Source organism: Lampetra fluviatilis, chromosome 70, assembly GCF_964198595.1.
Source record: "Lampetra fluviatilis chromosome 70, kcLamFluv1.1, whole genome shotgun sequence".
NCBI lineage: Eukaryota > Metazoa > Chordata > Hyperoartia > Petromyzontiformes > Petromyzontidae > Lampetra > Lampetra fluviatilis.
The window spans coordinates 4,058,801-4,128,139 of record NC_136344.1 but is presented as its reverse complement, the minus strand read 5'-3'; the positions used below and the strand labels follow the sequence as shown (position 1 = coordinate 4,128,139).

The 69,339-nt window shown below is 51.0% G+C and overlaps 2 protein-coding genes across 2 annotated transcripts in view; one reads left to right on the top strand and one right to left on the bottom strand.

Moving 5' to 3' along the window:
* LOC144952852 (dynein axonemal assembly factor 1-like) overlaps window positions 1–7,362 on the bottom strand; it is a 15,488-nt gene extending 8,126 nt beyond the window's left edge. The window contains exons 1-4 of the mRNA XM_078883322.1: window positions 7,030–7,362; window positions 6,160–6,251; window positions 2,007–2,228; window positions 1,304–1,334 (exon numbers count right to left, since the gene is read on the bottom strand). Of these exons, the coding sequence (XP_078739448.1) occupies window positions 1,304–1,334; window positions 2,007–2,228; window positions 6,160–6,250 (344 nt within the window). The 5' untranslated portion in view covers window position 6,251; window positions 7,030–7,362. The remainder of the gene's footprint in view (window positions 1–1,303; window positions 1,335–2,006; window positions 2,229–6,159; window positions 6,252–7,029) is intronic.
* Window positions 7,363–35,347: 27,985 nt separating this feature from the next.
* LOC144952851 (GTP-binding protein RAD-like) lies at window positions 35,348–54,273 on the top strand. Its single transcript, XM_078883321.1, has 5 exons — window positions 35,348–35,445; window positions 35,546–35,609; window positions 48,168–48,426; window positions 51,043–51,143; window positions 54,022–54,273. Exons 1-5 carry the CDS (start codon window positions 35,348–35,350, stop codon window positions 54,271–54,273), a joined length of 774 nt encoding a protein of 257 aa, XP_078739447.1.
* Window positions 54,274–69,339: the final 15,066 nt, after the last annotated feature.

The window sequence follows — 69,339 nt, the reverse complement described above, 5'->3', positions numbered from 1 at the left end:
GGCAGGATATCATAGGACAGACCCAGATTCCATGGGTTGACTGACTGAGATGACCAGATGCACCAGCTGTACCCGCTACTGTGCCAACTTGCCGTACTTTATCCACCCGGTGCTTCGCTCGTTGTTGTGAGCATCGCTCCTCCGCCCTCCGTTGTTGTTGGAGGGCGACTGCCTCCAACTGCCCAGTAGCGTCCTTCACGAGCCTCCTCCACAGAGGCCGATCTTGACACCGCTGGTACCAGTCATCGGCAAGTCCACTCAGCTCCACGTCCTCCTATACCACATCAGTCCATCTCTTTGCCAGCCCATGTTGTGCCCGTTTAGCCACCTCTATCCGGCCAAACAGAATCTGCTTGGACATGTGGTGGAATGGGCTACATGACCCAGCCAATGCAGCCTTCCTGCCGGAGGAGCTCACTGATGGGAATGTGTCCTGATCTTTTAAGGATTTATGAGCTCCTCAAACAATCCAGCCTGGCTAAATCCAGGACGGATTGTAGGCAGGCCAGCCTGAATGTTTCTAACCAGTGTAGATATTCCATTAGAGGGGTCCACGTTTCACAGGCATAGAGAAGGGAGTGGATGATTGTGGCCGAGAAGACCCAAAGCTTTAGCGATAATTGTCCAGGTAGCTTCCACGCAGCATTACGCAGCCGATGAAAAGATTTCGAGTGAGACCTCTGCTGTCAAACCGGAGCAGGTCATAAGCACACTACCGAGGTATGGGAAAAGCCTCCACTCTTTCCACAACTGCTCCATCGCCAATGGGGAGTTCAGGGGGGCGAAGAGTTTGATGGCACACAATCTCCCAGGCAGGTGCTTCATTTTGATGGGGCAGATTGTAAGAATTCACCTTTTAGTGGCACGCTCCAGGTTCAGCAGTTACCAGGTCATCGCCATCCATGACGTGGTTGACCAATAGGGAGCCATCTCTCGACTGCAACTGGGCATCAATCAGCCTCCCATTCGATCTGTACCATATGGACATTCCTCCGGTACAGCCATGGAGAAGCTTCTCAAAGTGCGCGGTCAAAGATGTTAAATAATGTGGGCGGCCACAGTGGTGAGATGTTAAATAGTTCACCTGGTTTCTAGGAGGTCATGGGTTCGATCCCGACCCTGGCGCCTGTACATGCGGGGTTTTAGCGTGGGGGATAGAGAGTTTCCCTCTCGATACGCACGAGTTTTCTCCAGGTGCTCCGAATTGGTCCCACGTGGAAACGCTCAATCACTGGCTGGTAACACCTTCACATGTGGAGGGCCACAGAGCTTGGGCAACTGTTGCTACTGCTGGGCTCATCACGTGAGCTGCCTGATCTGCTCTTTCCCTCTGGCTGTCCAGAGAGTGATGGGACAGCGTTGCGTGGTACAGATTGGTGTCATCGTCGTCGTCGTCATTGTTGTCGTTGTAATCATCGTCATCATCGTCATCGTCGTCGTCATCGTCGTCATCATCGTCGTCATCATCATCGTCATCGTCGTCATCATCGTCGTCATTGTCATCATCGTCATCATCGTGGTCACCATCGTCGTCATCGTCGTCAACGTCGTCATCGTCATCGTCACCATCACCGTCATCATCATCGTCATCGTCATCATCTTCATCATCGTCATCTTCGTCATCGTCATCATCGTCATCATCGTCATCGTCGTCATTGTCGTCGTCGTCATCCTTGCTCACCGACGCCGTAGAGGTCCCGTAGGCAGTTGCGGTTGAGGTTGAGCGAGTCGAGGTGCACCAGGTGGGTGACGTTCTCGACGCGCTCCACGTCATCATCATCATCGTCATCATCATCATCATCGTCATCATCGTCATCATCATCGTCGTCATCATCGTCATCGTCATCATCATCATCGTCATCATCATCATCATCATCGTCATCATCATCATCGTTATCATCATCATCATCATCGTCATCATCATCGTCATCGTCGTCATCATCGTCGTCATCGTCATCATCATCATCATCGTCATCGTCATCATCGTCATCATCATCCTCGCTCACCGACACCATCGAGATCCCGTAGACAGTTGTGGTTGAGGTTGAGTGAGTCGAGGTGCACCAGGTGGGCGACGTTCTCGACGCGCTCGATGAGGTTCTGCTGCAGGTAGAGGCAGCGCAACTCCAGCTGGGCCCCCAGGCCCTCGATGCGCCGCAGGCCGTTGCACTCGAGCCAGAGGCAGCGCAGGCCGCTGTACTCGTCCAGAGCCTCGATACGAGCAAAGCCTGGGGGGCAGAGTGGGGAGGGTGGGTGAGGGTGGGGGGTGAGGGTCACGTGGTGAGTGTGGGGGTGGTGAGTGAGGGGGTGGTGAGTGTGGGGGGGGTGAGGGTGGGGGGGTGGGGGAGTGAGGGTGGGGAGGGTGAGGGTGGGGGGGTGAGAAGGGTGGGAGGGTGGGGGAGTGTGGGGGTGGTGAGTGTGGGGGTGGTGAGTTTGGGGTGGTGAGTGTGGGGGTGGTGAGTGTCTATGACGTCTCCTGGCCAAACCCCAATTGGCGGAGCCAGGAGATTGAATCTTCACCCTCGGGGCTCCTCCAGAAACAATGAAAAACCATTGCGGATGGCCACGTGGAATGTTCGAACGCTTACTGCGGAGGAGAGGCTGCCACTCCTTTGTCAGGAGCTGGACCGGTACCGCCTGGATCTCTGTGGCGTTCAGGAGGTCCGGTGGACCGGTTCTGGCTCCTGCCACCATGAGGGGTGGACAGTCCTCCACTCGGGACAGGAGACTGCCAAACAACAGGGTGTGGCTCCTCTTCTGAACAAAAGAATGAAGGGGGCGTGGGAGCGTGGCGGTGAGGTGTGGGAAGCTGTAAGCCCAAGGATACTTTTGGCTCGCCTTCCCATCAACCGGAGGCGAGGAGTGGTGGTCGTGGTTACTTATGCCCCCACTGAAGATGAACATCCGTGGAGGGATGCAGGCAAAGCCGATGAGTCAGATGCCTTCTATGACCTCCTGTCACAGGTGCTGGAAAAAGTGGCCACTCGGGACAGAGTCATCTTGTGGGGTGACTTCAATGCCCGAGTTGGTCATGATGCTGGCACCTGGTATGGAGTGATTGGAAGGCATGGGCCAGATCAGCTCAATAACATCGGTAGGGGGCTGCTAGATTTTTGTGCAGCCCATGGGCTTGTAATTACCAACACGCTCTTCCGGCATCGGCGCATCCACCCAACATCAAGGATGCATGCCGGGTCCAAGCAAGAACATCTGCTGGACTACATAGTGACGGACCAGCGGTTGCGAGCCCATGTCCTTGACACCAGGACCTACCGTGGAGCTGATCTGCCCTCTGACCATCGACTAGTCATCTGTAAGATGCGCCTGCCATTCTTCCACTCCGGTGGTAGGTGTACACCCAGGACCCCATTCCAACCAAAAGTGGCCTGGTCTCAGTTAGCTAATGAAAGTTGCAAGCGAGAATTTCATCATCGCTTGCAGCTGGGGTTGGCATCATCCCCCACTCCTCCTGATGTCGAGGGTAAATGGGCGAGGTTTAGGACTGTGACTCATGCAGCTGCAATGGCTGCTTTGGGTACGCGGTCCAGACCTCCCCAGAAACCCTGGCTGACAGAGGAGGTGTTCAGGTTAGTTGACAAAAAGCGACAGGCCCACTCTCATCGGCTACAGCATCCCACGTCAGAGAATGAGGAGGTTTACCGCAGCCTTCGCTCGGAGGTTTGGAGAGCCGTAAGGCGCTGCAAGGATGGGTGGTGGTCGCGGGTTGCTGAGGAGATAGAGTCTGCCTCAGTGGCCCGCGATCACAAATCACTATTTAACTCCATCAAAAAAGTAACCTGCAGCGCCCCACCTATTACCATCATTAGGGGAAAAAACGGTAATCCAATCTCCGACACCCAGGAACAGGTTTGCAGATTTGCTGAGCATTTCTGCGAGGTCCTGGGGGAGGGGAAATCTCTCAGCCAGGAAAACATCATGGCACAAAGTGGGGATAACCCTGCTGAGGCTGCGGTGCCTCAAATATTGGAAGAGGTCACCCCCTGTGAGTGGCTGGCTGAGGGGCCATCTGTTGAGGAAGTACTGAAGGTGATCCGGAGTCTGAGACCAGGAAAGGCACCGGGCAGAGATGATCTCCCAAGCGAAATGCTGAGGGAGGGTGGCGTTTGTGCACAGACTGCCCTATATGACATGATAACAGGCTGGACCACTGGACGGGTTCCGCAGGATTGGAAGGATGCCCTGGTGGTCCCCCTCTTTAAGAAGGGGGACCGCACAGACTGTAACAACTACAGGGGCATCTCAATCCTCAGTGTGCCGGGAAAGGTCCTGGCAAGGATTATTCAACATCGCCTTGCTAGGCATGCTGAGGAGAGGCTTGCGGAGCCCCAATGCGGTTTCAGGAAAGGGCGGTCCTGCACAGATGCCATATTTTCTGTCCGTCTGCTACAGCAGAGGTGTAGGGAATTCCAACAAGACCTACATCTCTGCTTTATTGACCTGGTCAAGGCCTATGAGACCATCAGTAGGCCTGGGCTCTGGGTTGTTCTTCGTGCTTTCGGAGTCCCTGACCCTCTGCTCACGATCATTAAGGACCTTCATGATGGTGAGCGGGCCCGGGTAAAACTACGTGGCCGGGAGTCAGAGCCTTTTCCTGTACACCTTGGGGTGTCACAGGGATGTCCGCTGGCTCCCACATTATTTAACATCTATTTTGACCACGTAGTTCGTGAAGCCTTCATAGCTGTACCGGGGGAATTTCCATTTGGTACAGATATAATGGGAGGCTGATCGACGCCCGGGAGCGATCAAGGGATGGCTCCCTATTGGTCAACCACGTTATGTATGCCGATGATTTGGTAATAGCTGCTCATTCAGAGGAGGAGTTGGAGACGCTGCTGCTGAGGTTGGAGCGTGCCACTAAGAGGTGGGGCCTTACCATCAGCCCTACCAAAACTAAGCACCTGCCTGGGTATTTTGTACCATCGGACACTCCACCCCCACAACTCCCGATCGGTGATGGGGCAGTAGTGGAGAGAGTGGAGAGTTTCCCATACCTGGGCAGTGTGCTTATGACAGGCTCCAGTTTAACAGCAGAGGTCTCACTCCGAATCAGTCGAGCGGCAATATCTTTTCATTGGTTGCGTAACGCTGTGTGGAAGCTACCTGGTCTGTCGCTCCGCACGAAGCTTCAGGTCTTCTTGGCCACAGTCATTCCCTACCTTTTCTACGCTTGCGAAACGTGGACCCCCCTAATGGAGACATTTAGGCTGGCCTGCCTACGATCCATCCTGGGTTTAACCAGGCTGGATTGTGTGAGGAGCTCACAAATCCTTGAAAGATCTGGTCAAAGTCCCATCGGTGAGCTCCTCCGGCAGGCAAGGCTGCGTTGGCTGGTTCATGTAGCCCGCATGCCCAGCTACCGCATGCCTAAACAGCTTTTGTTCAGCCGGATTGAGGGGGCTAAACGGGCGCGGCACGGGCTAGAGAAGAGATGGAGTGATGTGGTACAGGAGGACGTGGAGCTGAGTGGACTTGCCGATGACTGGTACCAGCGGTGTCAAGATCGGCTTTAGTGGAGGAGGCTCGTGAAGGACGCTACTGGGCAGTTGGAGGCAGTCGCCCTCCAACAACAACGGAGGGCAGAGGAGCGACGCTCACAACAACGAGCGGAGCGCCGGGTGGCTAAAGCACAGCAAGTTGGTACAGTAGGGGGCACAGGTGGTGCATCAGCCAGTCATCTCGGTCATCTCGGTCAGTCGACCCATGGCACCTGGGTCTGCCCCATGACCTCCTGCCAACGGGCGTTCGACTTCACGTGGCCTCAAAGTGCACTTGGCCTGGCACAAGCGTCGTGGTGACGTCACCGCCACTTAGTGGCGAATGGCGGTTGTTGTTGTTGTTGTGGGGTGGTGAGTGTGGGGGTGGTGAGTGAAGGAGTGGTGAGTGTGGTGAGTGTGTAGTGGTGAGTGTGGTGAGTGTGGGGGTGTTGAGTGTGGTGAGTGTGGTGAGTGTGTAGTGATGAGTGTGGTGAGTGTAGTGGTGAGTGTGGTGAGTGTGTAGTGGTGGTGAGTGTAGTGGTGAGTGTGGTGAGTGTGAGTGTGGTGAGTGTGAGTGTGGTGAGTGTGGTGAGTGAGGTGAGTGAGTGTGGTGAGTGTAGTGGTGAGTGTGTAGTGGTGAGTGTGGTGAGTGTGCACTCACCCTTGTAGTGCAGGTACAGCACGTCGTTGAGACGAGGCGTCACGTAGAGTTTGTGCTTCTTGCAGAGATCTCGCAGAACCTTCACCGTCATCCTGCACTCACGCAGCATCGCACACGGACCGTGTGACGCGCTCGTGCCAGGCTAGGTGCACGCCGAGGCCACGTGTAGCCTCAAAGGCGCCTATGAAGGCCGGCACCACGCCCGGCCGCCTTTGTCTCCCCAGTGGCGATGTTTACACGCCGCTACACCAGGTACTATTTGAGGCTGAGTCGACCTAGGGGAGGCCCAGGACCGGTTCAGATAATCGTCACCGGTGTTGGCCGTGAGCGGGAATGGAATGGGGCAGGTGCAGTTCCTCCATACACGCAACATAAATGCAACATACACACAACATACACACAACATACATACAACATACATACAACATACACACAACATACACACAACATAAATGCAACATACACACAACACACACACACCATACACACAACACACACACAACATACACACACAACATACACACAACACACACAACATACACACACACACAACATACACGCAACACACACGCAACATACACACACAACATACACACACAGCACACACGCAACACGCAACACACACGCAACATTTCCCTTCTGCGTGACTTTACCGAATGATCCAAGAATATAAATCAAATCTATAGCTAAATATTGGGGGGGGGGGGGGGGCATTATGAGCATATTTGAATATCGGGGGGCGATGTGTCCCCCCCTCCCCCCCAATAATAACGGCCTTGAGTTTTAGAGAATGAAACGAGAGACACGTGGGAGTAGCTCTGCAGACTGGGCTCTCTCTACCTGGGTCCGTCGTCGTTCAGCTCTCTCTACCTGGGTCCGTCGTCGTTCAGCTGCCCTTCTCCTGCTCCTGTGCCGGAAGCGGGCGCAGCTCCTGCTGCCCCTGCTGCTCCTGCTGCTCCTGCTGCCCCTCCCGCGCCGTCTCCGTCCGCCCGGGCACCATGAGCAGCCCCGGCAGCTGGAACTGGGGCAGCCACGGAGCCGATACCCGTGGCACTGCAGGCTGCCCTCTCTGTGTCACTGACTGCCCCCTCTGTGTCACTGACTGCCCTCTCTGTGTCACTGACTTCCCCCTCACTCACACTGACTGCCCCCTCACTCACACTGACTGCCCCCTCACTCACACTGACTGCCCCCTCACTCACACTGACTGCCCCCTCACTCACACTGACTGCCCCCTCACTCACACCGACTGCCCCCTCACCCACACTGACTGCCCCCTCACTCACACTGACTGCCCCCTCACCCACACTGACTGCCCCCTCACTCACACTGACTGCCCCCTCACTCACACTGACTGCCCCCTCACCCTCACTGACTGCCCCCTCACTCACACCGACTGCCCCCTCACCCACACTGACTGCCCCCTCACCCACACCGACTGCCCCCTCACCCACACTGACTGCCCCCTCACCCACACTGACTGCCCCCTCACCCACACTGACTGCCCCCTCACCCACACTGACTGCCCCTTCACTCACACTGACTGCCCCCTCACCCACACTGACTGCCCCCTCACTCACACTGACTGCCCCCTCACCCACACTGACTGCCCCCTCACTCACACTGACTGCCCCCTCACCCACACTGACTGCCCCCTCACTCACACTGACTGCCCCCTCACCCACACTGACTGCCCCCTCACTCACACTGACTGCCCCCTCACCCACACTGACTGCCCCCTCACTCACACTGACTGCCCCCTCACCCACACTGACTGCCCTCTCACCCTCACTGACTGCCCCCTCACCCACACTGACTGCCCTCTCACTCACACCGACTGCCCCCTCACCCACACTGACTGCCCCCTCACCCTCACTGACTGCCCCCTCACCCACACTGACTTCCCCCTCACTCACACTGACTGCCCCCTCACTCACACTGACTGCCCCTTTACCCACACTGACTGCCCTCTCTGTCTCACTGACTGCCCCCTCACCCTCACTGACTGCCCTCTCACTCACACCGACTGCCCCCTCACCCTCACTGACTGCCCTCTCACTCACACCGACTGCCCCCTCACCCTCACTGACTGCCCTCTCACTCACACCGACTGCCCCCTCACCCTCACTGACTGCCCTCTCACTCACACCGACTGCCCCCTCACCCTCACTGACTGCCCTCTCACTCACACCGACTGCCCCCTCACCCTCACTGACTGCCCTCTCACTCACACTGACTGCCCCCTCACCCTCACTGACTGCCCTCTCACTCACACCGACTGCCCCCTCACCCTCACTGACTGCCCTCTCACTCACACTGACTGCCCCCTCACCCTCACTGACTGCCCTCTCACTCACACTGACTGCCCCCACTGTGTCACTGACTGCCCCCTCACTCACACTGACTGCCCCCTCACCCTCACTGACTGCCCTCTCACTCACACTGACTGCCCCCGCTGTGTCACTGACTGCCCCCTCACTCACACTGACTGCCCCCTCACTGACTGCCCTCTCTGCTGTCTCGTGGGCTGCCCTCCCGCTGCCCCTGCCCTGCCCGGCCTCCCCGCTCGGCGTGGACATTCCTGGTGGCCTGCAGCACCGCGAGACAGCGAAGTCACGAGCCCATTCCTGAATCCATCTGTACGGATCTGGGAGCGTCACCTCCACCTCGTGTTCGCCGTGGCGCTGATGATGATGATGTTGCTGATGGTGATGATGTTACTGCTGATGGTGATGATGTTACTGCTGATGGTGATGATGTTGCTGATGTTGCTGATGATGATGTTACTGCTGATGTTGCTGATGATGATGTTGCTGATGATGATGTTGCTGATGATGATGTTGCTGCTGATGGTGATGATGTTACTGCTGATGATGATGTTGCTGCTGATGATGATGTAGCTGCTGATGTTACTGCTGCTGATTTGACAGATTTTTTGCTGAGGATGTTGCTGCTGCTGCTGATGTTACTGATGATGTTACTGCTGATTATGATGTCACTGATGATGATGTTGCTGCTGATGATGTTACTGCTGCTGATGATGTTACTGCTAATGATGATGTTACTGCTGATGGTGTTGCTGCTGCTGATGATGATGATGTTATTGCTGATGATGATGTTACTGCTGATGATGTTGCTGATTCTGATGATGTTGCTGATGATGTTGCTGCTGCTGATGCTGCTGCTGATGATGTTACTGATGATGATGATGTTACTGCTGATGATAATGTTATTGCTGATGATGTTATTGCTGATGATGATGTTACTGCTGATGATGTTGCTGATGATGATGTTGCTGATGATGATGTTACTGCTGATGATGTTGCTGATGATGATGATGTTGCTGATGATGGTGTTGATGATGACGCTGATGGTGGCCGCAGCGAACCCGACACTCACCTGCACCGTCTCGCCCCTAGGTCCGCTCCGACGTAAATCTCACTCGCGAACAGCGCGACGCGGGCCAGGTGAGATAGAGAGAGAGAGTGAGAGAGAGAGTGAAAGAGAGAGTGAGAGAGAGTGATAGAGAGAGAGTGAGAGAGACAAAGGCGGCCGTGTAGCACCTGAGCCTCCCGCTGATGATTGCGCTGCGATCAGTGGAGCCGCAGGATGTGCGCGTGTCTAGGCCTCAACGGGGACGCGGTCTCCATGGCGACGAGCAAACTCGATCCGGGAATCGAGGGCGTTAGAGTCGAACCGGGCAGTCGATTCCGCTTGATTTTCGTTGCGCCGAGGCAAATCGATTGTAGAACGCGCATCGACTCTCGGAATCGATTCCATGAGCAAACGTACAGGTTTTATCTGTTCTTGGTTTGAAGTTTTCGTGATTGCAAGGGTCCCCATAGTCTTTGGTTTTATCGATAAAGTCACGTAGGTGAAAAAGAAATTAATAAAATAAAAAAAGATTAAATAAAAATAAATAAAAATAAATGAAATTAAAATAAATGTAATTAAATAAATTAAATCACTTTAAATAAAAAATAAATCTTAAATTAAATCACTTTAAATACATTTTTATTTTATTTTTTTACCTACGTGACTTTACCGAAAAAACCCAAAGAGTCAGGTCCTATCCGCTGCTGCACTGTGCGGGCAATCATTGTTCTCATGGGGAATAATCGATTTTTGTTCAGTGAACGAGGAGTTAACATTCTAGATTTGAAGTTTTCGTGACTGCAAGGATTCATGATTTAGTATAGATTTATACTTAAAACTTTTATCTGCATTGTATTATGATTGTTATTGGGATCAAACATCGAAATGGATTTTTTTGCACTTTCTGTACGCAGCATGGACTGGTTGTGCTTTTTCTGTAGGATTTTATTGTTTACGTACAGATTTGTGTACAATGAAATTTAGGTCTATCTTGTAATTATATTGCTTGTTGCGGTTGAACCCAAATCAAGAGCCGAATGGCTCACAAGGTAAATCCTAATAAATTAAACTGAAAACAAATTTACAATTAAAAACATACTCTTTGGTTTCTTCGGTAAAGTCACGTAAGTAAAAAATGAAAGAAAATAAAAATAAATTAAAATAAAATAAATAAATTAAATTAAAATAAATTAAATCACTTTAAATACATTTTTATTTTCTTAAATTAAATCACTTTCAAAAACATTTTATTTTCTTAAATTAAATCACTTTAAATAAATTTTTATTTTCTTAAATTAAATCACTTTAACTAAAATTTTTTTTTTTTTTTACCTACGTGACTTTACCGAAAAAAAACAAAGAGTCAGGTCCTATCCGCTGCTGCACTGTGCGGGCAATCATTGTTCTCATGGGGAATAATCGATTTTTGTTTTGTGAACGAGGAGTGAACACTTGGGGTGTCTGGGTTGGAATGTTAAATATTTAATAACAATTACTGCCATAAGCGAGTAATGCATCACAGAGAACAACGTGGTTTTCTCTATTTTATGATCACTGCTACTTTTGATGATGCTTTTGACGACGATTGGAGGGTTGGTGGTGGTGGTGATGACTCCTCGTGATGACTGCGGCGTTTTAGTGGCATATCGCACGGATTGTTGATGATGTGAGTGTGCAGTCGTGCTTCAGGATGCCCTCTGGGATTGCAGACTCAGACGGATGTACTCTTTGGTTCTTTCGGTAAAGTCACGTAGGTAAAAAATCAAATACAAATTGATGACCACCACCACCACGTGACAGTCAGTGTGCATTTAGCGCCACAACGCCTGTGGATTTACAGCGTTTATTTGTGTTGCTGGTGAGGGGGCTAAACGGGCGCGGCACGGGCTAGAGAAGAGATGGAGTGATGTGGTACGGGTGGACGTGGAGCTGAGTGGACTTGCCGATAACTGGTACCAGCAGTGTCAAGATCGGCCTCCTTGGAGGAGGCTCGTGAAGGACGCTACTGGGCAGTTGGAGGCAGTCGCCCTCCAACAACAACGGAGGGCGGAGGAGCGACGCTCACAACAACGAGCGGAGCGCCGGGTGGCTAAAGCACAGCAAGTTGGCACAGTAGGGGGCAAAGGTGGTGCATCAGCCAGTCATCTCGGTCATCTCGGTCAGTCGACCCGTGGCACCTGCTGGGTCTGCCCCGTGACCTCCTGTCAGCGGGCGTTCGACACTTCACGTGGCCTCAAGGCGCACTTGGCCTGGCACAAGCGTCGTGGTGACGTCACCGCCACTTAGTGGCGAATGGCGGTTGTTGTTGTTGTTCATATCGGAATCGCCTCCAGTGCTGTTGCTGCTGGCGGCAATAAAAGTTGTTCAAAAGTCAAAAGTCTCCCCCTCCTACCTGGCTCCCCCACTAGCAGACGTCCCACTCTGTCTACTGACCCGTTCACCCTACAAAGTCCCATCACAAAGGTAGAAACACAAACAAATAGACAGCTTATTGACTTTTTTTGCCCGGATTGAAACGGATTGAAACGGCTGTACGCCATATGGACCTGAAAACTCAAATTCCCTGTGCAAGAATGCGGGGCAAACCGTATGGGTGGATAGGTATACTACTACACAATACACTTCACTATACACTACTACACTACACTTTACACTACTTTACACTACTATACACTACTACACCATACACTACTACACGATACACTACACAACTACCCTACTTTACACTACTATACACTACTACACAATACACTACACAACAACACTACACGTTCGCGTCGTCACCGTCTTTAAGTCTTCGCTGCGAAGAGTCTAAGTTTCAATAAAGAAACCCTCTTCAGTTCGTGTCGTCCCTGAGTCATTCCACTATGAATAAGAGGTCACAACGTTTGGCGCAAACGTCTCCTTCGCTGTCTATGGGAGACGATTGACGAATGAATGAATGTGTCCTTCCTCGCCACCTAATGCAACGTAGTGGCACTGGACTCAAGACACCCGGTCAGGGGCGGGGGCTGGACAAGTTCTAAACGTCCGGCGTTGACCACGTTTGCCAACGAGATAAAGCGACAATATCGGATTTCGATTTAAAGCTTTCGTGACTGCAGGGATTCATCTTCTTGGTTCTTTCGGTAAAGTCACGTAGAAGGGAAAAAATAAAATAATAAAAATGAAACGTAATAAAATTTCGATTTAAAGCTTTCGTGACTGCAGGGATTCATCTCCTTGGTTCTTTCGGTAAAGTCACGTAGAAGGGAAATAATTAAATAAAAAATATAAAACATAATAAAATACAATTCTGACGACGTTTCGGCCACAACGCAAGCAGCCGTCCTCAGGTGAAGAACAAGGCTGTCGGAAAGACAGCCCTATTCGGATTCCTTTCCCGGAATCAATTGCTGTGGTTCCACCTCGACTCCACCTCAACATAGTTTAGAGCCACTAACCATCATGCCCACGTCTGATTGCTGTGACGACATCTACCGCCCTGCTTTTGAACTTTAAACGCCTCGTGCCATTACACCTTCCATGTTGCCCTTGACGGCCCTTGCATAAACTATCCTTGTGTAATAAAGGTCGTGGAAGCGACTTCTGGAATCCGGTCTTTATTTGTCTTTCGTTCACAACACTCCCATCTTACTCCTTCACGCTGCTGACAGACAGCGTGAGAGGGATAGAGAGAGAGAGACACGCACGGCCACGTGGCAGCCTGGACCCCGCTCCAGCGTGGCCTAACCCTCCGTTCGTTCCAGATCTGACCACGTGTTGTTCGTCTCCACCCCTTTTAATACCCGGGTAACGTGGTACTTTTCCACCAGTCCTGGTTAACCTCCCTGGAATCTTCTAGACTCCATCGTACGTTCCCAGGACCGTGCCCCTGACTCGTCCCCCCATTGGCTCTGGCTAAAGCCAGCAGAACCAATCATCTACTTGCAGATGTCACCTTCCCATTATGTCAGGGCCACGCCCCTAGACTTCCCCCCATTGGCTATGGGCCAGGACCGGTAGAGCCAATCATCATGACGAGGTGTGATCCATCAGCAACCCGGATGTATCCTCACATTACACTTGCAAGCTGTACATCCACTCAAATCCGTCCGTTCCCCCCACCACCACACCACCCCCTCTGCATATCCGCAGAGACCCCTTCACTGGGCTGTCTTCAGGCAGAAGGTTCTCTTAAAACGCATCTGCAAGGACCACGTACTTCCTCTAGCTCCCTTCCGTAGCATCAGAAGCACCTCCTAAAGCCTGCCTACATTACATTTCGTTCAAACTTTGTTTGGTCAAAGAAATAAGTAATATTTAAAAAACTTTTTGAAAAAACATGCTTTTATGAAATGTACTAGTAATGGCAGAACTCCACGACTCCAGGAAGTGGCCCCGAAGCTTGCCACAATGTAAGGGGCGGTGGGCAATTACAGCCAACGTCAGTTGAGCGTGGAAAATTAGACCCAAGCCGAAACATAACATGTAAAAAAGATTGTTTAGAAATGTTTTTATTTTTGTATGATATAATATAGTATTGTCATCAGTATGACATAAGTATACCAAGTTTGCAGTCGATACCACATTGGGAAGTGGGTTAAAATTGAGCTACAAGATTTGAGGATACAACAACGACAACAGAGTGAGTTAAAAGACGGCGTGTAAAAAATAAAAAGCAATTTCCGCCTTGCTGTATCCACGATTCTAGAACCGCATTGCCGCTTGTTTGGAACTCGGTCCACTCTCTGTACCCCCCCCACCTCTTACTTCCTTAATAAAACCAAAAACCGCAGGGATTACTTCCACCCGTGTACCTAACCCCCTTTCGGGTTTCTATGGCCCCTCTAGCTCCCACATTCTAGATTTGAAGCTTTCGTGACTGCAATGATTCATACTCTTAGGTTATTTCGGTAAAGTCACGTAGGTAAAAAATGAATAATAATATATTGATATTTTTTATAATAAATGAAAATAACTAACTTAAATCACGACGTTTCGGAAGCAACACAAGCATCCGTCATCAGGTGTAACTGCTCCAGTAAAATTACTGTAGCGTGTGAATCTAGCTCCCACACTCCGTTAGCCTTTGAATATAAGTCGTGCAGTGAGCATCTCTTATCTTTGTGTTTAATTGTATATTCTTACTACTGCACTTATTTCTGTGATGATACTGTCAACAGTTCAAATAAATGCTCTGCTTTGACATTCGTCCATGCTCTGGTCCCTAACCAGACAAAAGTTCAAGGTATTGCTGTATATATATTTTTAAAAATTTCCGTGTGTTTACATCGCCCTTGGACGAGTGCACAGAGAGTGTGTGCACCCGTACATCCCTCTTCATAATTACACTTCCACCGCGTGTCTGTGTGTTGCTGCTGCTTGCTCACGCAGCACCACGGCCCTCCCGGCCAATGCTCCGGCTAAACGGGACCGTCTTCCGTGTAACGAAACCCAAGCGATGTAATGCATCGCCGTCTCTCCGGAGAGAGACAGACGCATTTGTAGAGGAGTAAAATGTGGACGTGACGTCAGGTGTGCCGTTCAGTGCGATGACGTCACGTCTCCTAGGGTACTTAAGGGGGACCCCGTGACGTAAGCGGGGTCACTGTGGGAACGGGTAGAGTAAGCAGGGTGAAGAGGGAACCAGGGGTAGAGAGAGGGATCGAGTGGTGAGTCTGGGGAGAAGCCGGTGGTAGCCGTAGAGGCGCTTCTCTCTCCGCTCGGTGGAGTCGGCAGAGTCCACGATCCGACACGAGAGAGAGAGACCGGAGCTAGCCGGCAGGGACCCGGACTCAGAGTAGGAGCCCCCTAGCCCCTGGGAGTTGTGTACCCTGCTGTGTGATATTGTAACAGCTTTAATAAACCCTTTGGCGAAAGCCCTTAACTTACCTCCGTCTCCGAGTACGTCCGTCGGAACTTCTCTACACATGGACCGAGTGCTGTTAATGACGTTCTTCGATGCCCGGAGCGATGCCCGAACCACAAATGCCGATGGAGACGTCACGGCGATGATGATGATGCACCATCATCTCCGGTTGTCCGCTGGCTTGACCGCCTGAATATGACATATTGAATAGTCGTTGTCTCGGCATCTACATCAGCTGTACGAGCAGAAGAAGATACTCCTCATAGATACTCATAGAGATCGAAGACTCAGAGACAGGCAGATACCAACAGAGACTCGCAGAGACTCGTAGACACGCGTAAAACTTACAGAGATCCATGGAGACTCAGACCCAGAGACGTGTAGACCCATAGATTCATAGAGACCCATAGAGATCCATAGACTCATAGAGACCCATAGAAACACATAGACCCATAGACTCATAGACTGTTAGAGACATCACAGCGATACACTCCACTCCTGCTCCTAATGTGGTGGTTCTTACTCTGCATCTTCATCAGCCGTACGAAAGACGAAGAGACTCACAGACACCCATGGAGATCAAAGACTCATAGAGACACACAGAGACTCGTAGGCACTCACAGAGACTCACAGAGATCCATGGAGACTCTTGTAGACCGAGTCGAGTTTGTGTGATCTCCCCCTGTTCTACAGAGTGAGTAAGTGAGTGGAGTTTGTGTGATCTCCCCCTGTTCTACAGAGTGAGTGAGTGGAGTTTGCGTGATCTCCTCCTGTTCTACAGAGTGAGTGAGTGGAGTTTGTATGATCTCCCCCTGTTCTACAGAGTGGGTGAGTGGAGTTTATGTGATCTCCCCCTGTTCTACAGAGTGGGTGAGTGGAGTTTATGTGATCTCCCCCTGTTCTACAGAGTGGGTGAGTGGAGTTTATGTGATCTCCCCCTGTTCTACAGAGTGGGTGAGTGGAGTTTATGTGATCTCCCCCTGTTCTACAGAGTGGGTGAGTGGAGTTTGTGTGATCTCCCCCTGTTCTACAGAGTGAGTGAGTGGAGTTTGTGTGATCTCCCCCTGTTCTACAGAGTGGGTGAGTGGAGTTTATGTGATCTCCCCCTGTTCTACAGAGTGGGTGAGTGGAGTTTGTGTGATCTCCCCCTGTTCTACAGAGTGAGTGAGTGGAGTTTGAGTGAGCTCCCCCTGTTCTACAGAGTGGGTGAGTGGAGTTTATGTGATCTCCCCCTGTTCTACAGAGTGAGTGAGTGGAGTTTGAGTGAGCTCCCCCTGTTCTACAGAGTGGGTGAGTGGAGTTTATGTGATCTCCCCCTGTTCTACAGAGTGGGTGAGTGGAGTTTATGTGATCTCCCCCTGTTCTGGATGAGTTTTCTCCGTGTTCTCCGCTTTTCTTCTGCAGCTAAACCCACAACCACAGTGGAACTGGTACCAGCCAAAACTTCCCCAATGCTGAAACATCTCCTGCACACCACTAATCTGGGATCACACCGCAGCAGCAGCAGCAGCAGCAATCGCCATGGCAGCAACGACTAAGACGACTTGGCAGGACCCTCCTGAAAAGAGAGTCTTGAGACCTTGCCGGATGAAAAAAAATGAAAACTAAAAAACGAAAGTTTATTTATTTTTTAAGAATCCCAGGTAAGTCCCACTGAGCTTTATAGATCTTCAGAAGCGACCGGCCATCACAAATGACAGCTCAACGAAGTGATTCATCATCGGGTGGAAATGTATCGATCTTGATTTGAAGCTTTCGTGACTGCAGCAATCCATACTCTTTGGTTCCTTCGGTAAAGTCCACGTAGGCAGAAAAATAAAAATAAAACATAATTTTTTTGACTATGAGATCTCTTTTACCAGTGGCAAAATATAATGGTAGGTTTTTACCCTTTTAACTGGTACAAAACTGACACCTTTATTCAAGGCATCATGTTTGCAATGACCACAACACAAGTAGTCAATCAAGCAAACAAAAAGAAGCAACTCTGATAAGGATAATAATATGCACTGTCCTTGAAGTTGATTGGCCCACACCCGAGACGGCTTTCTTTAGAGCCTAGTCCCCATTGGTGTAGGGCCAGATGACATCAGAAGGCGTACAACTCAAAAAACAGTGCAATATCAGAGTATTGAGAGTTCGGGGTAAACATTTACACTATGAGATCTCTTTTACCAGTGGCAAAATATAATGGTAGGTTTTTACCCTTTTAACTGGTACAAAACTGACACCTTTATTCAAGGCATCATGTTTGCAATGACCACAACACAAGTAGTCAATCAAGCAAACAAAAAGAAGCAACTCTGATAAGGATAATAATATGCACTGTCCTTGAAGTTGATTGGCCCACACCCGAGACGGCTTTCTTTAGAGCCTAGTCCCCATTGGTGTAGGGCCAGATGACACCAGAAGGCGTACAACTCAAAAACAGTGCAATATCAGAGTATTGAGAGTTCGGGGTAAAAACCTACCATTATATTTTGCCACTGGTAAAAGAGATCTCATAGTGTAAATGTTTACCCCGAACTCTCAATACTCTGATATTGCACTGTTTTTGAGTTGTACGCCTTCTGGTGTCATCTGGCCCTACACCAATGGGGACTAGGCTCTAAAGAAAGCCGTCTCGGGTGTGGGCCAATCAACTTCAAGGACAGTGCATATTATTATCCTTATCAGAGTTGCTTCTTTTTGTTTGCTTGATTAACTACTTGTGTTGTGGTCATTGCAAACATGATGCCTTGAAGTAAGGTGTCAGTTTTGTACCAGTTAAAAGGGTAAAACCCTACCATTATAATTTTTTTGTTCAATATTATTTTCCTACCTACGTGACTTCACCGAAAGAATCAAAGAGCATGGAAATGTTCAGCAGCCAAATGTTCTTGGAGCGGACAACAACCTGGAGGACATGGAGACACATCCACGAGACCACGGGGAGAGAGAGGGGGCAGAGAGAGGGGGTAGAGACTTTTTACTTTTAAACAAGTTTTATTGCCGCCAGCAGCAAAAGCACTGGAGGCGATTTCAATTTGAAACACACAAAGTCACCAGCAAACACAAATGAAAATAAACGCTGCAAATCCACGCGCTGTGGAGCTAACAGCACCGCGCACAACACGAAAGAAAAGCCACATGGTGGTGGTTGTGGTGGTGGTGGTTGTGGTGGTTGTGGCGGTGGTGGTGGTAGTGGTGGTGGTAGTGGCAGTGGTGGTGGTGGTTGTGGTGGTGGTTGTGATGGTGGTTGTGGTGGTGGTGGTGGCGGTGGTGGTTGTGATGGTGGTGGTTGTGATGGTGGTGGTGACGGTGGTGGTTGTGGTGGTTGTGATGGTGGTTGTGGTGGTCATCGCGCACGCCACGGTGACGAGCAAGCGTTTCAGAAGGTGAACACCACGAGGGTGCCGTCCACGCTGCTACAGAGAGGGGCTTGTCCGACTCCCCAGCGTTCGAAGAAGACGCGCTCATCACCGGCATGTGTGTGGTACATGGCGTGCTCCAGCCGGAGCCGCGCCTTGAGCAGGCCTCTGAACACTGGAATCATCACAGAGCAGCCGTCAGTGTCACCTTCCTGCATCTTCTTCTCGTTCTGTACACCGCCATCTTCGCCTGCGCACTGGCGAAGTTGGCGAGGTCATGGCGCTTGTTAGCCAGGTAAGGCACCAGCTCAGATACGAAGCTGCTGCTGTTGTAGACGGGTACCCCCCGTCTCGTGAAGATGTCTCCCAAAAGGCGGAACATTGGTTTGAGCCGCTGGCAGTGTAAGAGAGAGCGAGCGACATGGAGTAGGAAGAGAGGGGGTAGAGAGAGAGGGGGTAGAGAGAGAGGGGGGGGGGTAGAGAGGGGGTAGAGAGAGAGGGGGGGGGGTAGAGAGGGGGTAGAGAGAGAGGGGGGGTAGAGAGGGGGTAGAGAGAGAGGGGGGGGGGGTAGAGAGGGGGTAGAGAGAGAGGGGGGGGGGTAGAGAGGGGGTAGAGAGAGAGGGGGGGGGGGTAGAGAGAGAGAGGGGGGGGGGTAGAGAGGGGGTAGAGAGAGAGGGGGGGGGGGGTAGAGAGGGGGTAGAGAGAGAGGGGGGGGGGGTAGAGAGGGGGTAGAGAGAGAGAGGGGGGGGGTAGAGAGGGGGTAGAGAGAGAGGGGGGGGGTAGAGAGGGGGTAGAGAGAGAGAGGGGGTAGAGAGAGGGGGGGGGGTAGAGAGGGGGTAGAGAGAGAGGGGGGGGGGGGTAGAGAGGGGGTAGAGAGAGAGAGGGGGTAGAGAGAGGGGGGGGGGTGAGAGAGGGGGTAGAGAAAGGGGGGGGTGAGAGAGGGTAGAGAGAGGGGGTAGAGAGAGGGGGTAGAGAGAGAGGGGGGGGGGGTAGAGAGGGGGTAGAGAGAGAGGGGGTAGAGAGAGAGGGGGGGGGGTAGAGAGAGAGGAGAAAGGGTAAGGAGAGCAGAGCGAGAAATATTTTGTTAAATCTTTCATTTAAAAAGGGGGGGGGGGGTGGTTTACATAAAGCAAAACATTAAAAAAACGAAACGATGAACGAAGCAAAGTGCCGACTAAACCGAGCATCTTCGTGTTCCCTGTGATCGTAACAAAAACAACAACAGCAGCAGCAGTGACCCTGTGGTAGATTGTGGCCGATTCCTCTCACCCTGGACACTCTCTGTTCCAGCTACTAGACCTCCTGCAGAAGGCTGCGGGCCATCAGGACCAAAACCTCACGTCATAAATAAAAATTAACCCGTATAAACAAAGTTTTTCACTATTAATCCTTTATATGCGTGGCATCGGTTTTATTGTATTATTCATTTCTGTTTTTCTTGAGTAAGAGTTTCATTTTAATCACATTGGTATTTTAAATTAAATATAAAAAAAAATTCCTAAAAAGTGGAAAATTTTGGAAAAAAAATTTCACGAAAATTAATTGTCACGCACAACGAGTCTGTGTGCAAAATGTCAGCTGGATTGGATCACGGGAAGTGGGTTAACAAACGACCGAAAGATTTGCACGCGCGCAAGCAAGCAAGCGAACTTAATATAAAGGATTTAAAAACAGTTTCTTCCCATCCGCTGTTGGCCTCTTCAACAAGGCCAAGGGCTTAAAATGACTTCTACACTTTAACATTTTATCTACAAAATTACACCTTCCCATTTCTACAACATGTTACCTTATTTGTATTTTTGTATTCTAAGATTGTATATTACGGCTAGTTTACATTTTATATTGTATACTTATTCAAAATTTTACATACTTTAGCCCCTGAGTATTAGTTAGACTTTGTAATTTTAGTATAGTTAGACTGTATACCACTTATTTAAGTTTTAAGATTCCTACATGTTGAATGTATGCACCTTCCTGCCATAGTAAATTCCTTGCCTGTGCAAACTTTCATGGCGAATAAAACCCTTTCTGGTAGTCGACTTGAATACCCGGCTAGAGGTTGCCGACTGTCATCCCCGATGACACCGCTCCACGTGCCCCTCTGTCCCGTGAGCACCGGCAAAGTTCCCTGCGATAAGGCGACGGGGAGATGGGGCGCGTGGGGATATTTATAGCGGCGACAAGGAGAGAGAGACCCGAGAGAGAGAGTGCAGGGAGACAGGAGAGAGGTGCGAGATGAGAGAGGACAGAGTAGAGAGAGAGAGGGAGAGTGGGGAGAGGAGCAGAGAGAAAGTTGGGGACAGGAGAGTTAAGAGAGAGGGGAGAGAGTAATGAGATAGAGTGGGGAGAGAGGGGAGAGAGTGGGGAGAGAGGGGAGAGAGTGGGGAGAGAGGAGAGAGAGTGGGGAGAGTTAAGAGATAGAGAGGGGAAAGAGGAGAGAGAGAGAGTGGGTGACTTGAAAACAGAGTACGGGGAGCGGAGAGAAAGGAGAGTTTCGGGAGAGACAACAGCGGTGAGTGGTGAGCGGTGAACGACTGAGCGGCTGAACGGTGAGTGGTGAGCGGTGAGCGGCTGAGTGGTGAGCGGCTTAGCGGCGAGCGGTGAGCGGTGAGCGACTGAACGGTGAGTGGTGAGCGGTGAGCAACTGAACGGTGAGTGGTGAGCGGTGAGCGACTGAACGGTGAGTGGTGAGCGGTGAGCAACTGAACGGCGAGTGGTGAGCGGTGAGCGACTGAACGGCGAGTGGTGAGCGGTGAGCGACTGAACGGTGAGTGGTGAGCGGTGAGCAACTGAACGGCGAGTGGTGAGCGGTGAGCGACTGAACGGCGAGTGGTGAGCGGTGAGCGACTGAACGGTGAGTGGTGAGCGGTGAGCGACTGAACGGTGAGTGGTGAGCGGTGAGCGACTGAACGGCGAGTGGTGAGCGGTGAGCGACTGAACGGCGAGTGGTGAGCGGTGAGCAACTGAACGGCGAGTGGTGAGCGGTGAGCGACTGAACGGCGAGTGGTGAGCGGTGAGCGACTGAACGGTGAGTGGTGAGCGGTGAGCGACTGAACGGTGAGCGGTGAGCGACTGAACGGTGAGTGGTGAGCGGTGAGCGACTGAACGGTGAGCGACTGAGTGGTGAGCGACTGAACGGGGAGTGGTGAGCGGTGAGCGACTGAACGGTGAGTGGTGAGCGGTGAGCGACTGAACGGTGAGTGGTGAGCGGTGAGCAACTGAACGGTGAGTGGTGAGCGGTGAGCGACTGAACGGTGAGTGGTGAGCGGTGAGCGACTGAACGGTGAGTGGTGAGCGGTGAGCAACTGAACGGTGAGTGGTGAGCGGTGAGCGACTGAACGGCGAGTGGTGAGCGGTGAGCGACTGAACGGTGAGTGGTGAGCGGTGAGCAACTGAACGGCGAGTGGTGAGCGGTGAGCGACTGAACGGCGAGTGGTGAGCGGTGAGCGACTGAACGGTGAGTGGTGAGCGGTGAGCGACTGAACGGTGAGTGGTGAGCGGTGAGCGACTGAACGGCGAGTGGTGAGCGGTGAGCGACTGAACGGTGAGTGGTGAGCGGTGAGCAACTGAACGGCGAGTGGTGAGCGGTGAGCGACTGAACGGCGAGTGGTGAGCGGTGAGCGACTGAACGGTGAGTGGTGAGCGGTGAGCGACTGAACGGTGAGCGGTGAGCGACTGAACGGTGAGTGGTGAGCGGTGAGCGACTGAACGGTGAGCGACTGAGTGGTGAGCGACTGAACGGGGAGTGGTGAGCGGTGAGCGACTGAACGGTGAGTGGTGAGCGGTGAGCGACTGAACGGTGAGCGACTGAACGGTGAGCGGTGAGCGACTGAACGGTGAGTGGTGAGCGGTGAGCGACTGAACGGTGAGCGACTGAGTGGTGAGCGACTGAACGGGGAGTGGTGAGCGGTGAGCGACTGAACGGTGAGTGGTGAGCGGTGAGCGACTGAATGGTGAGTGGTGAGCGGTGAGCGACTGAACGGTGAGTGGTGAGCGGTGAGCGACTGAACGGTGAGTGGTGAGCGGTGAGCGACTGAACGGCGAGTGGTGAGCGGTGAGCGACTGAACGGCGAGTGGTGAGCGGTGAGCGACTGAACGGCGAGTGGTGAGCGGTGAGCGACTGAACGGTGAGTGGTGAGCGGTGAGCGACTGAACGGTGAGTGGTGAGCGGTGAGCGACTGAACGGTGAGTGGTGAGCGGTGAGCGACTGAACGGTGAGTGGTGAGCGGTGAGCGACTGAACGGTGAGTGGTGAGCGGTGAGCGACTGAACGGTGAGTGGTGAGCGGTGAGCGACTGAACCGTGAGTGGTGAGCGGTGAGCGACTGAACGGTGAGTGGTGAGCGGTGAGCGACTGAACGGTGAGTGGTGAGCGGTGAGCGACTGAACGGTGAGTGGTGAGCGGTGAGCGACTGAACGGTGAGCGACTGAACGGTGAGTGGTGAGCGGTGAGTGACTGAATGGTGAGTGGTGAGCGAATGTCGCTGACAACCCACGCACGCACGCACGCACACACGGGGCAAAGATCATCCGACTGTCGGGGCAAACACCGTTAGCCAGTAGCGGCCGCCTTTGTCTCTCCCAGTGGCGATGTTAACACACCACACCAGGTACTCATTTGAGGTTGAGTTGACCTAGGGGAGGCCCAGGACTCGTTTAGATAATCGTCACTGATGGTGGCCGTGAGCGGGAATGGAACCCCGATGGCCGGGTGCGTAACCCAGTGCGCTACCCACTACACTACCCACTACACTACCCACTACACTACCACTCACCCATATATATAAAGATTCCCCGTGTAGCCTTAACAAACTGTAGGGGCAAGTGCTGTTAGCGAGCACCTATGAAGGCCGGCACGGCACACGAGGGGGTGGGTGGCCAGCACCACGCCCGACCGCCTTTGTCTCCCCCAGTGGCGATGTTTACACACCGCACCAGGTACTCATATTTTTTTAGGCTGAGTCGACCTGCGGGAGGCCCAGGGCCAATTCAGATAATCGTCACCGGTGTTGGCCGTGAGCGGGAATCGAACTCGGGTCGCCGGGTTCATAGTGCAGCGCTAACCGCTGCGCCACCGCTCCACACTTCATACAAACACACGCAACAACTAAGTGGCGGTGACGTCACCACGACGCTTGTGCCAGGCCATGTGCACCTTGAGGCCACGTGAAGTGTCGAAGGCCCGCTGGCAGGAGGTCACGGGGCACACCCAGCAGGTGCCACGGGTCGACTGACTGAGATGACCGAGATGACTGGCTTATGCAAACACACACAAACACACAGACACAAACACACACACACGCACACACACACACGCACACAAACACACACACACAAACACACACACACACACAAACGCACACGCACACACAAACACACACGCACACAAACACACACACACACACCTGGACAACAGCAGGTGTGTGGGCGACGTCCACCCCCTCCACTCCCTCCTCCTCGGCCACTTCTCGCCGGGCCCCCGCCGATCGGGTGATCGCCCCCCCCCCGCCCGCACCAGCGTCCTCTGTGCTGTGCGGGACACGGCTAAGTGGCTGCTCACCACCGCCCCGTAGTTACCCCACACACACTCCCCACGTACACCACCACTCACGCGGAGGTGGCTGCGTGCATGCGCGTGCCCGTGCAGGCGCTCGTTTTCCCACCAAGGCTCGCGCTAAAAATAGCCGCGTGAATATGCACGCGCCCCTCCTCGTGGCTAAGCGCTAATCAGCGTGCCCGCAATGCCAAGGTAAACTGAAAAGAAACAGATGCTACACAGAAAGAAGGCACGTTTCGCAGTTAAAGCTGTTTCTAGTGTGTAAACGCGCTGTGTAAAGTGCTGTGCAAACACGCACACGAGAGGTCTCGGTGGTTAGAGAAGGTAATCTACGGTGCAAACGGCAGGGAGCAGATTTAGCGCACCCCGACCCCCAACTTAATCACTCACGCGGCACAGCAGGTGCGCGTTTTCTACACACTCGAACGAAAGCTCGAGTTTAACGATGACGGTCGTATAGATGGTAATAGATGCACACCTCCCACACCAACCCCGCGCTGATACCCTGCAGCCCCGGCTCGCTCTCTCACGCACTCCGTCCCACACTCAGTCACTCCACTCAAGAATCACAGACGCCACGCTCAAGTTCACCCACACACACACAGAAATCACACCGCACCGATCTCCTGAACTCAAGTTTATTAATGGCGCGGCTATAAAAAAAACCTCGTAAATATTCTCCGAGCAGCGCCTAGACTGTCCCTACTCAATCCCTGCGTGTACCCCCACTCGGCTTCTCACCTCGCAGACGCACTCACAGTGTCGCACGGACGCGGTGGGAGTCCGAGGGACGGGGATCCGAGAGGTCTCTGCCTGGGGTCGAGTCGTAGCAGCGCTCCCCAGCGTCTCTCGGACGCTGCGAGCGGCTGGGAGTCGGACCAGGCGGCTGAACGGCTGGAGGAGAACCCTTTAACGTGTTTCCGCTCTCTCCTTTGATGCCCTCGGAATCCAAATATCCAGAGTCACGTGGTGTTATCCTGCGTGGCCAATCGGGTGCCTACCTTTCGATTTTAAACCGATGCCCCGCCCCCCTACCTGGAGCGTTGCTTCCCATTACGCCTCGATCCATTGTCTACGCCCCCCCCGTCCTCCCACCCCGGACTCAACCGGTTTGGTCGGGGTGGCCGACCCGTAGAATACACAGCTGCAGTGGGTCCAGGAATTTCTCTCACACCTCCTCGTCTGCGCTGCCCGCGTAATATTTCCCCCCCCCCCCCCCCTGGCCCCTTCCCCGTGCTGTGAGTGTCTCATTGCGGTTAGCCCTGTGAGCTTCGTCATGCCCATACAATTTTAAGCCAATTAACGGGGGCCACAATGCAATTTGGCCTGGGGGGGGGGGGGTCGGCCAATCTCCTGGCACTGGGAAACCGTGGGACATCCACGCTAGGGGCCCCTCGGGTAAAAACCCATGGTACCAGGTGACCCCCCCCCACGAGACCCTACGTGGGTGCTTGCGTGTGTTTAGTGGGGGTGTGCCGGGAAAGGTCCTGCAAGGATTATTCAACATCGCCTTGCTAGGCGCGCTGAGGAGGGGCTTGCAGAGCCCCCCAATGCAGTTTCAAGATAGGGAGGTCCTGCACAGATTCCATATTTTCTGTCCGTCTGGTACAGCAGAGGTGTAGGGAATTCCAACAAGACCTACATCTCTGCTTTATTGACCTGGTCAAGGCCTATGATACCATCAGTAGGCCTGGGCTCTGGGTTGTTCTTCGTGCTTTCGGAGTCCCTGACCCTCTGCTCACGATCATTAAGGACCTTCATGATGGTGGGCGGGCCCGGGAAAAAAACTACGTGGCCGGGAGTCGGAGTCATTCTCTGTTCATCTTGGGGTGCGACAGGAATGTCCTCTTGCTCCCACATTATTTAACATCTATTTTGACCACGTAGTTCGTGAAGCCTTCAATGGCTGTACCGGGGAAATTTCCATTTGGTACAGATATAATGGGAGGCTGATCGATGCCCGAGTGCAATCAAGGGATGGCTCCCTATTGGTCAACCACGTTATGTATGCCGATGATTTGGTAATAGCTGCTCATTCAGAGGAGGAGTTGGAGACGCTGCTGCTGAGACTGGAGCGTGCCACTAAGAGGTGGGGCCTTACCATCAGCCCCACCAAAACTAAGCACCTGCCTGGGTATTTTGTACCATCGGGCACTCCACCCCCACAACTCCCAATCGGTGATGGTGCAGTTGTGGAGAGAGTGGAGAGTTTCCCATACCTGGGCAATGTACTTATGACCGGCTCCAGTTTAACAGCAAAGGTCTCACTCCGAATCAGTCGAGCGTCAATATCTTTTCATCGGCTGCGCAATGCTGTGTAGTAGCTACCTGGCCTGTCGCTCCGTACGAAGCTTCGGGTCTTCTCGGCCACAGTCATGCCCTCCCATCTCGATGCTTAGTGAAACGTGGACCCTTCTAATGGAACATCTGCCGATGATCCATCCTGGGTTTAACCAGCAGGCTGGATTGTGTGAGAAGCTCACAAATCCTTGAAAGATGTGGACAAAGTCCCATCGGCGGGCTCCTCCGGCAGGCAAGGCTGCGTTGGCTGGGTCACGTAGCCCGCATGCCCAGCCACCGCATGCCCCAAGCAGCCTCTGTTTGGCCGGATAGAGGGGGCTAAACGGGCACGCCACAGGCTAAAACTAAACTATGAACTAAACTATTTTATTTTACCAGGTAAGGCCCATTGAGATCTACAGCTCCTTTTCAGAAGCGACCTGGCCACGAATTATAGCTCAACAAAAATGGCGTTTCACGTGCAAATGTAGAGCTGCAGCCAAACGCTCTAAACACGCGACGTTGATCCTCGATGTGGAGGGGGAAGAATCGGAGGACCCAGAAGTAAAATCCACGCGGCCGCGGGGAGAGAAGCACGCAAACTCCAAATCTACAATCTTGATTTGAAGCTTTCGTGACTGCAGGAATCCATACTCTTTGGTTCTTTCGGTACAGTCACGTGGAGAGAAAAATGAAACAAAATAAAAAGAAATCCAAATGTACAAAAGGCGTCAGGGTTTGGGATCGAACCCATGGCCTCCTGTACATCAAGCGAGGTAGTTACCATCTCGTACAGGACCTGGCGATGTTCGTCACAAAGTGGCGGTGTCGTCGCCACAGCGTTGGTGCCAGGCTAGGTGCACCTGGAGGCCGTGCGAAGCGTGGGGAGCTCTCTCTCTCTCTCACCTGGCAGGAGGTGGCCGATGGTTGTTCCAGGCTGACCGACTCAGGTGACTGGCACAGGCACCACGTGACCACGTGTGTGCCCCGCTGGGACAACTTTCGCTGGATTTCAGCCGCCCGGTGCTTCGCTCGTTTGTTGTGAGCGTCGGTTGTGAGCACAGAGTCACCCCACCCCACTCCATCCACCCCCCACTCACCCCCCACTCAACCCCACCCCTATTACCCCCCTACTCACCCCCACCCCTCTTACCCCCCCCCACTCTCCCCCACCCCGTAGACTTTCACTGCCGGGGGCGGTATCGCCCCTCGCGATTTCTTGGACTCATGGAGCCCGGGACTCGTGGACCAGACTCTGGGTCTCGTGGTCCAGAATCTGAGACCCGTGGATCAGATTCTGGGTCTCGTGGTCCAGATTCTGGGTCCCGTGCACCAGAATCTGAGACCCGTGGACCAGATTCTGGGTCCCGTGGTCCAGAATCTGGGACACGTGGACCAGATTCTGGGACACGTGGTCCAGAATCTGGGTCCCGTGGACCAGAATCTGGGATTGATGGACCGGCCCGGGGCAGGAGGATGAGCGTGGGGTCCCTGCTGGGTCCGCTGCTCGCTCCCAGAGACCCACGAGGAGCAACAGGGGGGGCACGCACACAGGCGCCACTCTGCAGGTAAGTGGGGGGGGGGGGTGAGTTGGGTTGTGGGGGGGTGAGTTGGGTTGGGTGGCTTGGGTTGGGTAGAGTGGGGTGGGTGGGTTGGGTTGGTGGGGGGTGGGTTGGTGGGGGTGGGTGGGTTGGGTGGAGTGGGGTGGCTGGGTTGGCTTGGTGGGGGGTAGGTGGGTGGGTTAGTTTGGGGGGTGGGTGGGTGAGTTGGGTTGGGTTGGATTGGGTGGGGTGGAGTGGGATGGGTTGGTTTGGATGGAGTGGGGTGCGTGGTTTGGTGGGTGGGGTTGGGTTCGGTTGGCTTGGGTTGGGTTGGTGGGGGGTGGGTTGTCTGTGGTTGGGTTGGTGTCTGGTGGGTTAGTTTGGGGGGGTGGGTAAGTTGGGTTGGATTGGGTGGAGTGGATTGGGGTGGGTGGAGTTGGAGGTAGCTGGCGGTGTTTGTGAAGAACTGAATGAATGGTGCTGTTGAGAGAAGCGTTGGGTAGGTGCCCACCGTGTGAATTGCTCTGACAAGCCCGGAAGAGGAACGCGTGGATTAGTCAACGTGCACAAGGCAGAGGCACCAATGATGTCTTCATGCGTGTGGACCCTGAACTTCTTTCGCACCGTGCCTAGCCAACGACTCTAATCGAACTGAACACAAAAACTCTTTAAAAGAAGTGCCATTTTTTAAAATCTACTTTTATCAGTGCTCAGCTCGAAGTGGCTTCATAATGACCGAAGGAAGAGGGCTCCAGACGGCCGCGGGAGCGCATCCTAGAAGCGCGCGATGCGGTGCCGGTCTTTGTTCGAGAACCCGCCATGAGCCGCTGTGGTTGACAAGAGCACGATGGAGATGATCGAAGGGATGGATTCCTGGACTTATACCGACAGGAACACCCAATCTTGATTCGAAGCTTTCGTGACTGCAAGAATCCATACCCTTTGGTCCTTTCTGTAAAGTCACGTGGGTATAAAATTAAATAGATCACGAAGTTTCGGGCGCAACACAATCGTCCATCATCAGCGTTCCCTCCTGATGACGGACGCTTGTGTTGCGCGCGAAACGTCGTCAACTATTTTAATCTATACCTACCAAAGAGTATTGAACACCCTAATCTGGTTGCAACGTGCGGTGTTGTAGCTCGAGGTACGAAGGTGCGCGCACACCAAGCGTCCGTGGCTCCACGCTCGTGTGTGAGGGAGTCCCAGCCCGGGTGAGTCTTCAACTCCATCTTCATTGCGATGGCTTCTTGTGGCGAACAATTTCCCCTCCCCGGGAACTGCTAGCGGGACCAGCGTCCTTTGCGGGGGGTTCTTGTGTTGAACTGGCAGAGTTGGTGAAGAACGGGGGGGGGGGGGGGCGTCAAGTACTTATTCAGAAGCGACTTGGCCACAACGAATACTTCAACGAAGTGGCTAATCACGTGGAATTTAGAGCAGCCAAATAGTCGAAACTCACGTTGATTTGAAATGTGGAGGGATAAAAAAAACCGGAAGATCCGGAGAAAACCCCACGCGACCACGGTGAGAACATGCAAACTCCCAAATATGCAGGCGTCGGGGTCGAACCCATTCCCCTGTCAACCCAGTGAAATAGTTAACATCTCGCCACCATGGCCAGATGCGGCTGAAAAGGTTCAGTGTTCCAGGGTAGAGTGGTGTTGAGGCCACTCCCGGACATCGCGTTCTCTGGATGGTGGTCGTGCCCAAGGAGGGAGACTTCGCTGGAGGTGAACCTCACACAGGCGTCCACGATTCTGCACCCTGTGAGCCGTGGGGCATCCAACGTCGACAGTAGCGCCGAGTACGGAGTCTACGAGTCTCCCAGGCGTTCACCCTGCTTAGAACTTAGTGACAGGTGCGTGTCTTCACTGCTTCAGAGTCCAGAGGGTCTGAGGCTGCAAGATGCTGCTGAGTCTAGCCCAGGGTATGAGGCTGCAAGCTGCTCCTGCATCAACGTCCATGGATCTGATGTTGCAAGTTGCTCCGGCATTAAAATTCATGGATCTGAGGTTGCAAGCTTCTCCTGAATCAAACTCCACGGATCTGAGGCTGCAAGTTGCTCCTGCATCAAAATTCATGGATTTGGGGCTGCAAGTTGCTGATGCACCAAATTTCACGGATCTGATGCTGCAAGCTGCTGATGCATCAAAATTCATGGATCTGATGCCGCAAGTTGCTGATGCACCAAATTTCACGGATCTGATGCTGCAAGCTGCTGATGCATCAAAATTCATGGATCTGATGCCGCAAGTTGCTGATGCACCAAATTTCACGGATCTGATGCTGCAAGCTGCTGATGCATCAAAATTCATGGATCTGATGCCGCAAGCTGCTGATGCATCAAAATTCATGGATCTGATGCCGCAAGTTGCTGATGCATCAAAATTCATGGATCTGATGCTGCAAGCTGCTGATGCACCAAATTTCACGGATCTGATGCTGCAAGCTGCTGATGCATCAAAATTCATGGATCTGATGCCGCAGGTTGCTGATGCATCAAAATTCATGGATCTGAAGCTGCAAGCTGCCCCTGCATGAGGCTCGGAGGAGTTTCCCGAGTCAAGAGTCTTTTGCGATTGTTTAATTGTCGTGTTTCTCTTTGTAAGTTTTATTCGTAAAAGTCGACGGTTCTTCATTGTGGTCGAGCTGCGCTGAGGAGTTGGCGATGCGCTCAGACCTCGGCTGGGCTGGACGCCTTGAAGTGGAATTGAAGAGAGAGTGGTCCTGATGGACCCACCCCAACCTCTACACATTGATGCTCCTGATCATAATAATGAAGTTGCTGCTGCTGCTGTTGTTATTGCCAATGTTACTAGTAATCATGATGCTGCTGCTATTACTGCTGATGGTGCTATTGCTGCTGATGATGCTATTGCTGCTGATGCTACTGCTGATGATGATGCTACTGATGATGATGATACTGCTGATGATTATGCTACTGATGATGCTCCTGATGATGATGATGCTGATGATGCTACCGATGATGATGCTACCGGTGATGATGCTACCGATGATGATGCTACCGGTGATGATGCTACTGATGATGATGCTACTGATGATGATGCTACCGGTGATGATGCTACCGATGATGATGCTACCGATGATGATGCTACTGATGATGATGCTACCGATGATGATGCTACCGGTGATGATGCTACCGATGATGATGCTACTGATGATGATGCTACTGATGATGATGCTACTGATGATGATGCTACCGGTGATGATGCTACTGATGATGATGCTACTGATGATGATGCTACTGATGATGATGCTACCGGTGATGATGCTACTGATGATGATGCTACTGATGATGATGCTACCGATGATGATGCTACCGGTGATGATGCTACCGGTGATGATGCTACTGATGATGATGCTACCGGTGATGATGCTACTGATGATGATGCTACCGGTGATGATGCTACCGGTGATGATGCTACTGATGATGATGCTACTGATGATGATGCTACCGGTGATGATGCTACCGGTGATGATGCTACTGATGATGATGCTACCGATGATGATGCTACCGGTGATGATGCTACTGATGATGATGCTACCGGTGATGATGCTACTGATGATGATGCTACTGATGATGATGCTACCGGTGATGATGCTACCGGTGATGATGCTACCGGTGATGATGCTACCGGTGATAATGCTACCGGTGATGATGCTACTGATGATGATGCTACCGGTGATGATGCTACCGATGATGATGCTACCGGTGATGATGCTACTGATGATGATGCTACCGGTGATGATGCTACTGATGATGATGCTACTGATGATGATGCTACCGGTGATGATGCTACCGGTGATGATGCTACTGATGATGATGCTACCGGTGATGATGCTACCGATGATGATGCTACCGGTGATGATGCTACCGGTGATGATGCTACCGGTGATGATGCTACCGGTGATGATGCTACTGATGATGATGCTACCGATGATGATGCTACCGGTGATGATGCTACTGATGATGATGCTACTGATGATGATGCTACTGATGATGATGCTACCGGTGATGATGCTACCGGTGATGATGCTACTGATGATGATGCTACTGATGATGATGCTACCGGTGATGATGCTACCGGTGATGATGCTACCGGTGATGATGCTACCGGTGATGATGCTACTGATGATGATGCTACCGATGATGATGCTACCGGTGATGATGCTACTGATGATGATGCTACCGGTGATGATGCTACCGGTGATGATGCTACCGGTGATGATGCTACTGATGATGATGCTACCGATGATGATGCTACCGGTGATGATGCTACCGATGATGATGCTACTGATGATGATGCTACCGGTGATGATGCTACTGATGATGATGCTACCGATGATGATGCTACCGGTGATGATGCTACCGGTGATGATGCTACCGGTGATGATGCTACCGGTGATGATGCTACCGGTGATGATGCTACTGATGATGATGCTACTGATGATGATGCTACTGATGATGATGCTACCGATGATGATGCTACTGATGATGATGCTACCGATGATGATGCTACCGATGATGATGCTACCGGTGATGATGCTACTGATGATGATGCTACCGGTGATGATGCTACCGGTGATGATGCTACTGATGATGATGCTACCGGTGATGATGCTACCGGTGATGATGCTACTGATGATGATGCTACCGGTGATGATGCTACTGATGATGATGCTACCGGTGATGATGCTACCGGTGATGATGCTACCGATGATGATGCTACCGATGATGATGCTACTGATGATGATGCTACCGGTGATGATGCTACCGGTGATGATGCTACCGGTGATGATGCTACCGGTGATGATGCTACTGATGATGATGCTACCGATGATGATGCTACTGATGATGATGCTACCGGTGATGATGCTACTGATGATGATGCTACCGGTGATGATGCTACCGGTGATGATGCTACTGATGATGATGCTACCGATGATGATGCTACTGATGATGATGCTACCGGTGATGATGCTACCGATGATGATGCTACTGATGATGATGCTACCGATGATGATGCTACCGATGATGATGCTACTGATGATGATGCTACCGATGATGATGCTACTGATGATGATGCTACCGATGATGATGCTACCGGTGATGATGCTACCGGTGATGATGCTACCGGTGATGATGCTACCGGTGATGATGCTACCGATGATGATGCTACTGATGATGATGCTACCGATGATGATGCTACTGGTGATGATGCTACCGGTGATGATGCTACTGGTGATGATGCTACTGATGATGATGCTACCGATGATGATGCTACTGGTGATGATGCTACCGGTGATGATGCTACCGATGATGATGCTACTGATGATGATGCTACCGGTGATGATGCTACCGGTGATGATGCTACCGGTGATGATGCTACCGGTGATGATGCTACCGATGATGATGCTACTGATGATGATGCTACCGATGATGATGCTACCGATGATGATGCTACCGATGATGATGCTACCGATGATGATGCTACCGGTGATGATGCTACTGATGATGATGCTACCGATGATGATGCTACCGGTGATGATGCTACTGATGATGATGCTACTGATGATGATGCTACTGATGATGATGCTACCGATGATGATGCTACCGGTGATGATGCTACTGATGATGATGCTACCGATGATGATGCTACTGATGATGATGCTACCGATGATGATGCTACCGGTGATGATGCTACTGATGATGATGCTACTGATGATGATGCTACCGGTGATGATGCTACCGGTGATGATGCTACTGATGATGATGCTACCGATGATGATGCTACTGATGATGATGCTACCGATGATGATGCTACCGGTGATGATGCTACTGATGATGATGCTACCGATGATGATGCTACTGATGATGATGCTACTGATGATGATGCTACCGGTGATGATGCTACCGGTGATGATGCTACCGATGATGATGCTACCGATGATGATGCTACCGATGATGATGCTACTGATGATGATGCTACCGATGATGATGCTACCGGTGATGATGCTACTGATGATGATGCTACTGATGATGATGCTACTGATGATGATGCTACCGATGATGATGCTACCGATGATGATGCTACTGATGATGATGCTACTGATGATGATGCTACCGGTGATGATGCTACCGGTGATGATGCTACCGGTGATGATGCTACCGGTGATGATGCTACCGATGATGATGCTACTGATGATGATGCTACTGATGATGATGCTACCGGTGATGATGCTACTGATGATGATGCTACCGATGATGATGCTACCGATGATGATGCTACTGATGATGATGCTACTGATGATGATGCTACTGATGATGATGCTACTGATGATGATGCTACTGATGATGATGCTACTGATGATGATGCTACCGGTGATGATGCTACTGATGATGATGCTACCGATGATGATGCTACTGATGATGATGCTACCGATGATGATGCTACTGATGATGATGCTACTGATGATGATGCTACTGATGATGATGCTACTGATGATGATGCTACCGGTGATGATGCTACTGATGATGATGCTACCGATGATGATGCTACCGGTGATGATGCTACCGATGATGATGCTACTGATGATGATGCTACTGATGATGATGCTACTGATGATGATGCTACTGATGATGATGCTACCGATGATGATGCTACTGATGATGATGCTACCGATGATGATGCTACTGATGATGATGCTACTGATGATGATGCTACCGATGATGATGCTACTGATGATGATGCTACCGATGATGATGCTACTGATGATGATGCTACTGATGATGATGCTACTGATGATGATGCTACTGATGATGATGCTACCGATGATGATGCTACTGATGATGATGCTACTGATGATGATGCTACCGGTGATGATGCTACCGATGATGATGCTACTGATGATGATGCTACTGATGATGATGCTACCGATGATGATGCTACCGGTGATGATGCTACCGGTGATGATGCTACTGATGATGATGCTACTGATGATGCTACTGATGATGATGCTACTGATGATGCTACTGATGATGATGCTGCTGATGATGATGCTACTGATGATGATGCTACTGATGCTGATGATGCTACTGATGATGCTACTGATGATGATGCTACTGATGCTGATGATGCTACTGATGATACTGCTGATGGTGATGCTACTGATGATGATGCCACTGATGATGATGATGCTACTCATGATACGACGATGATGACGCCCTCCCACCAGGCGCGCCTCTCTTCACGCCGCGTGCGCGCGCCGCGTCTCGTGCCCAGCGGCGGAGCGAGACCGACTCGCCGCTCTCAGTGACGACGACGATGACGACGATGATGACGACGATGACGACGACGACGACGATGACGACGACGACCACGTGGGTAGCCCTGGGGGCCGCCCCAGCTGCAGGGTGCTCGTGCTGGGAGCACGCGGCGTGGGCAAGTCGAGCCTCGCGGCGGCCTTCACCGGCGCGGCGAGGCAACGGGAGGAAGCGGGTGGGTGGCAGCAGCATCATCATCAGCAGCAGCAGCATCATCATCATCAGCAGCAGCAGCATCATCATCAGCAGCATTATCAGCAGCATCATCATCAGCAGCATCATCATCATCATCATCAGCAGCAGCATCATCATCAGCAGCATTATCAGCAGCATCATCATCAGCAGCAGCAGCAGCAGCAGCAGCAGCATCATCAGCAGCAGCATCATCAGCAGCATCATCATCAGCAGCAGCAGCATCATCAGCAGCATCATCATCATCAGCAGCATCATCATCAGCAGCATCATCAGCAGCATCATCAGCATCATCAGCAGCATCAGCAGCAGAATCAGCATCATCAGCATCATCATCAGCAGCAGCAGCAGCATCAGACAACACCCGCAATGCCAGAACGCCGCAGCTCAATCTCTGAGCACGGAGTCTGCCAAAATCTCACATTCTGATAACAGCCGCTTGTATCGAATAACATTTTACAGACATTATTAAACAATACGTTTTTAACAAGAAACATCAAACATCTTCCCAAAATATATGCGGTGCCTCCTAAATGTTCTAGTTCCTGATAATGCTTTAACGAAACAATACTAATTATCTGATTAATAATTAATTGAATTTTACATATACTTGTATTAACAATAAGTAAATTAGAGAAATTATATTTTACTGACAATCAACATTCTTTCTTATACGATGTAGCCTCTGCAAAAACACCGATTCTGATCACGCCATTAGCCCAATGTTAAAACCAAGCTCTCGGTCAGCCATTTTGTGCCTTCCCAACGAAGAACGGAAAACAATGGGGCCAAATGTGATCAACTATTACAAAAACAACTTCTATTTTCAACACCAAAACACACTAATCATCTTCCAAACTCCGTTCTATCTCTTGAGTGGGATCGATCAAAATAAACACGTTATTAATACTCGTAGATATAATTAAATAACTCTCCACGAGGCCGACGCCATTTTATTATTATGATGAGATTTCCCGCGCAATAAAACAACACCAATAATATATAATACAACTCAAAAATAAGTGAACATCTCATACCTGACTTAAAACTTTAATGACTGCAGGAATCAATATTATTGGTTCTTTCGGTAAAGTCACGTAGATAGAATATTTTTTTTACGAAATAAAAACTACGACGTTTCGATCACAACACAAGTGATCGTCATCAGGAGGAAAAAAGGGGGGAAGGCCACTGAGCGAAAGCTGTTTTTAAAGTCACGTAGATAGAAAAAATTGGAGGCAACACATTTATTCAGTTCCAACACACGGGGTAACTTTCCCCTCAACAGAATAACAACCTATGGTGGCAACCACCAGGCTAACTACACCAGTTGCAACGTAACTGCTACTACAGCTTGGGTGCGGGTCCACGTGTTGGAGACTCGTTGAACGTAGATCGTAGACGAAGGTTTCTTCCAGGATGAACAACAACAACAACAACCCTGGTCGCTCCCAGGACGCGGCTTAGATCCTCTGTATCGTGGCCGGCTCTGCCCTTGACCACGCCCACCTTCCAGAATCCTCGAGAAGGATCTGGTTCCCAATCACGTGACCACCGCTAGCCACCTCTTGGGGCCCCTCTGTCAACTTACTTGGTCACGTGTCGTCCCGGGTCAACCAGAGTGCCATGGGCTTTAGTAACCTCATTCCTGCGGCCGGCACCCACACAGCCTGTCCTGTAGGGGCTGGCACTGCACGCCAAGCGTGGTGCCATCCAGCGCTATCAATCAGCGCTCACCGGGCCCCTCTAGGGCCGGTACTGCACCCAGCATGTTGACATCCATCGATGTCACTAGGCCCGTGACTAATCACAGGTGAACTAACGCTGGCTACATCGGCAACATCGTCAGAATCAGCAGCATCCTCATGAGCAGCCGCATTAGCAGTTTTATCATCGTCAGCATCATCAGCAACATCACCATCAGCATCATAAACACCATTAGCATTATCAGTATCATCAGCAGCATCAGCATGAACATCATCAGCAGCATCATCATCACTATCATTAGACCTCTTTTGCCAGTACCAAAATATAATAGGGGTTTTCCTCTTTTTTCTGGCAACAAAACTGAAACCTTTCTATGAGGATTCATTTTACTGCATTAACCACAATACTTGCAGTCAAAATACAAACAAAAAACACACGCTGATAATATATTGGCATTGTCCTTAAAACTGATTGGTCCACACCAAGGGACGGCTTTCTTTTGAGCCTCGACCCAATTGGTGCTCGACCAAAGGACGCCAAAAGGCGTCCACAGCTCACAGACAATGCTGTCCTATCAAAGTAATGAGGGCTCGGGGTGAGCATCTACATCATTAGACCTCTTTTGCCAGTACCAAACTATAATAACAGGGGTTTTCCTTTTTTCTGGCAACAAAACTGATACCTTTTTACTAAGATTCATGTCTGCATTAACCACAATACTTTGCAGTCAAAATGCAAACAAAAAACACACTATGATAATAGATGCATTGTCCTTGAAACTGATTGGTCCACACCAAGGGATGTCTTTCTTTTGAGCCTCGACCCAATTGGTGCTCAACCAGAGGACGCCAAAAGGCGTACAGCAGCATCACCATCAACATCGGGATTAGCATCTCACCATCCGACCCCTTTACGGAGGCCACTGCGTCCAAAAACTTACGGCAGCAGCAGCAGCAGCCCTCTTTCTCGTGATTGTCGTGAGCTCCGTATTGCCATCTGTTGCTGATACTTCTCCACCACTCCAACCCAATCTGGTGCCTCCTCCGACTCTCAATTGTTTCTTGCTGTGGTTGTCCCACCTGATGACGGACGCTTGTGTTGCGCCCGAAACGTCGTGATTTAATTGATTTTATTTTCTACCCACATGACTTTACCGAAAGAACCAAAGAGTATTAAAGATGCACACAAACGTCTTCTGACGATGTATGCATTGTCTTCGAAACTGATTGGCCTACAACAGAGAGAGACTTGTGTGTCGCCTTGTGTCACCACCTTGTTACACCGGAGAACCCCAAAGACGAACAGAACAAGGCCAATTGAAGTCCCAGAGCACTGACTCAGGTCCAGGAGTTACATCTGTGGGACCTCTTTGCCAGGATCCAAAATGATGACAAAGTTACAAGAGGTTTTACCGTTTTTTGGCAAAATAGAGGTTGTTGTCATTATTATTATGGAGCACCACCACCACAAATATCATCAATTCCACCACTACCACAACTATCATCAACTCCACCACCACCACAACTATCATCAACTCCACCACCACCACAACTATCATCAACTCCACCACCACCACAACTATCATCAACTCCACCACCACCACAACTATCATCAATTCCACCACCACAACTATCATCAACACCACCACTACCACAACTCTCATCAACACCACCACCACCACCACTACAACTCTCATCAACTCCACCACCACCACAACTATCATCAACTCCACCACCACAATTATCATCAATCCCACTACCACCACCACAACTATCATCAACCCCACCACCACCACTATCATCAACACCACCACTATCATCACCACCACCACTATCATCAACACCACCACCACAACTATCACCACCACAACAATCACTACCACCACCACCACAACTATCATCAACCCCACTACCACCACCACCACAACTATCACCACCACAACTACCACCACCACCCACAATGCCCCTCGTCCCTGCCATCCCAGGCGCGTGCACGAGGTGGCGCACTCTGCGTGTCGACGGCGAGGAGGTGATGGTCGTGGTGGAAGACACCTGGGCAGAGGTACCCTCACCACTCTACACTCACCACTCACCACTCTACACTCACCACTCTACACTCACCACTCACCACTCTACACTCACCACTCTACACTCACCACTCACCACTCTACACTCACCACTCTACACTCACCACTCTACACTCACCACTCTACACTCACCACTCACCACTCTACACTCACCACTCACCACTCTACACTCACCACTCTACACTCACCACTCACCACTCTACACTCACCACTCTACACTCACCACTCTACACTCACCACTCTACACTCACCACTCTACACTCACCACTCACCACTCTACACTCACCACTCACCACTCTACACTCACCACTCTACACTCACCACTCACCACTCTACACTCACCACTCTACACTCACCACTCTACACTCACCACTCTACACTCACCACTCTACACTCACCACTCACCACTCACCACTCTACACTCACCACTCTACACTCACCACTCACCACTCACCACTCTACACTCACCACTTACCACTCTACACTCACCACTCACCACTCATCACTCTACACTCACCACTCTACACTCACCACTCTACACTCACCACTTACCACTCTACACTCACCACTCTACACTCACCACTCTACACTCACCACTCTACACTCACCACTCTACACTCTACACTCTACACTCACCACTCACCATTCTACACTCACCACTCTACACTCACCACTCTACACTCACCACTCTACACTCACCACTCTACACTCACCACTCTACACTCTACACTCACCACTCACCATTCTACACTCACCACTCTACACTCACCACTCTACACTCACCACTCTACACTCACCACTCTACACTCACCACTCTACACTCACCACTCTACACTCTACACTCACCACTCACCATTCTACACTCACCACTCTACACTCACCACTCTACACTCACCACTCTACACTCACCACTCTACACTCTACACTCACCACTCACCACTCACCACTCTACACTCTACACTCACCACTCACCACTCTACACTCACCACTCTACACTCACCACTCACCACTCTACACTCACCACTCTACACTCTACACTCACCACTCTACACTCACCACTCTACACTTTACACTCACCACTCACCACTCTACACTCACCACTGACCACTCTACACTCACCACTCTACACTCACCACTCTACACTCACCACTCTACACTCACCACTCTACACTCACCACTCTACACTCACCACTCACCACTCTACACTCACCACTCTACACTCACCACTCACCACTCTACACTCACCACTCTACACTCACCACTCTACACTCACCACTCTACACTCACCACTCTACACTCACCACTCACCACTCTACACTCACCACTCACCACTCTACACTCACCACTCTACACTCACCACTCACCACTCTACACTCACCACTCTACACTCACCACTCTACACTCACCACTCTACACTCACCACTCTACACTCACCACTCACCACTCACCACTCTACACTCACCACTCTACACTCACCACTCACCACTCACCACTCTACACTCACCACTTACCACTCTACACTCACCACTCACCACTCATCACTCTACACTCACCACTCTACACTCACCACTCTACACTCACCACTTACCACTCTACACTCACCACTCTACACTCACCACTCTACACTCACCACTCTACACTCACCACTCTACACTCTACACTCTACACTCACCACTCACCATTCTACACTCACCACTCTACACTCACCACTCTACACTCACCACTCTACACTCACCACTCTACACTCACCACTCTACACTCTACACTCACCACTCACCATTCTACACTCACCACTCTACACTCACCACTCTACACTCACCACTCTACACTCACCACTCTACACTCACCACTCTACACTCACCACTCTACACTCTACACTCACCACTCACCATTCTACACTCACCACTCTACACTCACCACTCTACACTCACCACTCTACACTCACCACTCTACACTCACCACTCTACACTCTACACTCACCACTCACCACTCACCACTCTACACTCTACACTCACCACTCACCACTCTACACTCACCACTCTACACTCACCACTCACCACTCTACACTCACCACTCTACACTCTACACTCACCACTCTACACTCACCACTCTACACTTACACTCACCACTCACCACTCTACACTCACCACTGACCACTCTACACTCACCACTCTACACTCACCACTCTACACTCACCACTCTACACTCACCACTCTACACTCACCACTCTACACTCACCACTCACCACTCTACACTCACCACTCACCACTCACCACTCTACACTCACCACTCTACACTCACCACTCACCACTCTACACTCACCACTCACCACTCTACACTCACCACTCTACACTCACCACTCTACACTCACCACTCTACACTCACCACTCTACACTCACCACTCACCACTCTACACTCACCACTCTACACTCACCACTCACCACTCTACACTCACCACTCTACACTCTACACTCACCACTCACCACTCTACACTCACCACTCACCACTCTACACTCACCACTCTACACTCTACACTCACCACTCTACACTCACCCCTCTACACTCACCACTCACCTCTACACTCACCCCTCTACACTCACCACTCACCACTCTACACTCACCACTCACCACTCTACACTCACCACTCTACACTCACCACTCTACACTCACCACTCTACACTCACCACTCTACACTCACCACTCACCACTCTACACTCACCACTCACCACTCTACACTCACCACTCACCACTCTCACCACCACACTCACACTCACCACTCTACACTCACCACTCACACTCACCACTCACCACTCACCACTCACCACTCTACACTCACCACTCCTACACTCACCACTCACCACTCTTCACTCTACACTCACCACTCTACACTCACACTCACCACTCTACACTCACCACTCTACACTCACCACTCTACACTCTACACTCACCACTCTACACTCACCACTCTACACTCACCACTCAACACTCACCACTCTACACTCACCACTCACCACTCTACACTCACCACTCTACACTCACCACTCTACACTCACCACTCACCACTCTACACTCACCACTCTACACTCACCACTCTACACTCACCACTCTACACTCTACACTCACCACTCTACACTCACCACTCTACACTCACCACTCTACACTCACCACTCTACACTCACCACTCACCACTCATCTACACTCATCCACTCTACACTCACCACTCTACACTCACCACTCTACACTCACCACTCTACACTCACCACTCTACACTCACCACTCACCACTCACACTACACTCACCACTCTACACTCACCACTCTACACTCACCACTCACCACTCACCACTCACCACTCTACACTCACCACTCTACACTCACCACTCTACACTCACCACTCACCACTCACACTCTACACTCACCACTCTACACTCACCACTCTACACTCACCACTCTACACTCACCACTCTACACTCACCACTCTACACTCACCACTCTACACTCACCACTCTACACTCACCACTCTACACTCACCACTCACCACTCTACACTCACCACTCACCACTCACCACTCTACACTCACCACTCTACACTCACCACTCACCACTCTACACTCACCACTCACCACTCTACACTCACCACTCTACACTCACCACTCTACACTCACCACTCTACACTCACCACTCTACACTCACCACTCACCACTCTACACTCACCACTCTACACTCACCACTGACCACTCTACACTCACCACTCTACACTCTACACTCACCACTCACCACTCTACACTCACCACTCACCACTCTACACTCACCACTCTACACTCTACACTCACTACTCTACACTCACCCCTCTACACTCACCACTCACCACTCTACACTCACCACTCACCACTCTACACTCACCACTCTACACTCACCACTCTACACTCACCACTCTACACTCACCACTCTACACTCACCACTCACCACTCTACACTCACCACTCACCACTCTACACTCACCACTCACCACTCTACACTCACCACTCTACACTCACCACTCTACACTCACCACTCTACACTCACCACTCTACACTCACCACTCACCACTCTACACTCACCACTCTACACTCACCACTCACCACTCTTCACTCTACACTCACCACTCTACACTCACCACTCACCACTCTACACTCACCACTCTACACTCACCACTCTTCACTCTACACTCACCACTCTACACTCCACCACCTACACTCACCACTCTACACTCACCACTCTACACTCACCACTCACCACTCTACACTCACCACTCTACACTCACCACTCTACACTCACCACTCACCACCTCTACACTCACCACTCTACACTCACCACTCTACACTCTACACTCACCACTCTACACTCACCACCTACACTCACCACTCTACACTCACCACTCTACACCTACACTCACCACTCTACACTCACCACTCTACACTCACCACTCTACACTCACCACTCTACACTCACCACTCTACACTCACCACTCACCACTCACACACTCTACACTCACCACTCTACACTCACCACTCACCACTCTACACTCACCACTCTACACTCACCACTCACCACTCACCACTCTACACTCACCACTCTACACTCTACACTCACCACTCTACACTCACCACTCTACACTCACCACTCGTCACTCTACACTCCCACCAACACTCACCACCTACACCACCACTCTACACTCACCACCACCACACTACACTCACCACTCTACACTCCACCACACCACCACTCTACACTCACCACCACCACTCTACACTCACCACTCACCACTCACACTCACCACTCACCACTCTACACTCACCACACTACACTCACCACTCTACACTCACCACTCACCACTCAAACACTCACCACTCACACTCACCACCTACCACACCACTACACTCACCACTCACCACTCTACACTCACCACCACACCACCACTCTACACCACCACAACACACCCCACACACCACCACACTCACCACTCTACACACACCACTCTACCACTCACCACACACCACACACCCACACCACACACACACACACCACTCACCACTCACCACACACCACCCCACAACACACACCCACACACCCACACACACACACCACACCACACACCACACCACCACACACACACCACCCACACACCACACCACACCACACCCACCACACCCACACACCACCACACCCACACCCACACCCACCCCCACACCACACCACCACACCACACTCACCACCACCCCTCACACTCACCACCACACCACCACCACACCCACACACCACTCACCACTCACCACTCACAACACACCACACCTACACCACCACACACCACCACACCACCACACACACACACCACCACACCACACACACTCACACACACCACTCACACACACCACTCACCACTCACCACACTCACACACCACACCCCACACTCACCCACACACCACACAACACACACCACCACACTCAACACCACACCACCACTCACACTCACCACTCTACACTCACCACTCACACTCACCACTCACCACTCACCACACCACCACACACACCACCACACCACCCACACACACACCACCAACACCACCACACACCACTCACCACTCACCACTCTACACTCACCACTCTACACTCACCACTCACCACACACCACTCACCACTCACCACTCTACACTCACCACCTACACTCACCACTCACACCACTCTACACTCACCACTCACACTACACTCACCACTCTACACTCACCACCAACACTCACCACTCACCACACTCACCAACTCACACTCACCACTCTACACTCACCACTCACACTCACCACTCTACACTCACCACTCTACACTCACCACTCACCCTCACCACTCACACTCACACCTACACTCACCACTCTACACACACCACTCACACTCACCACACTACACTCACCACTCTACACCACCACCACCACACACACTCACCACTCACTCACCCTCCACTCACCACACTCACCACTCACCACACAACACTCACCACTCTACACACACACACACCTCACACTCACACCACACTCACCACTCAACACTCACCACTCTACACTCACACCACTCTACACTCACCACTCTACACTCACCACTACCACTCACCACTCTACACTCACCACTCTACACTCACCACTCTACACTCACCCTACACTCACACTCTACACTCACACCACTCACTCACACTCACCACTCACACACTCACCACTCTACACTCACCACTCTACACTCACCACTCTACACACTCACCACTCTACACTCACCACTCTACACTCACACTCTCACCACTCCCTACACTCACCACTCTACCACTCACCACTCTACACTCACCACACTACACTCACCACTCACCACTCACCACTCTACACTCACCACTCACCCACTCACCACTCTACACTCACCACTCTACACTCACTCCCCACTCTACACTCACCACTCTACACTCACCACTCACCACTCTACACTCACCACTCTACACTCACCACTCTACACTCACCACTCTACACTCACCACTCACCACTCACCACTCTACACTCACCACTCTACACTCACCACTCTACACTCACCACTCTACACTCACCACTCACCACTCACCACTCTACACTCACCACTCTACACTCACCACTCTACACTCACCACTCTACACTCACCACTCACCACTCACCACTCTACACTCACCACTCTACACTCACCACTCTACACTCACCACTCACCACTCACCACTCTACACTCACCACTCTACACTCACCACTCTACACTCACCACTCTACACTCACCACTCTACACTCACCACTCTACACTCACCACTCTACACTCACCACTCACCACTCACCACTCTACACCACCACTCACTCTACACTCACCACTCTACACTCACCACTCTACACTCACCACTCTACACTCACCACTCACCACTCACCACTCTACACTCACCACTCACCACTCTACACTCACCACTCTACACTCACCACTCACCACTCTACACTCACCACTCACCACTCAGCACACTCACCACTCACCACCACGGTCACCTACCTACTCACTCCCACACTGACCTCCATACTCACAATCCACTTCCGAACTCACCACTCACAAAACCACTCACTTCTACACCCACCACTCACCTCTACGTTCACCTCCATACTCACCGCTGCACTCACTACCTCGCCTGGTATACAGGAGGTCGTGGGTTCAATCCCGACCCTGACGCCTGCTGCTGTATATTTGTAGTTTGCATGTGGCTAGGAGATGTTAACTACCTTGCCTGGTATACAGGAGATCGTGGGTTCAATCCTGACCCTGATGCCTGCTGCTGTATATTTGTAGTTTGCATGTGGCTAGGAGATGTTGACTTCCTCGCCTGGTATACAGGAGGTCATGGGTTCAATCCCGTCCCTGATGCCTGCTGTATATTTGTAGTTTGCATGTGGCTAGGAGATGTTGACTTCCTCGCCTGGTATACAGGAGGTCATGGGTTCAATCCTGTCCCTGAGGCCTGCTGTATATTTGGAGTTTGCGTGTCCCTCTCTCTGCCCGTGGTTGCGTGGATTTTTCTCCGGCTCCTCCACAACATTCAACGTTTGCTGAGTATTTTGTCTGCTGCCATGAATGTCCACGTGACGGTGACGATGACGATGAGCCGCTGCGTTGAGTTGCCATCACTCGTGGCAGCCAGGTCGCTTCTGAAAGCGAGCTACGTAGCTGATTGGGGCCCGTAACCTGGTGAAAATAAGATACATTAATAATCAGGGTTTCCCCCCTTTTTTCTGGCACTGAAACCCTTTCATAAGGAATCATATTACTGCATTAGCCACAAAACTTGTGGTTAAAATGCAAACACAAACACACTCTGATAATATATGATAGTGCATTGTCTTTGAGCTGTGCGCCTTTTGGCGTCCTCTGGTCGAGCACCAATTGAGACGAGGCTCAAGAGAAAGCCGTCTCTGGTGTGGACCAATCAGTTTCAAGGACAATGCGTGTGTCTGTGCGTGTGTCTGTGCGTGTGTCTGTGTGTGGGGGGAGCGGTGGCGCAGCGGTTAGCGCCATGCTGCGCTATGAACACCGGCCACCCGGGTTCGATTCCCGCTCACGGCCAACACCAGTGACGATTATCTGAACCGGTCCTGGGCCTCCCTTAGGTCGACTGAGCCTCAAATGAGTACCTGGTGTGCACCGTGTAAACATCCCCACTGGGGAGACAAAGGCGGCCGGGCGTGGTGCTGGCCACCCTCCTCCAATCGTGTGCCGTACCCAGCCGGGTACGGGTACCCGTTTGCGACCCCGGTGCGGCCGGGTACGGGTACGGGTGGGCCGTGAGTCACTGGTGAGTCATCGTTTGTCACTCATTTCCCAACGTCTTGTCTCTTCTCACAATTCAAGTTCCTAGAATCAACCCACCCGCGCCTGCAACATGGATTCATCCCAGAGGTCGCAATCGGGTACCCGTACCCTACCCGATACCCGGCCGGGTACGGGTAGGGTACCGATTTGCGACCCTGGTGCGGCCAGGTACGGGTAGGGATTGGGTACCGTACCCAGCCGGGTACCCGTACCCAGCTGGGTACGGGTACGGGTACCCATTTGCGATCCTGGTGCGGCCGGGTAAGGAATCAAAACCCGTTTGCGACCTCTGCTTGCCGCCCAGCAGTCCGCTAAAGGCCCCCGTGGTGTTTGACCTTCGCCCTCCTGCTGCAGGGCGAGTGCGTGAAGCGGGCGAGCCGGGGCATGGAGGCCTTCCTGCTCGTCTACTCCGTCACGGAGCGCGCCTCCTTCGAGAGGGCCTCCGAGCTGCGCATCGGACTCCGGCGAGGAGGAGGAGGAGGCAGCGGCGGGCCGAGTCTGGGGCCCGGCGGGTCGACGGGGCCCAAGGGGGCGACGGGGCCCCGGGAGCCGCCCGTCATCCTGGTGGGGAACAAGAGCGACCTGGTGCGCTCGCGGGAGGTGTCCGAGGAAGGTGGGGAGATTACGCTCGCGTCTCGCTCCTCTCTCATCTCATCTCACTCCACTCCATTCTCATCTCATCTCACTACACTCTCATCTCATCTCCACTCCGCTCACATCTCATCTCACTACACTCCCCAACACGCACTCTCCTGCCTGTCCGCTTTCATCTCACTCCCCTCCTCTCATCTCACTCCCCTCCTCTCATCTCACCCCCCTCCTCTCATCTCATTCCACTCCATTCTCATCTCATCTCACTCCACTCCACTCCCCTCTCATCTCACTCCACTCCCCTCTCATCTCATCTCACTCCACTCCATTCTCATCTCATCTCACTCCACTCACCTCTCATCTCACTCCACTCCACTCTCATCTCATCTCACTCCACTCCATTCTCATCTCATCTCACTCCACTCCCCTCTCATCTCATCTCACTCCACTCCCCTCTCATCTCATCTCACTCCACACCACTCCCCTCTCATCTCACTTTACTCCACTCTCATCTCATCTCACTCCACTCCCCTCTGATCTCACTCCACTCCACTCTCATCTCATCTCACTCCACTCCCCTCTCATCTCACTCCACTCCACTCTCATCTCATCTCACTCCACTCCCCTCTCATCTCACTCCACTCCACTCTCATCTCATCTCACTCCACTCCCCTCTCATCTCACTCCACTCCACTCTCATCTCATCTCACTCCGCTCACCTCTCATCTCACTCCACTCCCCTCTCATCTCACTCCACTCCCATCTCATCTCACTCCCTCCCCTCTCATCTCACTCCACTCACCTCCACTCTCTCTTCTGCCTGTCCGCTCTCATCTCACTCCACTCCCCTCTCATCTCATCTCACTCCCCTCTCATCTCACTCCACTCCCCTCTCATCTCACTCCACTCACCTCCACATACTCTCCTACCTCTCCGTTCTCATCTCACTCCACTCCATTCACATCTCGCTCCTCTCATCTCACTCCACTCCACTCCCCTCTCATCTCACTCCACTCTGTTCTCATCTCATCTCACTCCACTCCCCTTTCATTTCACTCCACTCACCTCCACATACTCTCCTGCCTCTCCATTCTCATCTCGCTCCACTCACCTCCACACACTATCCTGCCTGTCCGCTTTCACCTCACTCCACTCCATTCTCATCTCACTCCACTCCCCTCCACTCTCTCTCCTGCCTCTCCACTCTCATCTCACTGCACTCCCCTCCACTCACTCCACTATTCTCTCATCTCACTCCACTCCCCAACACGCACTCTCCTACCTTTCCACTCGCATCTCACTCCCCTCCACTCAGTCCACTCCCCTCTCATCTCACTCTACAGCCATTGCTCCGAGTCTAATCCCCAAGTCAACCTCTGCTCGATGAGCGATCGCTCCGTCTCCTTGTGGAGCTCCCTACGCCCAGATGCCCGTGTTGTCTCTGCCCCTGTGCAAGGTTGGGTTAAAGGCAGTGGCGTCGTGAATAATATATAAACAGTACTATGGTATGATAATTGGTTTTTTACCCTTCTATCTGGCAACAAAACTGACACCTTTTTACAAGGAGTCATGTTTGCATAGACCGCAATACCTGCAGTCATAATACAAACAAAAGAACATAACTCTGATAATGTGCACTGTCCTTGAAGTTGATTGGTCCACACCCGAGACAGCTTTCCTTAGAGCCTAGTCTCACATGGGTTGGACCAGATGACGCCAAAAGGCGCACAACTCAAGACTAGGCACCATCAGATTATGAGAGCTCGGGGCAAGCATTTACACTATGGGAACCTCATTTGCCAGTAAAAATATGATAATTGGTTTTTTACCCTTCTATCTCGGGTGTGGACCAATCAACTTCAAGGACAGTGCACACTATCAGAGTTGTGTTTTATCGATTGCACTTGGAAAACGTCGATCTGATGGTTCTGCTCGAGACTCAGTCAAATCAAGATTAAAAATGTTGCACACTCGAAATGAGGGACGTGGGCAGGTGCTCCAAATCGAGGGCAAGCACATTTATTGATTGTGGTTAATATTAATCTTGTGAAGAACCGCACCGTCACTCTGTAAAATGCAACAGCGTGTTGTTTACACGCAGCAATTCTTCCCAGTCGCCATTAACCACGTGGCTGGTTCACACGTGCGGTTACTCATTAACCCGGCCAGCCACCTACAGGCCCGACTCAGTCATCACATGCTGCTGTACACGCATGCGTTGATGCACTGCACAGCACATCAGGACCTTCACAGAACCACACTTTACTCCCTTGCTGCACAAGGACATAATTAAAAGAGTGATCCATTCCTAATGTGCCACATTAGACTCAGTCCTAATTCCACGAAGACCACACGCACGGCCGTGTTCTGTGGGAGAAGGCGAGAGAGGCTTATCACAGGCAGGCTCCGCGATTGTGGAATTAACTTCCTTCCTTCCTCGGTCCATTCGGCGACATCTGAGTCTATGACATCTAAATTAAATCTGATCTTTAAGCTCACCTGATTTTTTTTTTATGACAATAGAATAGTGCCGTGCCGGCCTTCATAGGGCTCTCCTCGCTAACAGCACTTGCCCCAGCAGTTTGTTCAGGCCCATGCGGGGGGCATCTCTTGTCTTCGTGTGTCTGCGTGTGTGTAGAGGGGCGCGCGTGCGCTGCGGTGTTTGACTGCAAGTTCATCGAGACCTCGGCCGCTCTGTCCGTCAACGTGTCAGAGCTCTTCCAGGGAGCTGTACGCCAGGTACGGTGACCCCACGTGATCACTCCCCCTGTTCTGCAGAGTGAGTGGAGTTTGTGTGATCACTCCCCCTGTCCTACAGAGTGAGTGAGTGGAGTTTGTGTGATCTCCCCCTGTTCTACAGAGTGAGTGGAGTTTGTGTGATCTCCCCCTGTCCTACAGAGTGAGTGGAGTTTGTGTGATCTCCCCATGTCCTACAGAGTGAGTGAGTGGAGTTTGTGTGATCACTCCCCCTGTTCTACAGAGTGAGTGAGTGGAGTTTGTGTGATCTCCCCCTGTTCTACAGAGTGAGTGGAGTTTGTGTGATCTCCCCCTGTCCTACAGAGTGAGTGGAGTTTGTGTGATCTCCCCATGTCCTACAGAGTGAGTGAGTGGAGTTTGTGTGATCTCCCCCTGTTCTACAGAGTGAGTGAGTGGGGTTTGTGTGATCTCCCCCTGTTCTACAGAGTGAGTGGAGTTTGTGTGATCTCCCCCTGTCCTACAGAGTGAGTGGAGTTTGTGTGATCTCCCCATGTCCTACAGAGTGAGTGAGTGGAGTTTGTGTGATCTCCCCCTGTTCTACAGAGTGAGTGAGTGGAGTTTGTGTGATCTCCCCCTGTTCTACAGAGTGAGTGAGTGGAGTTTGTGTGATCTCCCCCTGTTCTACAGAGTGAGTGAGTGGAGTTTGTGTGATCTCCCCCTGTTCTACAGAGTGAGTGGAGTTTGTGTGATCTCCCCCTGTCCTACAGAGTGAGTGAGTGGAGTTTGTGTGATCTCCCCATGTCCTACAGAGTGAGTGAGTGGAGTTTGTGTGATCTCCCCCTGTTCTACAGAGTGAGTGAGTGGAGTTTGTGTGATCTCCCCCTGTTCTACAGAGTGAGTGGAGTTTGTATGATCTCCCCCTGTTCTACAGAGTGAGTGAGTGGAGTTTGTGTGATCTCCACCTGTTCTACAGAGTGAGTGGCGTTTGTATGATCTCCCCCTGTTCTACAGAGTGAGTGGAGTTTGTGTGATCTCCCCCTGTTCTACAGAGTGAGTGGAGTTTGTGTGATCTCCCCCTGTCCTACAGAGTGAGTGAGTGGAGTTTGTGTGATTTCCCCCTGTTCTACAGAGTGAGTGGAGTTTGTGTGATCTTCCCCTGTTCTACAGAGTGAGTGAGTGGAGTTTGTGTGATCTCCCCCTGTTCTACAGAGTGAGTGAGTGGAGTTTGTCTGATCTCCCCCTGTTCTACAGAGTGAGTGGAGTTTGTGTGATCTCCCCCTGTCCTACAGAGTGAGTGAGTGGAGTTTGTGTGATCTCCCCCTGTTCTACAGAGTGAGTGGAGTTTGTGTGATCTTCCCCTGTTCTACAGAGTGAGTGAGTGGAGTTTGTGTGATCTCCCCCTGTTCTACAGAGTGAGTGAGTGGAGTTTGTGTGATCTCCCCCTGTTCTACAGAGTGAGTGAGTGGAGTTTGTGTGATCTCCCCCTGTTCTACAGAGTGAGTGAGTGGAGTTTGTGTGATCTCCCGCTGTCCTAAAGAGTGAGTGAGTGGAGTTTGTGTAATCTCCCCCTGTTCTACAGAGTGAGTGGAGTTTGTGTGATCTCCCCCTGTTCTACAGAGTGAGTGAGTGGAGTTTGTGTGATCTCCCCCTGTTCTACAGAGTGAGTGAGTGGAGTTTGTGTGATCTCCCCCTGTTCTACAGAGTGAGTGAGTGGAGTTTGTGTGATCTCCCCCTGTTCTACAGAGTGAGTGAGTGGAGTTTGTGTGATCTCCCCCTGTTCTACAGAGTGAGTGGAGTTTGTGTGATCTTCCCCTGTTCTACAGAGTGAGTGAGTGGAGTTTGTGTGATCTCCCCCTGTTCTACAGAATGAATTAGTGGAGTTTGTGTGATCTCCCCCTGTTCTACAGAGTGAGTGAGTGGAGTTTATGTGATCTCCCCCTGTTCTACAGAGTGAGTGAGTGGAGTTTGTGTGATCTCCCGCTGTCCTAAAGAGTGAGTGAATGGAGTTTGTGTAATCTCCCCCTGTTCTACAGAGTGAGTGGAGTTTGTGTGATCTCCCCCTGTTCTACAGAGTGAGTGAGTGGAGTTTGTGTGATCTCCCCCTGTTCTACAGAGTGAGTGAGTGGAGTTTGTGTGATCTCCCCCTGTTCTACAGAGTCAAAGTGAGTGGAGTTTGTGTGATCTCCCCCTGTTCTACAGAGTGAGTGAGTGGAGTTTGTGTGATCTCCCCCTGTTCTACAGAGTGAGTGAGTGGAGTTTGTGTGATCTCCCCATGTTCTACAGAGTGAGTGTGTGGAGTTTGTGTCATCTCCCCCTGTTCTACAGAGTGAGTGAGTGGAGTTTGTGTGATCTCCCCCTGTTCTGTAGAGTGAGTGAGTGGAGTTTGTGTGATCTCCCCCTGTTCTACAGAGTGAGTGGAGTTTGTGTGATCTCCCCCTGTTCTACAGAGTGAGAGTGAGTGGAGTTTGTGTGATCTCCCCCTGTTCTACAGAGTGAGTGAGTGGAGTTTGTGTGATCTCCCCCTGTTCTACAGAGTGAGTGAGTGGAGTTTGTGAGATCTCCCCCTGTTCTACAGAGTGAGTGAGTGGAGTTTGTTTGATCACTCCCCCTGTTCTACAAAGTTAGTGGAGTTTGTGTGAACACTCCCCCTGCTCTACAAATGTAGTTCTACCTGATGACGATTGCCTGTGTTGCAATCATCGTATTCTATTACATAATTGACTTTCTTTCCAGGTGTCGCTACCGAAAGAACCAACGAGTATTTGGCAGTCGCTAGGAGTTTCCACGCGATGACATAAGCCGCTTCGTTGCGAGCGCCGCCATTGGCGGTAGCCAGCCAGCTCGCTCAGCGCTCGGGGGCCTTTCCCCGGCAAGACAAACAGAATCAATCTCTCTCCCTCGGCCACGACGCCCCGTCCAGGTTCGCTTGAGGAGCGGCCACGCCGCTAACGCCGCCTCCGCTCCACGTTCGTCGGGCGCCGCTCGTCCTCGCTCGCGATCCACCTCCACCGTCGCCACCGCCTCCTCGTCGTCGTCGTCGTCGTCTTCGCGGCCCCGTCGCGAGTCGATGTCGGAGCGGGCGCGCCGCGTGCTCGGCCGCCTCGTGGCCGCGGCGCCCAGCGGGGCCTTCAAGGCCAAGTCGCGCTCCTGCCACGACCTCTCGGTGCTGTAGGGGGCGGCCACGTGGGGAGAGAGATGGCCACCCTCCAGCACCACCACGTGACGAGGCATCACACAGTCGACATCACCCTCACCAGAGACACCGTAGAGACCCCCACCCACACAGACCCCCACCCACACAGACCCCCACCCACACAGACCCCCACCCACACACAGAGACCCCCACCCACACAGACCCCCACCCACACAGACCCCCACCCACACAGACCCCCACCCACACAGACCCCCACCCACACACAGAGACCCCCACCCACACAGACCCCCACCCACACAGACCCCCACCCACACAGACCCCCGCCCACACAGACCCCCACCCACACAGACCCCCGCCCACACAGACCCCCGCCCACACAGACCCCCACCCACACAGACCCCCGCCCACACAGACCCCCACCCACACAGACCCCCACCCACACAGACCCCCGCCCACACAGACCCCCCACCCACACAGACCTGAGGACGGCTGCTTGCGTTGTGGCCGAAACGTCGTGAGAATTATTTTATTATGTTTTATTTGTATTATTTTATTATTTCCCTTCTACGTGACTTTGCCGAAAGAACCAAGAAGATGAATCCCTGCAGTCACGAAAGCTTTAAATCGAAATTGAAACTAGACTATTTTATATTTGACCAGGTAGGGGCCGTCCATAAAGAACGTCACGCACCTAGGTGGGGGAGGGGGGGGGGGTCAGGCATTTGTGACGATGTGTGACGAGGTGGGGGGGGGGTGGTTGAGAAATGTGACGTCACATCAAAATGCGCAACTTTAAATAAATATAGACAACACGTTCTACTTAATTAAATAGACTTCTTAATAAATGTGTTCTCCTACAACATCAGAGTGCAGCGACACATTAAATACGCACTACAATGACAATAGTTTAAAGTGATTTGAAGCAATTTTTTTTTTGGGGGGGGGGGGGCAGAGCTTTGTGACGTCATATTTTAGGGGGGGGGTCTGACTTTTTGTGACGCCGTATGACGTGGGGGGGGGGGTAAAAAATCGTGACGTCATTTATGGACGGCCCCTAAAAGGCACACTGCGCTATACAGCTCTTGTTTTATAGGAAGTATGGACACGAATGTGAGCTCAACGAAGCGGCCGATGTCGCCATTGTGTGGACATGTATATCAGGCAAATATTCGCGCGGATATTAAAAAATAATAAAAATCACCGCGACCACTGGCAGAGTGACGCGCAAACTCCGAATACACAGCGGCAGCAGCAGCAGGCGTCAGGGTCGGGATCGAACCCACGACCTCCTGTATATCAGGCGGGGTAGTTAACATCTCCTAGCCAATTTGAAATCGATTAATAGGTCAGCCCTAGACCGGACAGTCCTCCACTCAGGGCAGGAAACTGCCCAACGACGGGGAGTGGCTCTTCCTCTAAACACCAGGACGCAGGGGGGTGTGGGAGCGAGGCGGTGAGGTGTGGGAAGCTGCATACCAGGCGAGGTAGTCAACATCTCCCAGCCACCGTGATGATGATGAGAGAGAGATCGAACCAACGACCTCCTGTATACCAGGCGAGGTAGTTGACATCTCCCAGCCACCGTGATGATGATGAGAGAGAGATCGAACCAACGACCTCCTGTATACCAGGCGAGGTAGTTGACATCTCCCAGCCACCGTGATGATGATGAGAGAGAGATCGAACCCACGACCTCCTGTACACCAGGCGAGGTAGTCACCATCTCCCAGCCACCGTGATGATGATGAGAGAGAGATCGAACCCACGACCTCCTGCGTACCAGGCGAGGTAGTCAACATCTCCCAGCCACCGTGATGATGATGAGAGAGAGATCGAACCCACGACTTCCTGTATACCAGGTGAGGTAGTCAACATCTCCCAGCCACCGTGATGATGATGAGAGAGAGATCGAACCCACGACCTCCTGCGTACCAGGCGAGGTAGTCAACATCTCCCAGCCACCGTGATGATGATGAGAGAGAGATCGAACCCACGACCTCCTGCGTACCAGGCGAGGTAGTCAACATCTCCCAGCCACCGTGATGATGATGAGAGAGAGATCGAACTCACGACCTCCTGCACACCAGGCGAGGTAGTCAACATCTCCGACACTCCAATCGTGTCGAGCTCTGCCCCCCGCTGACCTTGATCCCAAGGGGCCTTTGTGATCGCACCGCAGAGAGAACAAACCGCGTGTCTCTCTCCTGGGATGAAAAAAATATCTTGAAAGGTCAAAACATGAACCCTCCCATTGTGTGGGCCCCAGGCAGAGGTCGCAAGCGGGTTTAGATTCCTTACCCGTACCCGGCCGCACCAGAGTCGCAAACGGGTACCCGTACCCGGCCGTACCCGTACCCTAGGGTACGGGTATCGGGTATCGGGTACCTGATTGCGACCTCTGGGATGAAGCCATGTTGCAGGCGCGGGTGGGTTGATTCTAGGAACTTGAATTGTGAGAAGAGACAAGACGTCGGGAAATGAGTGACAAACGGTGACTCACCAGTGACTCACGGCCTACCCGTACCCGGCCGGGTACGGGTATCCGGGTATCGGGTAGGGTACGGGTATCGGGTACCCGGTTGCGACCTCTGGCCTCAGGTTAGATGACTGTGGCCTGACGCAACTTTCAGCGCGCACGATGTCAACTCTGTTGTAGCCCCTCTAGAACATTGCCGGAGTTCTAGAGTTGAAGCTTTCGTGGCTGCAAGGATTCGTACTCTTTTTTTCGCTAAAGTCACGTAGGTAAAATAAATAATAAAAATACTACTGTAACCAGTGAATCTGGCTGTGATGGTCCCACCTGATGACGGAGACTTGTGTTGCCTCCGAAACGTCGTGGTTTATCAGTTTTACTTCTATAACACTGGTCAACAAAAAAAAAATTCTGGGCTGGACTTTTGCAGCTGTTCTAGACTAATTTCAGGGTGCCGATTCCAAATCTGATCTCAGATTTGCTCCATCACATCTCATTTTTATGCTATCGGCATACCCCATTTTCATTGATTTTACCCGAAATTAACTCTGTCACTTATGATTGCAAGTTGTTGCGAGTCAGTGACTGCTTCAGTGTTAAAATATGGTGCTGTATTTTTAGGATAGTGTGTTTAAAATATCATTTAATGTAGATATCCACATTTATTTAATACTTTTCTTCCGCAGTTTTTATTGAAAATGCAATATTTGATATCTCAAAAACTTGATGTGATAGATTTGGAATCAGCACCCCAAAATTACCTTACACCCGTTGGAATACCTTATGCCAGAGAAAGTGTGTTGACCAGTGTCATTTTATTTCTATGATTATTTCTATTATTTTACTTTTATTGTTTATTTTTACCCACGTGACTTTACCGAAAAAAACCTGGGAGTATTGTTCGAGTTCACATCAGCAACTCGCCCGTGATGTTCAGCTCAGCGTGAGAATAAACTTCGAAACTGCACCGTGCGTGAGATGTGGAGTCTCAATGAGTGGAGTATCAGTGGAGTGTCAGTGGAGTCAAGTTCAAGTTTCATGTATTAGGTGTATAGCCCTGTGAGCCATTCGGCTCTTGAATCGGGTGCAACCGCAACAAACAAAAACAAAAACGTGAACAAAAAAACATCTTAAAGTGAATATGTGACTAAGTGCAAACAGAAAATCCAAGAAAAGACAGCAAAATATTGCAGAAAAAAGCACCGTACACCAACGCTGTGTGCAAAAATCCCAGTGGGATGCAAGTCAAACAACAACAACCACAACCATAAGACAACTTAGATTAAGGCCATCAGTTTAACTCTGTACTACAACAACACAAACATGGCTAACCCAATACACTTTTCGAAATCACCAAAATAAAGCCATGAAAGCAATGGAAAAGCAATCATAGGAACTGTGACGGAATTTTCACAATAAATGGCATAAACAACATGTACCACCAAAACCCTGCAGCCGTAGCTGGCTGCAGGAGCCACTCCGCAACAGCAGGAACATCAATAGGAGTATTATAATTTTTCAATGCACCTTTAAGATCAGCGCACTAAATCAAAACACAGGTCATACTTTTCAGCGATCATCCGGAGCGAAACATTGCATTTTAGGCCACTGAATAGCAGTGGGAGCTAGGGGTGTACAACTCCTCTAGAGCAGTTTTGAGTGAAGATCTCACAGGTAGTGACTCAAGTTGCAATTTATTGGCAACAGCATTGCAGACCCTGGGGGCATCAATAGCAAAGGTCCCTTCCTCCAGTATCTGTACGGCAATAGGGAATGTTAAGCTGCTAAATGAGCGAAGACCTTCGGTCAAATTTGTTCTTTGAAACAGAGAGGAGATCCAGCAGGTAATCTGCGGATTTTTTTGTAAGTACATCATGAATAAATAACATCTGGTGCACAAGCCGTCGAACATTGAGAGATGTTAAGTTTGACCCAATGTAGAGATCGCAGTGGTGAGTCCTATATGGGCAGTTCAATGCAAATCTTAAGGCCGACTGATACATTGAGTCAAGCTTCTTCAGTACAGTACTTGGGGCTGAATGTGAAACTAGTAAATGAGTGTAGGCCTTCGGTAAAATTTGTTCTTTGAAACAGAGAGTGAGTGAATACTCCCCGTGTGTATGTGGAGTCTCACTTTGCGTGTGTTGTGTGTGTGTGTGTGTGGGGGGGGGGGTGAAGACGATGGCTCATTAGCCCACTTGTTTACGAGCTCCAGCACTCAGCCTCGTCCGCAGTGAATGCACTTTACGCTCGCCACACTCCCGCGCGAAGATCACAGAAGATGAATCCTGTAACACGCAGCGCTCACATCAATGATTCACAGCCTCGCAGCACGTGCCCGTGTACACTGGGATGTGTGCAGACGTGTGTGTGGGTGGGGGGAGGTGTGGTTGTTTGTGTGTGTGGCATGTGTGTGTGTGTGTGTGTTACATGTGTGTGTGTTACATGTGTGTGTGTGTTACATGTGTGTGTGTTACATGTGTGTGTGTTACATGTGTGTGTGTTACATGTGTGTGTGGGGCGTGTGTAAGTGTGTGGGTGGGGGGGTGTGGTTGTTTGTGTGTGTGGCATGTGTGTGTGTGTGTGTTACATGTGTGTGTGTTACATGTGTGTGTGGGGTGTGTGTAAGTGTGTGGGTGGGGGGTGTGGTTGTTTGTGTGTGTTACATGTGTGTGTGTTACATGTGTGTGTGTTACATGTGTGTGTGTTACATGTGTGTGTGTTACATGTGTGTGTGTTACATGTGTGTGTGTGTGGGGTGTGTGTAAGTGTGTGGGTGGGGGGTGTGGTTGTTTGTGTGTGTGACATGTGTGTGTGTTACATGTGTGTGTGTTACATGTGTGTGTGTGTGTGGGGTGTGTGTAAGTGTGTGGGTGGGGTGTGGTTGTTTGTGTGTGTGACATGTGTGTGTGTTACATGTGTGTGTGTTACATGTGTGTGTGTTACATGTGTGACATGTGTGTGTGTGGGGGGTGTGTGTGTAAGTGCGTGGGGGTGTGTATGGTTGTGTGTGTGACATGTGTGTGTGTTACATGTGTGTGTGTTACATGTGTGTGTGTGTTACATGTGTGTGTGTTACATGTGTGTGTGTGTGGGGTGTGTGTAAGTGCGTGGGGGTGTGGTTGTTTGTGTGTGTGACATGTGTGTGTGTGTTACATGTGTGTGTGTTACATGTGTGACATGTGTGTGTGTGTGGGGTGTGTGTAAGTGCGTGGGGGTGTGGTTGTTTGTGTGTGTGAAATGTGTGTGTGTGTGACATGTGTGTGACATGTGTGTGTGACATGGGTGTGGGTTGTCTCGGGGGAGCGGTGGCGCAGCGGTTAGCGCTGACATCAATGACGCTTATATCTGAACCGGTCCTAGGCCTCCCCTAGGTCGACTCAGCCTCAAATGTGTATCTGGTGGGATACGTGAACATCGCCACTTCGTGTGCCGTGACTCGCTAACAGCACTTGCCCCAGCAGGCTGTTAAGGCTACACGGGGATCTTTGTCTTTGCTTTGCCTAACTGCACTTGCCCCAATCGTGTTAGCAGCAACACGTGGGATCATTGTCTCTGTGTGGCTGAGTTTGTGTGTGAATATCGAACTGTGTGTCTCTGTGTGTGTCTCTCTGTGTCTCTGTGTGAGTCTCTTTGTGTCCCTCTGTGTGTCTCTGTGTGTGTCTCTGTCTGTGTGTCTCTCTCTGTGTCTCTGTGTGTGTCTCTTTGTGTCTCTGTGTGTGTCTCTGTGTGTCTCTGTTTGTGTGTCTCTGTGTGTGTCTCTGTGTGTGTCTCTGTCTGTGTGTCTCTCTCTGTGTCTCTGTGTGTCTCTCTGTGTGTGTCTCTTTGTGTCTATGTGTGTGTCTCTTTGTGTCTCTCTGTGTGTCTCTGTGTGTGTCTCTGTCTGTGTGTCTCTCTGTGTGTCTCTGTGTGTGTCTATGTTCTCTCTCTCTGTGTGGGTGAGTTTGTGTGCGAATATCAAACTGTGTGTCTCTCTGTGTGTGTCTCTGTGTGTCTCTGTTTGTGTGTCTCTCTGTGTGTCTCTGTGTGTGTCTATGTCTCTCTTTCTCTCTGTGTGGGTGAGTTTTTGTGTAAATATCAAACTGTGTGTCTCTCTGTGTGTGTCTCTCTGTGTCTCTGTGTGTCTCTCTCTGTGTCTCTGTGTGTGTCTATGTCTCTCTTTCTCTGTGTGGGTGAGTTTTTGTGTAAATATCAAACTGTGTGTCTCTCTGTGTGTGTCTCTCTGTGTCTCTGTGTGTGTCTCTGCGTGTCTCTGTCTGTGTACCTCTGTGTGTGTCTATGTGTGTCTTTGTGTCGTCTCTCTCTGTGTGTCTATGTTGTGTGTCTCTCTCTGTGTGTCTCTGTGTTGTCTCTGTGTTGTCTCTCTCTCTGTGTCTCTCTCTCTGTGTGTCTCCGTGTCTGTGTGATGAGTCTGTGGGTCTCTGTGTGGTGAGTCTATGGGTCTCTGTGTGGTGAGTCTATGGGTCTCTGTGTGATGAGTCTATGGGTCTTTGTGTGATGAGTCTATGTGTCTCTGTGTGATGAGTCTATGTGTCTCTGTGTGATGAGTCTATGGGTATCTGTGTGATGAGTCTATGGGTCTCTGTGTGGTGAGTCTATGGGTGTCTGTGTGATGAGTTTATGTGTCTCTGTGTGATGAGTCTATGGGTCTCTGTGTGATGAGTCTATGGGTCTCTGTGTGAGTCTATGGGTCTCTGTGTGAGTCTATTTTGTCTCTGTGCGAGTCTATAGGTCTCTGTGTGAGTCTATGGGTCTATGTGAGAGTCTATGGGTCTCTGTGTGAGTCTATGTGTCTCTGTGTGAGTCTAGAGGTCTCTGTGTGAGTCTATGGGATTTTGTGTGAGTCTATGGGTCTCTGTGTGAGACTATGTGTCTCTTTGTGAGTCTATGGGTCTCTGTGTGAGTCTATGGGTCTCTGTGTGAGTCAATGGGTCTCTGTGTGAGTCTATGTGTCTCTGTGTGAGTCTATGTGTCTCTGTGTGAGTCTATAGGTCTCTGTGTGAGTCTATGGGTCTCTGCGTGAGTCTATGTGTCTCTGTGTGAGTCTATGGGTCTCTGTGTGAGTCTATGGGTCTCTGTGTGAGTCTATGTGTCTCTGTGTGAGTCTATGTGTCTCTGTGTGAGTTTATGTGTCTCTGTGTGAGTCTATAGGTCTCTGTGTGAGTCTATGGGTCTCTGCGTGAGTCTATGTGTCTCTGTGTGAGTCTATGGGATTCTGTGTGAGTCTATGGGTCTCTGTGTGAGTCTATGTGTCTCTGTGTGAGTCTATGTGTCTCTGTGTGAGTCTATGTGTCTCTGTGTGAGTCTATGGGTCTCTGTGTGAGTCGATGGGTCTTTGTGTGAGTCTATGTGTCTCTGTGTGTCTATGGGTCTCTGTGTGAGTCTATGGTCTCTGTGTGAGTCTATGGGTCTCTGTGTGAGTCTATGGGTCTCTGCGTGAGTCGATGGGTCTCTGTGTGAGTCTATGCCCGTTTAACTTCTTTCGCACTGTACGTCGCCAAAAGCGCAAATCAGAGTTTGAAGGACAGCCAACGAAGCACAAACACGCACTTCTAGGCAAGTGAGTTCTAAATCGAGTTATTTTAAAACACAATAAAAATAACACTGGTCAACACACTTTTTCTGGCATAAGGTATTCCAACGGGTGTAAGGTAATTTTGGGGTGCTGATTCCAAATCTATCACATCAAGTTTTTGAGATATCAAATATTGCATTTTCGATAAAAACTACAGAAGAAAAGTATTAAATAAATGTGGATATCTACATTAAATGATATTATAAACACACTATCCTGAAAAATACAGCACCATATTTTAACACTAAAGCAGTCACTGACTCGCAACAACTTGCAATCATAAGTGACAGAGTTAATTTCGGGTAAAATCAATGAAAATGGGGTATGCCGATAGCATAAAAATGAGATGTGATAGAACAAATCTGAGATCAGATTTGGAATCGGCACCCTGAAATTAGTCTAGAACAGCTGCAAAAGTCCAGGCCAGAATTAGTTTTTTGTTGACCAGTGTTATAGAAGTAAAACTGATAAACCACGACGTTTCGGAGGCAACACAAGTCTCCGTCATCAGGTGGGACCGTCACAGCCAGATTCACTGGTTACAGTATTATTTTTATTATTATTTATTTTACCTACGTGACTTTAGCGAAAAAAAAGAGTACGAATCCTTGCAGCCACGAAAGCCTCAACTCTAGAACTCCAGCAATGTTCTAGAGGGGCTACAACAGAGTTGACATCGTGCACGCTGAAAGTTGCGTCCGCGTTCAGTATAACCGGTAACAGGTGACACGTGAAATTCGTCTAGAACAGCTGCAAAAGTCCAGGCCAGAAAAACACGATTTTTTTTTGTTGACCAGTGAAAGCGCACAGGTACCCAGCGGCCTTCCTAACATCGCAGAAGGGCATCTGAAAGGGCCAACTCCGGCCACCCGCTTGCGAGGAAGGCCGCAAGTTGTCGTGGCGATGGTTCTAGAGCTCCGTGACGAGCTCGTCTCACTGTCGTGGTTGTTGTTTGTGCGGCAGGCGCCTCGTTCTGCCAAACGGAGCGCGACCTCGTCCACGAATTCGTTCGTGGCGAATGGAAGCGATTGCGTTTAGCGGTGTCGTCGATGCCGTGGTGGTGGTGGCGATGGCCGCGATGGTGATCAAGTTCAAGTTCATTTCAAGTTCATGTATTAGGTGTACAGTCCTGTGAGCCATTCGGCTCTTGAATCGGGTGCAACCGCAACAAACAAAAAACAAAAACACGAACAAAAAACATCTTAAAGTGACTATGTTACTAAGTGCAAACAGAAAATCCAAGAAAAGACAGCAAAATATTGCAGAAAAAAACACCGTACACCAACGCTGTGTGCACAAATCCCATCGGGTTTTTCATGGTTTTAAACACATTCCTGCGGAGGGAGCTGGTAGGAACGTTGGATTGCTCGGTCAATGGCCAGGGTCAATGGCGGCGTGGTGTATTCCGCAAATATGGATGACTGTGAGGGCGGGCACAAGCCGGCGTGAGTAGGTGAAACGTTGAGTTTTATAAGGGCACCACGGGGTGACCAGCCCCTCCCCACCCAGCCTCACCCCCCACCCAGCCCCACCCTCCCCACCCAGCCCCTCCCCACCCAGCCCGTCCCCACCCTGCCCCTCCCCACCCTCCCCACCCAGACCTTCCCCACCCTCCCCACCCAGCCCCACCCTCCCCTCCCCACCCAGCCCCTCCCTCCCCACCCAGCCACTCCCTGCACGACGGACGGACACAACAATCCCCTGTGGGCTGCTGTAACCAGGAAATTCCTACCAGCATTAAAAAAAAAAATAAACCCCCACCGATCAATCTCAGATGGCCAAAAATGGCGGTTTAATTGCCTGTCAATCCCTACAATTACATCCCCCCCCCCCCCCCCCCCGCCGATGGTCATCTTGTAGCGATGGTCATCTTGTCGCGATGGTCATCTTGTCGCGATGGTCATCTCGTAGCAATGGTCATCTTGTCGCGATGGTCATCTTGTAGCGATGGTCATCTTGTAGCGATGGTCATCTTGTCGCGATGGTCATCTTGTCGCGATGGTCATCTTGTAGCGATGGTCATCTTGTAGCGATGGTCATCTTGTCGCGATGGTCATCTTGTCGCGATGGTCATCTTGTCGCGATGGTCATCTTGTAGTGATGGTCATCTTGTAGCGATGGTCATCTTGTCGCGATGGTCATCTTGTCGCGATGGTCATCTTGTAGCGATGGTCATCTCGTAGCGATGGTCATCTTGTCGCGATGGTCATCTTGTAGCGATGGTCATCTTGTCGCGATGGTCATCTTGTAGCGATGGTCATCTCGTAGCGATGGTCATCTTGTCGCGATGGTCATCTTGTAGCGATGGTCATCTTGTCGCGATGGTCATCTTGTAGCGATGGTCATCTTGTCGCGATGGTCATCTTGTCGCGATGGTCATCTTGTAGCGATGGTCATCTTGTCGCGATGGTCATCTTGTCGTGATGGTCATCTTGTCGCGATGGTCATCTTGTAGTGATGGTCATCTTGTAGCAATGGTCATCTTGTCGCGATGGTCATCTTGTCGCGATGGTCATCTTTTAGCGATGGTCATCTCGTAGCGATGGTCATCTTGTCGCGATGGTCATCTTGTAGCGATGGTCATCTTGTCGCGATGGTCATCTTGTAGCGATGGTCATCTTGTAGCGATGGTCATCTTGTAGCGATGGTCATCTTGTCGTGATGGTCATCTTGTAGCGATGGTCATCTTGTAGCGATGGTCATCTTGTCGCGATGGTCATCTTGTAGCGATGGTCATCTTGTCACGATGGTCATCTTGTCGCGATGGTCATCTTGTCGCGATGGTCATCTTGTAGCAATGGTCATCTTGTCGCGATGGTCATCTTGTAGCGATGGTCATCTTGTAGCGATGGTCATCTCGTAGCGATGGTCATCTCGTAGCGATGGTCATCTCGTAGCGATGGTCATCTTGTAGCGATGGTCATCTTGTCGCGATGGTCATCTTGTCGCGATGGTCATCTTGCAGCGATGGTCATCTTGCAGCGATGGTCATCTTGTCGCGATGGTCATCTTGTCGCGATGGTCATCTTGTCGCGATGGTCATCTTGTCACGATGGTCATCTTGTAGCGATGGTCATCTTGTCGCGATGGTCATCTTGTAGCGATGGTCATCTTGTCGCGATGGTCATCTTGTCACGATGGTCATCTTGTAGCGATGGTCATCTTGTAGCGATGGTCATCTTGTCGCGATGGTCATCTTGTAGCGATGGTCATCTTGTCGCGATGGTCATCTTGTCACGATGGTCATCTTGTAGCGATGGTCATCTTGCAGCGATGGTCATCTTGTAGCGATGGTCATCTTGTAGCGATGGTCATCTCGTAGCGATGGTCATCTTGTCGCGATGGTCATCTTGTCGCGATGGTCATCTTGTAGCGATCGTCATCTTGTCATGATGGTCATCTTGTCGCGATGGTCATCTTGTCGCGATGGTCATCTTGTCGCGATCGTCATCTTGTCGCAATGGTCATCTTGTCGCGATGGTCATCTTGTCGCGATGGTCATCTTGTAGCGATGGTCATCTTGTAGCGATGGTTATCTTGTAGCGATGGTCATCTTGTAGCGATGGTCATCTTGTAGCGATCGTCATCTTGTCGCGATGGTCATCTTGTCGCGATGGTCATCTTGTCGCGATGGTCATCTTGTAGCGATCGTCATCTTGTCACGATGGTCATCTTGTCACGATGGTCATCTTGTCGTGATGGTCATCTTGTAGCGATCGTCATCTTGTCGCGATGGTCATCTTGTCGCGATGGTCATCTTGTAGCGATCGTCATCTTGTCGCGATGGTCATCTTGTCGCGATGGTCATCTTGCAGCGATGGTCATCTTGTCGCGATGGTCATCTTGTCGCGATCGTCATCTTGTCGCGATGGTCATCTTGTAGCGATCGTCATCTTGTCGCGATGGTCATCTTGTCGCGATGGTCATCTTGCAACGATGGTCGTCTTGCAGCGATGGTCATCTTGTCGCGATGGTCATCTTGTAGCGATCGTCATCTTGTCGCGATGGTCATCTTGTCGCGATGGTCATCTTGTAGCGATCGTCATCTTGTCGCGATGGTCATCTTGTCGCGATGGTCATCTTGTAGCGATGGTCATCTTGCAGCGATGGTCATCTTGTAGCGGGATGCCGATGGGAGTCTTGGACCTCCGATCTCAGCGCGTGTCCATGGGCCGCGTCCGCCAGGAACTTCTCCACCGGCACAACGGCCTTCGTCCACTCGGAGCTGGGTAGCAGCCCCGGGGAGTGGGGGGGGGGCGTGGAGTCAGGTCGGGCGAAGGTCGTCGTCGTCGGGAGCGACATCGATTCGAGGCTTTCGTGACGGCAGGAATTGCCAAACTCCTTGTTTCTATGGGTAGAGGTCACGTGGGTAGGACAATGAAATGAATGGCGACGCTTCGGGCGCTCGTGTTGAGCCCGACACGTCGCCATTTTGTTTTGATTTTCCTACCCACGTGACATCTACCGAAAGCACCAAAGATGAAAGTGCGAAATATTCTTAGGTTTGTTTTCGGTAAAGTCACGTAGGTAAAAAATTGAAATTAAAATTAATAAAAGTAAAATACAAATAAAATAAAATTCACGACGTTTTGGAGGCAACACAAGCTTCTGTCTTTTATTAATTAAAATTTTAATTTTTTACCTACGTGACTTTACCGAAAAACCCAAAAATATGAATCCTTGCAGTCACGAAAGCTTCAAATCTAGAATTAAAGAGCGAAGTTCGCATCTTCTTCGAGGGCGCGGGGTCGAGATGCTCGAAGAGGACAGAGAATCCGATGACTCTGGGGACGATTGACGACCACTTCGCTTTGCCGGATTAAAAACTGTGTTTTTTTTTACAAATAAAACCAATAACTCGATCAAATTTGCAATAACAAAAAAAATTCGGGTTATTTTTCCACCCTCGATGGTGATGCTCCACGTCATCTCTTGCGTGGTCTCCATTCTGTGTGGGGAGCGGTGGTGCAGCGGTTAGCAGCGCTGCGCCACGAACCTGGACCCACCCCCCCCCCCGAGTTCAAATCCCGCTGTCCTACAGAGTGAGATGGTGAATGAGTGAGTGTGAGTGAGTGTGTGGAGTTTGTACGATTTCCCCCTGTCGTACAGGCTGAGAGAGTGAATGAGTGAGTGTGAGTGAGTGGAGTTTGTGCGATCTCCCCCAGTCCTACAGAGTGAGAGAGTGAATGAGTGAGAGTGAGTGTGTGGAGTTTGTGTGATCTCCCCCTGTTCTACAGAGTGAGTGGAGTTTGTGTGATCTCCCCCTGTTCTACAGAGTGAGTGGAGTTTGTGTGATCTCCCCCTGTTCTACAGAGTGAGTGGAGTTTGTGTGATCTCCCCCTGTTCTACAGAGTGAGTGAGTGGAGTTTGTGTGATCTCCCCCTGTTCTACAGAGTGAGTGGAGTTTGTGTGATCTCTCCCTGTTCTACAGAGTGAGTGAGTGGAGTTTGTGTGATCTCCCCCTGTTCTGCAGAGTGAGTGGAGTTTGTGTGATCTCCCCCTGTTCTGCAGAGTGAGTGAGTGGAGTTTGTGTGATCTCTCCCTGTTCTACAGAGTGAGTGAGTGGAGTTTGTGTGATCTCCCCCTGTTCTACAGAGTGAGTGGAGTTTGTGTGATCTCCCCCTGTTCTACAGAGTGAGTGGAGTTTGTGTGATCTCCCCCTGTTCTATAGAGTGAGAGTGAGTGGAGTTTGTGTGATCTCCCCCTGTTCTACAAAGTGAGAGAGTGGAGTTTGTGTGATCTCCCCCTGTTCTACAGAATGAGTGAGTGGAGTTTGTGTGATCTCCCCCTGTTCTACAGAGTGAGTGAGTGGAGTTTGTGTGATCTCCCCCTGTTCTACAGAGTGAGTGAGTGGAGTTTGTGTGATCTCCCCCTGTTCTACAGAGTGAGTGGAGTTTGTGTGATATCCCCCTGTTCTACAGAGTGAGTGAGTGGAGTTTGTGTGATCTCCCCCTGTTCTACAGAGTGAGTGAGTGGAGTTTGTGTGATCTCCCCCTGTTCTACAGAGTGAGTGGAGTTTGTGTGATCTCCCCCTGTTCTACAGAGTGAGTGAGTGGAGTTTGTGTGATCTCCCCCTGTTCTACAGAGTGAGTGGAGTTTGTGGGATCTCCCCCTGTTCTACAGAGTGATTTGAAACCGGTCTTGGGTCTCCCCTAGGTCGACTCAGCCTGAAATGTTTACCTGCTTCCTGTGGTGTGTAAACATCGCCACTGGGGAGACAAAGGCGGCCGGGCGTGGTGCTGGCCACCCACCCCCTCGTGTGTCTTGCCGGCTTTCATAGGTGCTGCTACTCGCTAACAGCACTTGCCCCAACAGTCTGGTGAAGGCTAAACGGGGGATCTTTGTCTTTGTCCTGTTCTGGTTGATGACCACAGTCTCTGCACATTGACTGGAGAGGTGTTTTCACCATTCGTGCATCATCATCACCATCATAACGATCATCATCACCATCATCACCATCATCATCATCATCATTATCGCTACCATCATCATCTTGATCACTATCATCATCATCACCATCATCACTACCATCATTATCATCACCATCATCACCATTATCATCATCACCATCATCATCACCATCATTATCATCACCATCACCACCATCATTATCACCATCATCACCATCATTATCATGTTTATCACTGCCATCATCATCACTATCATCATCACCATCATTATCACCATCACTACCAACATCATCATCATCACCATCATCATCACCATGATCATCACCATCATCACCATCATCACCATCATCATCACCATCACTACCATCATCATAATCACCATCATCACCATCATCACCATTATCATCATCACCATCATCATCACCATCATCACCATCATCATCATGTTTATCACTGCCATCATCATCACTATCATCATCACCATCATTATCACCATCACTACCATCATCATCATCACCATCATCATCACCATCATCATCACCATCATCACCATCATCATCACCATCACTACCATCATCATAATCACCATCATCACCATCATCACCATTATCATCATCACCATCATC

Bases quoted from the DNA above. Each gene is read 5' to 3' on its own strand.
- LOC144952851 (XM_078883321.1), top strand. From the start codon at position 35,348: ATGATGACGCCCTCCCACCAGGCGCGCCTCTCTTCACGCCGCGTGCGC. The intron at 35,446-35,545 runs GTGACGACGACG...CCCCAGCTGCAG, and splicing joins AGACCGACTCGCCGCTCTCA to GGTGCTCGTGCTGGGAGCAC. The intron at 51,144-54,021 runs GTACGGTGACCC...CGCCCCGTCCAG, and splicing joins TCCAGGGAGCTGTACGCCAG to GTTCGCTTGAGGAGCGGCCA.